Source organism: Sarcophilus harrisii, chromosome 3, assembly GCF_902635505.1.
Source record: "Sarcophilus harrisii chromosome 3, mSarHar1.11, whole genome shotgun sequence".
NCBI classification, from domain to species: Eukaryota; Metazoa; Chordata; class Mammalia; order Dasyuromorphia; family Dasyuridae; genus Sarcophilus; species Sarcophilus harrisii.
Genome location: NC_045428.1, coordinates 434,388,975 through 434,461,063, shown reverse-complemented (window position 1 = coordinate 434,461,063; position 72,089 = coordinate 434,388,975). Strand labels below are relative to the sequence as shown.

At 34.5% G+C, this 72,089-nt stretch overlaps 1 protein-coding gene across 1 annotated transcript; it reads left to right on the top strand.

Moving 5' to 3' along the window:
- The first annotated feature begins 34,611 nt into the window (after nt 1–34,611).
- USPL1 (ubiquitin specific peptidase like 1) lies at nt 34,612–71,588 on the top strand. The gene is made up of 9 exons (XM_031960742.1): nt 34,612–35,308; nt 37,254–37,427; nt 37,930–38,058; nt 39,318–39,972; nt 52,706–52,819; nt 55,528–55,657; nt 58,900–59,025; nt 66,302–66,462; nt 69,423–71,588. Exons 2-9 carry the CDS (start codon nt 37,329–37,331, stop codon nt 71,357–71,359), a joined length of 3,351 nt encoding a protein of 1,116 aa, XP_031816602.1. The 5' UTR covers nt 34,612–35,308; nt 37,254–37,328; the 3' UTR covers nt 71,360–71,588.
- Nucleotides 71,589–72,089: the final 501 nt, after the last annotated feature.

Sequence of the window (72,089 nt, the reverse complement as noted above, 5' to 3'; positions counted from 1 at the left end):
GTACAAAAATAGAAATTATCCCTAATGTGATATAATTGTTAGAAATTATGACAGAATATGAGAATATTATTTCTAGTTCTAAATTACAGTAGATATTTTATGGGACTGATTTTCAATGACTTCCCATTTTAGAAGCTAAACTAACAATGTGTAGAGCTAACAGTAGATAAACCTTTAGAGAGTAAATTCTATAATATTTTAGCACATGGGAAGACCCAGAAACAGTCAAAAGCATGATCACAGCATAAGGTGCTTGCTTTTACACCTAAAAAATACGTTTATATCTTTAAATATATTTAAGTGAATAGACATGCATGGCAATTTTATAAGGGAAGGAAATAAGCATTTATTAAGTTCCTAATATATGTCAGGCACCAGCCTAAGTGCATTACAAATATATATATAATTTCAGGAAAAACTTTGAAGATACATGAAATGATGTAAAAAGAAGTAAGCAAAACCAAGAGAACTATTTACACTATGAGAAAAAATAATGAAAAGATTTTTAAAAATCTGATCAATAGAATGACTCCAGTAATCTGATGATGATGTATATTATCCATTATTTAAGAGGAAGGAGACAGTTTTAAGGTGTACAATGAGACATACATATTTAGACATATCAAGTGACTGGATTTGTTCTACTCAATGGTATTTTTGCATCATTTTTTATTTATAATATTTTTAAATTTTCTGACTTTAAACACTAAATAAAATTAACATTCCACACACTAAATAGAACAGATTATGAGGATTGTGCTTGTAATTATGTACCTCTACTATATCCAGCTTGCTTTTTCTTTTAAATGTATAATAAAGTCAATGTTATTTTCAAAACTTCATCTGTTTTCTTCTGAATTGCTTTCTGTTCACATTTGTGTTTTTAAAATTTCATTAACTATCTTTTATTTTTTAATATATATATATATATATATATATATATATATATATACATTGGATAATACTATTATTAGCTTACTTCTTGGCTGAATCATCAAAGTGGGGTAGGAGGTAAAGGTCAAATAAAATAGATGTAAAATATTGTAAAAAAAAATCTGACTGGCTTAGTAGAATGAAAGCTCTGACAGACTACATTAAAGTAAATGCATTTTAGGTATACGAGACTGTATAAGAATTTTTCTTTATTTACCATATAACAGTGGAATACTATAGGTATAGAATAATGCAAATATTCTTAGACATGCTGTTTTGTTTTGCTGCTTTGAAATTTTTAAAAATTTTTGTCACAAGAGGATGGCTCACTAGCTTGGGCAAATATCTGTTAATGTTGTAAAAAACTAAAGAGATCGTAGCAAACTCTGGGTGGTCCCTTGGCCTTCCTCCTTCCTTTATGAGAAAAGTCATGGTGATGGTGGTGTGGAATGCTATGTTAATTAACAAGAAAAGGGAGATTGCTGCTCTTTCCCTAATCCTAGCAACATGGTGGCTGTGGGGATATGACAACTTTAGTTGGGGTTTGGCTAGATGAGCTATGCTAAGGCCTTGAGCTCCTGGCTACATATTCTGCTTTATATTTCTACCTGAGCATAGGATCCTGAACAGTGTGATCCTGTGATGGACATTTCCAGCTTTAAAGGCAGTTTCATGAAATCAAGAGGTTAGAGTTGGCTGGCAGCAAGAGGGGTTTTTCCTTATCAGAAAAGATGACCTACTGGCAGGAGAATAAGCCCAAATCCTGGCCTGACTTGCCAAAAGACATGGACCTATTGGAGACTTTCTAGACAACATATAGCTGAAGTGTACAGTGCATACTCAGCAGTATCTCAAATTTCATGTTTTGACATTTGAGTATCAATATCCTTGAAGAATATACCAGTAGTTGGTACTGCTGCTTAACTTTTTATTTCAGTGTGCATACTTGTGGATCATAGGTGTGTAAAGCATTTCTTTTCTTTCTTTTTTTAAATAATAGCTTTTTATTTGTAAAATATATGCAAAAATAGTTTTCAACACTCACCCTTGCAAAACCTTGTATTCCAAATTTTTCTCTTTTCCATCTCCCGCCCTTTCCCTTAGACAGCAAGTAATCCAATATAGGTTAAACATGTGCAATTCTTCTATACATATTTTCAAATTTATCAAAGCATTTTTTCTAGTGAGCAATTAAACATTGTCCTATATTTGTTCTATATTGTATACTGAGTACCTTTTTATTTCTTTTTGGGGGAGATAAATCCTAGTCGTGAGCCAAACTTAAAGAGTCTTTCCCAAGGTCCTGGGGTAGATGTATAGAGAAAGCTTGAAACAATGAAACAATGTCAATGAAACAACTGTTTTCCTTATAAGATTCCATTTATATGAACATAGGTCCAGAGATGAGAAGGGTCCATTTCTAGAAGAGAAGAGGATGAGCTCTCTAGACCTCAAGAGGTGGTTCTTCTTGTTACACTTTAATAATATATTCTAGAATTTACCCAGGAATAAAAGTCGAGTTGGCCCACAATGGGCGGCCTCTAACCACTTCCCTCTACAAACTGGGCTATTTGCCTTTCTCCATCTTGCAGCACTTGCCCTATTCTCTAAGACCTTTTAAAAATTGCCAATAATTTCTGAGTAATCACATATGCCAATTTTTTCATACCTTAGAATGTGATTCTCCTGGGCATAGTGACTTAGATGAAGAGATAACTCGGGTGCAGCTAGATGGCATAATGGATAAAGCAGAGGACATAAGGCACATGAGTGTGAGACCTGGAGTCAGGAAGATCTGTATTCATATCCAGCCTCAGATACTTACTAGCTGTGTGACCCTAGCCAAGTCATTTAACCTCGATCGTCTTCACACCTCTCTCTCCAAAAAAAAGAAGCCAAAACAAACAAACAAACAAAAATCCAAAGGGGTAACTTGATATAATGTCTAGGTTGCTGGACTGGGAGATGGAAGAGACTTGGATCAAATCTACTTCTTTTATTGTCTATCTTTGTGAGCATGAGCAGGTTCCTTTATCTAACTTAGCCATAGTTTCCTCATTTGTAAAATGAAGATAATAATGCCTTTAATACTTCACAAGGTTGTTATAAGGATAATGCACTTTCAAGACTGATATTTTGTGAAACCCATAAAAAATAGATAAATGTCAGTTGTGGTTATTATTAGATAGAACGCATCTAGATTCTTTCTTAATATTTCCTTATTTGTTCTTGTTAATCAAGGATAAATCTTACCACACAATATAACTCTATAAATCTTTTATCTTTTCTATTCTGAGGAATACCCTAATTTTAGAATTACATTCTAATAATGCAAGTTTTAGAATTACATTTCTAATAATCTAGAACTATAATACTAGTTATTCTCAGTAATATGTTCAGATTTGCAACCTGATAGAGCTTTAGTTCATCCTACTTATTATTCCTATTATATGCATTTGTACGTTTTCCTTTGTTTCAAAGAGTACCAATGACATCATGGGGTAAAGTCTTAATTTTCAATGAATTGCATTTAAATGAGGCAGAATTGCACAGAGGTGTCAGTCTTACTTACTCTTCCATCCAGAGTCCTCAGTCCTTTTGTCCATGGAGACAAAAGTCAAGGCAGCTGTCAATGGCCTGGGATCCAGAAGGGGATCTTGGAATCTGATCTCTGATCAAGCTTTAAGAGCTCCCCAGCACCTGCTTTAGCTACCTTGGTGGCTTATAACAAATTGTTCTCATCCATGTATTCACCAGAAGTTTTCACCTGCTTGGGATAGACTTCTCCCAACTCACCTGTGACTTTGAGGCAGGTCAGTTACTCTCAATTTTGGCTTCTTTGACAACACAGTTTTAGTGGGCTGTGGTCACTGTGCATTCTACAGCTTCTTGGGGCCACAAGTGAAGAGTTGGTGAGAGACAGAAAGCAGAGTTGGCTGAGCATTACTGAAATGAGCTTAGCAAGCCCTTCCTGAATACCCAAACATCCCATGGATGTCTGAAGCCGTGCTTTCTCCTTCTGTCTTTTGATCTGTGAATTACGAGTGTTTCTCTTGATATTCTCTGATTTAATGTGGGCACTTTTTTTCCTTCCTTTCCCTTTTCAACTTCTCTGGGCAAGATTCCTGGCTAAGATATATTTTTATTGTCCCTTATTAAGAATATTCTGCCCATCATCATCAGGCCTTTATGGTGATATTTTAAGGTTTAATATTGGCAGAAACACAAACATAACACACATTGTTCACTGAAGCCAGATCCTCATCTCTTTCTCTCTTCTTTTTGGGTAGATTTTTGGCTAATCCATGTGGTTGACTGCTCTAGCCAAATGCCTGTTTCTCATGCCTGTTGGCTATGCTGAAAGCTCCATGTAGGATGGCATATGTAATTAAGTTATTGATTTTTTTTTGCCATTACTGTTAACTTACAGATTTAATAGTATAGGGCATACCTAGTATGGAAAGTGTAGCATTGGCTACCTTCTAGCATTAGCTAGAGAGCTATCGTGATCCTGCTTGAACTAAAAGGTCTTCTTTTTCTAGGGAAGAGAAAGGAAGGTGCTACCTTAAAAAGTCATATGGGTATTAAAATAATTTTTACTCTGGGCAGAGGAGGGTGATAAAAGATCCATTTTTCTAGGGATGGAAAATAAAAATATTAGGGTATGCCATCTGGGGAAGGGGTTGGGGGAAGGAGGGGAAAAATTGGAACAAAAGGTTTTGCAATTGTCAAGGCTGAAAAATTACCCATGCATATATCTTGTAAATAAAAAGCTATAATAATAAAAAAGAAAGACTTACAAAAAATAAAAAATAAAAATATTAGGGTAAAAAAATGCAAGGAATGTGAAGTTATAATCGCAGTAACATTTTACTAAGAATAAGAAAAAGGATTTCTCAATCTGTTCATTTTAAATATGAGGTGCCGTGACTTAACTTGACAATTCTGAAAAATATAATTCATTCTTTACTTGTTTTCATTTTGAAACATTTTTGTTGTGAAAAAGTAAAAGAAAAATATTAAACACCATGTGTATGGGTAGAAAGTGGGCCCAAACCTGAACTTGCCAGTTTGCATTTACAGTACAGTAATTGCATCTGTGTTTGTTACAATGTTGTCACATATGTCTAAAAACATATATTGTACCATGTTGACCTGAATTTAAATGAACTTTAAATAGATTGTGTTTCCTTGTGGGTTTTTAACAACACTAACCAAAATCTAAAAGTGTATTAATAGAAGTATAGTGATCATTTGAACTGATTATTTAGTACAACTAACCTTAAAGGCAGAGTAGATAGTTACTTACACATTCTGATTTAAGGTATACACAGGATGATTTTAAAAAATCTAAAAAATCTCCTTCCTTAAGGTATTCTCCTCTTAATGTAAGCCACAGTACTTGAAACTCAGATTCATATTTTGGAAGTAAAACAGTTTTAAATTTAGGAAGTCCCTTTTAAAATGCAACTATTCTCAAGGAAAGAATCATCTTATTAATTATTATTCATTAACATTTGAGATATCAGGAATTAGGAGCAATTAATAGGCCGTGAAGGTTATGTAAAATTCACAACAATAAAGAGGTCAAAATAGTATAGAAATCATTTCATCTAGCACACACATTTTTAAACTGTGGGCCATGACTCCATATGGGGTCTCATAAGTGAATATGGGGATCATAAAATTATGATTTGTTAACAGTAAATGTTTAAGTTAAATAACTATTTTATGTACCTGTACATATATGATATCATGTAAAAATTTCTCAATCAAAAAGGGATTACAAGTGGAAAAAGTTTAAGAAACCCTGATCTAGTATACAGTCAAAAATAGTAAACTGAAATGTGTAACAGGTATTTACACAGGTCATACTAAGTCTGGAAGACTTTTCTATTTACCATGTTTGTATATGCAGATCAGAGTATATGTCACCCAAGATCCTAAACATTCCAAGAGGAGATGGCAAAAAATCAGAAATAGTGTTACCTGAGAGCGGGTTAGGCCAGGAGTCAGGATATCTTGAGTTCCAAATCTGGCCTCAGACACTAGCTAGCTGTGAAACTCTGGATAAATCACTTAATCTGTTAGCTTCAGTTTCCTTAAAGTAAAATGGGGATGATAATCGCACCTATTTCCCAGGGTTATGAGGATCAAATGAGGTAATTCTTGTAAAGCATTTCACATAGGGACTGGAACTTAGCACTATAGAAATTTTGGCTATTGTTGCTATTATAGTAGTGAAAAACAGCTAGTTTATTATTGGGCTACAGAATTACCTGTTTGTAGTATGGGCCACACATTCTATTGGAATACATCTTAACTCTTGTTGTCACTTCTAGAATCTCCTTCTACCACCTGAACTAAATAACTTCTCTTCTGAGGTTCACAGTATTCAGATTTATCACTCTATTCAGATCCTAGTGATTATATATTGATTTCCCAAGATATTTTCCTTCCTTTCTCAATAAGTCTCAATAAGTCAATATTCATAGTCTTTCTCCTCTGTCTAATTTTCATAGTAGGGGCCTTTGACATACTTATCAGTGATTCTAGAACACCCAAATTTCACAGTTTTTTAGTCTACTCAATTCCAGTGATATATTTCTCCCCTGCACAGAGGTGGTCATAACCTTGATTTAGCAGTCACCTACAAACATCCTACATCCTTGTTTGCAAAGTCCAAAATTCCCTTATCTGATAATGATCTTGCATCATTCTATCTTTCTCTAGACCTTATGATCTTTAACCCTGTTCTGCATCTTTGTTTTTCCTTCATCCCTTTAGTCCCCAGTTCTTTTGCAGTCATCACCTCTTAAACCAGCTATACTCTCGTTCCTTTCCTACCTTGGTCTCTGTGAATTAATTCAGCTCTAAACTGTCCTCCATTCTTGAATCCATTCTTCAAATCCAACCCTGGATTATTGTCACCCTCCCCAGCTCCCTTCTTTCATTATATTTGTGTTGCTGATCAAAGCTGCAGAAAAATCACAAAACTGCACACTGAGTCCACTGCACATTCATATTATTTAATCTTAATTGAGTACATCTAAATATTCTATTCCTCCTAAATCAAGTGGCTGTGCAGTTCCCCACAGGGAGTGGACTGAACTTAGTCTTGCTTTAAGACTTCTTTCATCTTTTGAGCTCAGAATCTTGTTTCCTACTTTATTGAAAAAAAATTGAAGCTATTTGTGGGAAGCTTCTTCCTCTTCTTTCTTTTTTTTCCATCTCATCTCAGTCAGTCACTTTCCTTTACTTTGTTTTCCTTCCTCTGGTTTCTAATAAAGAAAGGGTCTGCCTCTTTGTCAAAACCAACCTCTAAATATCCACACTTGATCCTATATTCTACTGACTTCTCCAGTAGTCTGTTCCCACTATTTTCCTCATATTCTGTCCTATCTTTAATCTCTCCTTATCTACCAGCTTCTTCCCTACTCATCTCTCCCCCTTCTTTAAACAACCCTCACTTAATCATTATCACTCCTCTGAGTTATCATCTGTCTGTCCTCCCCTATAGGGGAAATGAATGAGGTTTCTTCCTCTCCTCTCTTTCTTCTCATCTCATCTCATTCAGTCACTCTCCTCTACTTCCTCTCTTCTCTGGTTTCTGATCTTAAAGTTTCTGGTTTCTGGTGATCATCAAAGTTAGTGATGATCTTTTAGTTGTCAAATTTAATGGCATTTTCTCAATCTTCATTCTTCTTGACTTCAATGGCACTTGCCAACTTCTTCTTACAGATATATTCTTCTCACTAGTTTTATTTGTCCTCTCCTTGTTTTATTTGTCTGATTGCTCCTTCTCAGTCTCCTTTGCAGGTTCTTCATCCGTGTCACATCCACTAACCATGTTTCCTGTAAAGATCTTGTTTTTTCTGTGCTATCTTGTTTTATGATATCATCAGCTCTCATGGCTTAATGATCATTTCTGTGCAGATGATTTCCCAATATATATTTCTGGGCTTAACTTTTCCCCCTGACCTCATCACCAAATCACCTTAAGTTTTCCCTATATGAATAATCCATAGGAATTACAAAAATCATACATCCAAAATAGTGTTCATTAATTTTTCCCCAAACTCTCCCCTCTTTCCAATTTTTCTTTTACTATGAAGGACACCATCATTCTCGAGGCTACCCAGGGTTGCATCTTAAGCTTCATTTTTAAAATTAATTTTTAAAAAAATAATAGCTTTTTATTTTCAAAATATATGTAAAGCTAGTTTTTAACCATTTATTCTTGCAAAATCTTGTGTTCCAAATTTTTCTCCCTCCCTTCCTCCATTCCCTATCCTGGACAGCAAATAATCTAATACATGTTAAACGTGTAATTTTTTATACATATTTCCACATTTATCATGCTGCATAAGAAAAAAATCGGATCAAAAAGGGAAAAAATGAGAAAGAGAAAAAAAGCAAGCAAACAACAACAAAGGTGAAAAGAGGGCAGGAACTCTGGAGAAGTATGCTTGAAATAAAATGTTAACTCAGTGGAATTGAAGAGATAATGGTTCTCTACTTCACATATACACTTTGTACTTAATATGATGATGTAATGGTTCTCTAAGTTCACACATAATCAATATGCTGTGATGATGTAATTACAATAAGGTATATAAGGGCTAAGAAGGACTGGAAGATAGACATTCTATCTCTTTGACCAACCTCGTGATGGTTCTCATGTCTTCTGCACTGAGATCAAGACTAGGCCAGAAAAAAAGAAGCTAGACTCTATTCTTGACCATTCTCATGGTGTCTATAGTGCTGAGACCAAGGCCCATCTGAAGGACCTCCAGAAAGCTAGCCCAAACATTACATTAGAGTCCTTTCTCTGGATTCATTCTTCTCCATCACAAGCCTACTGGAATTGGCCCGAATCACTTCATTGTTGGAAAGAGCCATGTCTAACACATTTGATTATCATATAATCTTCTTCTTGTTTAGCTTCATTTTTAATTCCTTGCTTTCATTCCCATCATATGTCTTATAAATTGCCAAATAGTGTCATTTATACTTTCATAGCATCTTCTGTATGTCCCCTTCTCTCCATTAACAGGACCATAGTTCTAAGTGAAACCCTCACCACTTTTTATCCAGTCTATTGCAACTCGTCTCCTTGCCTCTTCCCATTCTCATCTATCTTTCTCTTAGCTGCCAAGGTGATTATTCTAAAAAGTTTAGGCCAAGTGCCTTTTATCTGCACAGGGAGACTAATTGCTGCCTCTAGCTAGTCTCTTCAGGTGTGAAGACCTCAGACTCTGGGTGTAGAAAGGCTGTGAGCCTTCTATCTTTTGGGTAGCTCAGGATGTTCCCCAAGAAAAGACTGCTTGGGACCAGGCCATGAATCTTCCATCTGCTCCAACGCAAACATTCCCATCTGTTCTAGCACAAGGCAACCTCTTGCCAGCCCAATCTCCAAATGGGGATGTAGAAAACTTATAGTGTAAAGAATAGCAATCCTTCCTTTGACTTGGGAACTTCCAACACTTCTTATACCTGTCTTTTAAAGGTAGAAGAGTGGCACCTTCCTCTCCATGATGAACTTCCTCACACCTGGTCATACCCTTTATATTCCATTGACTTTAAAATCTGGTACATTATCATCCAAACACACTCCACATTCCCTATCATCCGATTCCTCTTTCCCATCCCCTCCACCATCTTCCACCCCAAAGTTCCATCCTAACTCCACCCAGCTCTTCCACTATGTCCTCTGGAATGACTATTGCATAGGAAACAAACTTTCCTTCATCTAAAATCTTTTCTTCTCCCATGTCTTCTATCTATTTGCAATCACTAAATCCTGGCTTTCTTCTGATGACCCAACTTTCTTAAATCACCATTTCCAGTACTGGTTGCACATTCACTCATTTTCCTCAGCTCACTAGTTAAGGCCAGGGAATTGGAATACTTCTTGTTCCCCACAGTCACTTGCAGATTCTACTTCTTCCTCTATCACTCAGAAACCTCTCTTCCTTTAAGGTCCAATTTATTCGTATCTATCATCCAAACTCCTATTGTCTACAGACTCTCTAGATTACTTCCCTTCCTCAATGGGTGTGATACCTTTCTTAAAATTTTTCTTTCTTCCCCAACTCTTGCCCTCAGCCTAAGAGACCTCAACATACAATGTTGAATCTTTCTCAGATATTCTCATCATTCAGTTACCTCCTCAAACTAGTTACCTCCTATGAGCTACTCCTACTCCTCCATACCATTCTCTAGCTACACAAAAATATGTGTACATATTTACATACATACAAATGTGCCATCTCCATGTTTGAGAATTCTAAAATCTCCTTATCTGAACATAATCGATTAGCTAAACTCCTCAAAAAGGTCATCTACAATAGGTGCCTCTACTTTCTCTTCTCATTCTTTTCTTAATTTCTTATAGTCTGGCTTCCTAATTTATCATTCTACTAAAGTTGCTAATGATCTCTTAATTGCCAAATCAAATAATCTTTTCTCAATCCTCATTCTCTTTAATCTCTCTTCAGCCTTTAATGCCATTTATCATTCTTCCTTGAATTTCTTTTTTCTCTATATTTCAGGATACTACTTTCTCCTGGTTTTCTTTCTGTCTGTCTAGGGCAGCTAAGTGATATAGCTGATAGAGTCAAGAAGACTGAATTCAGATATGACTTCAGACACTTAATAGTTTCATGGCCCTGGACAAATCGTTTATCCCTCTTTGTCTTAGTTTCTTTATCTCTTAAAGAGCTGGAGAGAAAATGGCAAATCATTCTAATATCTTTGGCAGTAAAATCCCAAATGGGGTTGTGATGCTAAGTCAGATATGATTGAAACTATTGACCAGCATCTACCTATCTGCTCCTTTGTCTCCTTTGATGGATCCTCCTCCCAATCACACTCTCTAACCAAAGGTGTCCCTCAGTCCTGGGTTCCTTTCTCTTCTCATGTTCTATTTCACTTGGTGATTTTATCAGCTCCCATGAATTTAATTACTCTCTCTAAACTGGTGATTCTCATCTATCTTTCCTGCCCCAACCTCTCTGCTGATTTTCAATTTTGCCTTTTTTATACGTCTCAAATTGAATGTCCAGTAGACATATTAAACTCAATGTGTCGCAAACAGAACTTAATAGCTTTCCCCCTAAATGCTCCTCCATTACACTCGTTTCCTATTACTGCAGAAGGCAATACTATCCTTCCAGTCCTCAGGCTCACAACTTAGGAGTCATCCTAAACTTCTTACTATCTCTCACCTTCCAAACTGTTGCTAAGATCTGTGGATTTCATCTACTAAACTCTGATACTGCTGTCACTCTACTACAGGTTCTCATCACCTTGTATCATGATTACTCTAATCTGTTGATGGGTCTACTTGCCACAGAATCTTTTTCTACTCCAATCCAATTCTCCATTAGATACTAAAGTGATTTTCCCAAAGCACAAATCCAATCATGTCAAACCACTACTCAATAATCTCTAGATGCTTCAAATTGCCTTTAGGAGCAAACATAGAATCTTCTGTTTGGTATTCAGAGCCCTTCAAAACCTAACCCCTACTTTTCCAATTTTATACCTTATTCTCTGCTTTATATCCTTTGACTCAGTGACATTAGCCTCCTGGCCATTCCTAGTCTTTTGTCTCAGATATTTTTTCTGACTGTCATCCAGGTCTGGAACACTCCCTTCATTCTACTAATGTCCCTATCTTCCTTTAAATTCCAACTGAAATACTATCTTCTACACCCTCTTAATTCCAGTATATTTCCTCTTTTAATTATTCTCTACTTATTCGGTATGTAGTTTGCTTTATATATATTTGTATGTTGTCTCCCCTTAGACTGTAAGATCCTCGAGGTCAGAAACTATCTTTTGCCTCTTCTTGAACCCCCAGTACTTAGCACAGTGCTTGGCACATAGTAAGATCTTAATATTGATGGACTAATTGATTTTAAAGGTCAAATATAAACTCCTCTGTTTAGCATTTAAATTTCTTTGTAACTTGGCCCTCTCCTGCCTTTCCCCTTCTTCTTTTATCTTCTTACATACTCTTCCTATGTTCCAACTTTATTTTTTTTATACTTTCTCAAACATAATAATCTATATGTCATCTACATGTCTTTGGGTACCAACTGTCTCCTGATTCTAGAATATTCTTCCTCCTCATTTCCTTTATTTTCTCTGACTTCTTTCAAGACTCAATTAAAATCCCATTTATATACTTAGAGGCTTTTCCTGGTGCCCTCAAGCTGCTAATGCCTGCCCCTTTTAGAATTCCTTCCATCCATTCTATTTATCTTGTATGTATCTAGTTATTTTCATGTTGTTTTCTCCATTACAACGTAAGGTCCTTGGAAACAGGGATTATTATTTTTTTATTTGTATTTCCAGAGCTTAATCCAATACTTTGAAAATATAAGAGTAATAAGTACTTCTTATTATTGAAGCCATATCAGTTAATGGGTCTAGGGCAGAACTCCAGACCTTCCCTATGCAAGAACCTAGAAAACACACTGTGCTGTTAATATAGGAAAGGATCTACTCACTTCTGGAGCTAGTCAATCGCTTTTTGCAAAGCTTTAAATGCTACCAAGAATGTAATCAGTTATTAAAGAGTCTAAATGTCACAGATTATTTTTTTTAGTTGTTTTTTTTTTACCAGATTTTAGTTTGAATTGAATTTTTTTGGTATCTGCTTTTTTAAAAATAATATTTTATTTTCCCAGATACATGCAAAGATAGTTTTCAACATTCACTTTCGCAAAACCTTGTGTTCCAAATTTTTCTCCCTTCCCATCTTCCCCAAGACAGAAAGCAATCTGGATATAGGTTAAACGTGCCATTTTTCTGAACATATTCCAAATTTGTCATGCTGTGCAAGAAAAATCAGATCAAAAGGGGAAAAAAGAAAAAGAAAAAAACCCAAACAACAGCGACAACAAAGATGAACATACTATGCTTTGGTCCATATTCAATCTCCATACCTCTCTCTCTGAATGTAGATGGCACTTTCCATCATAAGTCTATTGGAATTGCCTCAAATCACCTCCCTGTTGAAAAAAGCCAAGTCCATCATAGATGATTATCACATAACCTTATTGCTGTGTACCATGTTCTCTCGGTTCTACTCCCTTTACTTAGCATCAGTTCATGTAAGTCTTCCCAGCCTTTTCTGAAATCAATCTGCTCATCATTTCTTATAAAACAATAATATTGCATTATATTCATATACCAATACTTATTCAGTTATTCTCCAACGGATGGGCATCTCCTCAATTTCCAATTCTTTGCTGCTACAAAAAGACTGCTACCACCATTTTTGTACATGTGGATCCTTTCCCCTTTTTTTATGATCTCCTTGGGACACAGATTTAGTAAAAGATACTGCTGGATCAAAGGGTACATAGAATTTGATAGCCCTTTGGGCATAGTTCTAAATCACTTCCCAGAATGGGTTAGATAATTTCTGGAATTTGGCCATGATATTCCTGGGAGCTTTCATTTTGGGATCTCTTTCAGGAGGTAATTAGATTCTTTTGATTTCTGTTTTACCCTCTGGTTCTAGAATATCAGGACAATTTCTTGATAATTGATAATTGGACAAATTGATAATTTCTTGAAAGATGATATCCAGGCTCTTTTTTTGATCATGATTTTCATAAATAAATAATATGTAAATATTATATATATAAATAAATACTATATAAATATTATATATAAATAAATATTGAAAATAAATAAAAATAAAGTTAATTTAAAAATTAGCTCTCTTAAATTTATTTTCCAAGTCAGTTATTTTTCCAGTGAGATATTTCACTTTTTTTTCCTATTTTTTTGGTTTTGATTTATTGATCTTGATTTTTCATAAAGTTATTAGCTTCTATTTGCTCAAGTCTAATTTTTAAGGAATTATTTTCTTCAGCAAGCTTTTATGTCTCCTTTCCCATTTGCCCAATTTTGCTTTTTAAGGCATTCTCCTCCTCATTGGTTTTTTCTATTTCCTTTTGCATCACTCTCAATTCTTTTTCTAATTTTTTCTCTTATCTCTCTTACTTGATTTTCAAAATTCCTTTTGAGTTCTTCCATAGCCTGACACCAATTCTTATTTTTCTTGGAGGCTTTGGATGTAGGAACTTTGACTTTATTATCTTCTTCTGAATGTGTTTTGATCTTCCTTATCATATACTTTCTATGGTCAGAAACATTTTTTTGTTGTCTGCTCATTTTCCTAAACTGTTACTTGACTTTTAACTCTTTATTAAAGTAGGACTCTATTTCCACGGTGGAGGGTGCATTGTCCCAAGCTGTTTTCAGATGTCCTTCTAAGTAATTATCTGGCCACAACCACACTTTTCTGCTCCTGGAACTGTAATGAGTTATTCCCCATCCCAATGTAGCTGTAAGATCTAGTGTGCTAAAGCAACAGAATCCTGCTTAGCTGGTGCTAGGGCTGGGCTGGGACTGGGTCTGGGTCTGGGTCTGCACTGGCATGGCTTGCACTGGGATTGTGTGCTGGAGTCCCATCTTGGGAGTCCTTCTAAGGACCTTCTAAGTAGTTTTTGGCTGGAAAATGTTCTACTCCATCTTTTTGGGTATTCAGATGCTCTGAAATTTGTTCAGAGTCCTTATTTAAAGGAATTTGGAGCAGTATGGGGGGGGGCGATATTGGGAGAGTTTCTGCCTTTATTCTGCCATCTTGACTCCACAAATAGTTGGATCATTTTACAACAGTGCATTAGTGTCCCAGTTTTCCCACATTGCCTCCAACATTTATCATTATCTTTTCCTGTCATCTTAATCAATCTGAAAAGTGACAAAAGGTTTATCAGGCAAGAAGTGAGTGGGTCATTTTTTCCTTAGGCTGGAGAAAGCCACAGATCGTGGATTACAACTTGAGATACATATATAAAGTTGAAAAATCATCTCCTAATAAGCTACCACATCCATTAGCTTCCATTTATTTAATCAAATAAGAATCAACTAGTCCCAGAGAAACTGTGGCCAGTAGAATTGATAGCAGATGCTATAATAACATGCACATAAGATTCAACAATCTTGTGAAGTACATAGTGCAAGTATTATCATCCCTTTCCAACATTTAAGAAAGTTAAGACCTTGGGAGATTCAATTATTTGTTTATGTTAGAGCTCTAAGTCCTCCAGGGACAAGAACATTTTAGGGGCAGTCAGCAAGCCCTGAGGGAAGGAACATGCCTGGGGAAATAGGGGAATGATCTAAGACAAAAGTCTCAAATAGAATGTTGTACAAGTCCATAGTTATAATGGGAAGGGAACAAGTTTTTCCTAAGTTCAGATTGACTTAGAAAACTAAAAATTAACAGTATCTAAATTGTATTACATTTTTGTTTTATTAAACATTTTATAATTATGTTTTAATCTGACTTTAACAGAATACAAATGACCAGTACATTGTGAGTTTGATATGTCTGCTCTCAGACTAGTAAGATATGAAGCTGAACACTTTATAAGTATCTCATTTGATTCTCACAATGATCCTCAGAGACAGGCTTTATCATTATCTTCATTTTACAGTTGAGAAAACTGAGGCAGAGAGTTAAGTGACTTTCCCAATATATATTTGAAACCAGATTTGAACTCAAGTCTTCTAACTCCAGACTTGGCACTCTATCTACTGCACAAAAAAATTCAAAGAAAACAAGCCTGAGGCACTAATCATTGAATGAATTCTAAAGGAAATAGATGGTGATGATGGCTGGAAGCTAGAGGAAAGAAGTCAGAAAGGTCCCACTGGGAAGAAAGAAATACAATGCATCAACAAGTGACTGTTTCATGTCACTTCTCATTCAGAATCAGTGATCTTTGATCTATATTTTTCTGTTTCGTGCTTTTGTCGACCTGGACATATTAGGCCTTAGAAAATAGAGACTTCAAATGCTATAAAATTACCTATGCATATAACTTCTAAATAAAATGCTATAAAATTACCCATGCATATAACTTCTAAATAAAAAGCTATAATAAAAAAAAGAAAGAAAATAGAGACTTAGAACTATCTAATCCTGTGAGAACAGTAGTTTCTTTATCATGACCCCCCAAAAAAATGATAATCATAGTTTATCATAGTTTCTTGGTTTCTTATTAATTTTTAGACCATATAATTCAAAATTTGCTTTTATGTTCTGTGAATTCAAACAATTAATGTAAACCATTCTCCATTTCAGTTCTGGTCATCATAAATTTAGTTTAATTATTACTGTGCTCCTTAGTTGAAATAAATTTTAATCCTTATAAAATGCCAAGAATACAGAGAAGAAAAAAAATCAGGGAAAAAAGTTCATAAAAAGATGCATTTAAAAGACTTTTTTAGAAATATTAAAATAAAATTTAGCAAAAAATCCAAATACCTATATAAAATTGAAAAATCATCTCCTAATAAGTTACCACATCCATTAACTTCCATTTGTTTAATGAAATAAGGATCAACTAGTTCCAGAGATACTGTGGCCAGTAGAATTGACAGCAGATGCTATGATAACATGCACATAAGATTTACAAAGTACTTTCTTTTCAACAACCTTGTGAAGTACATAGTGCAAGTATTATCATCCCTCTCCCAACATTTAAGGAAGTTAAGACCTTGGGAAATTCAATTATTTGTTTAGTAAGTATTAGGATTTGAATTTAAGTTTCCAGGTTCCAAGTCAAAAACTGAAAACATCAAAGGACTGAAAAGCATTCATCTTAATAGTACTTGTTCTCTGTTTATTCAAAAATAATAAATTAGCTAGTAATATAACACTTTTGACACTTATTGGATACTATAATGTCCGGGCTAGCTTTCTTGAGGATCTCTGGATGGGCCTTGAGCAAAAGAGTCACCACGAGGATGGTCAGGGACAGAGTCCGGAGTCGAGCTCAAGCACACTCTCTCACACACTCGAGTCTGCTTATTTCAAGTCCTCTCAGCTCTTAAATACCTTCGTGCAATTACATCACTACAGCACACTAAGCATGTGCCAACTGTAGAACCATTATATCACCATATAACACTAAGTACTAAGTATATACGAACTAAAAAACCATCATTTCATCAATCACACTGAGTAAACACCCTGCTGTAAGTATCTTTGCTTCAAGTCTATATTTCTCAGAGTTCCCAGATATCTGTGGTCCTCTACGGGATACTAGCTTAAATAATTTAATTTGAGTCCCCCAACTTCTAAAACAATGATGTCAAATAGGAGGATTCCTGGACTACATATTGATTTGTAAACCACAAATGAACATTATCTATGTTGTATTGTATTTTCATTTATTTTGTTAAACATTTTCCAATTATGTACATTTTAATCTGGCTTCAGGGGGCAGTGGGCTGTGAATTTCACACCTGTATTCACATTTAAATCTCAGAACAGTTGCTTAACCACATTAAAGAAGGCGTTACTACACTTAGTTCCCTACACCCAGTGAAGTCACAGATCCAGTCCCAAGATAAAGGAAAAAAGAAAAGCCATCTACTTTATGCCCCATTTTTTAGGGTGCTAAGCAGTCTTTGGCATTTAACTAAAGCTAAATACAATTTATTGATTTCCTTTCAATTGTGATTTGTGTGTGTCTATCAATAAAAAATTATATGCCAAGGACTGTTTTAAATCTATATATAACTACACATACATATATACATATGGAATGTATACATATGTTTAAACATACTTTGTTACAATCATTAACTCAATCTAAGTATATAGAATAACAATGTTCTCTAAGGTCTACTTGATTCATTTTTTTCAGCTTTAGGGAACTTATTTTAGTTGAACAGTTCTGAGTTCAGTCACAATTACTCTAAATCTTTAGTTAAGAAAAATTCCTAAAACTTAGAAATTGAGCTCTCTGACTTACTATATATTTATAACTATCTCTTGTTAATTCCTGTGGCCTCTGTGGCTGAAACAAAATTCAGTTTATTGGTAACATTTGGGTAAGAAAATAACAAATTATATTTTTTGTTTCTGTGAATAGATGAGCATCAGGAGAAGAGGTTGGGGAAGAGTATCTTTTCTCTGCTGCTTCTCTCAACCTGGATCCTTGTCTGACAGATACAGTTAAACACTATTCTTGCTATCTCTCTTCTTTACTGTAGCTTGTTCTTCCCTTTGCTTCATATTTGCACTAACCTCTAGACCAGATTCAGACTCTCTTCTTTCCTATCTCTGAGAAAACTTATTCCTCTTATATAAAATGCTTAAGGCTGACAGTGTTTCTTACATTGGCTTAGATTGGTTCAGGGGGGTAACTCAGAACCTATTCACACTCTGTTGTGATTGCTTGAGTCAATTAAAAACAAAACAAAACAAAAAAAGCAATTTGTACCTAGTTAAGGTACCATACAGATGGGTGGTTTCTACCCCTTAGATTCACACATGTGCATGCTCTTGTGACTTTTGAAACTTTTTGGGACTAAGACGTTTGGGACATTCCATATACATATGAATCCCCTTTCATTAGGTATCCACTTCAATATTCTTTTTCTATATCCCTTTTTAAAAATAGCAACCAGTCCCTGTTCTTTCATCTTCTAAAAATCCTCTACATTTAAGCTTGATTTTTTTTTGACATGTAGTAATGTCTAGTTGCACATATGACCTGTGAAAAGGAACTTCAAAGATCCTGTGCCCCTCTATAGGAAACATTGTGCTTCTCTCTCTCATAATATGAATTCATAGAAGAACTCATCTTAAAAGCTAATCAGAACCCAGGTCAGAAATGATTTTTATTGATTAATCATAACAGATTGCATTTGGAAGCTAAAATAAATTCTCCAAATCACCCTCCTGATTAAGAAGAGATAGCAGAAAATGAGGGCTGCTGTCAGAAACACTGATGAGTCTCTGAAAAGGGCAGGCAAACTGACTTTATGACTGCTAAATGAGTTACCTGTATAGTAGTTGCAACAGCAATGATTCCATCCTCTATCCTGCCACATGTAGTAAATCAGCTTTTGCTGTGATGTATTAGATTTGATTATATTAATACTTCAGCTTATATGTTAAATATACATAGTTCTTAAAGCAAGTTAAATATGCACTTATTAAGTGATCTTCATATGCAAAATTCTACAAGTTACTTAAACACTATCAATTTATTTAAGATAAATCTGCTGTTAACTTGAAATTACTCCCTTTACAATATTGATAGTGGAGAAAAAGCACTAAAATATAGGTCAAACAAATTGTAATATTTTAAAATTCAATTAATATCTCAGTGAAGTTCTCTATAACTTTAAATATTTATAAAACCTAAAATTATTTAGCTTTTGCCATATCACATGTGTGAGGCCACTGTTTGGCTTTCTTAAATCTCTACTTTAATTTTAAATATTTAAGTAAATCCCTCTAATGTAAGTGAGAATGCTGGGTTTTTCTTTTTTCTTTCTTTTTTTTTTTTTTTTTTTTTGGCTGAGGCAATTGGGGTTAAGTGACTTGCCCAGGGCCACACAGCCAGGAAGTGTTAAGTGTCTGAAACCAGACTTGAACTCAGGTCCTCCTGAGTTCCGGACTGGTACTCTATCCACTGCACCAATTAGCTGCTTCGAGAATGCTGATTCTTAAGTCACATTCTTAAATTTTTATTTAGATGAAAGAATCAAAAAGTAACTGAAAACTAAATTATATAACCATAGGACTACTGGATTAAAGAACAAATTACAAAAAATGGTAGAAAATTTTATCAATGGCTAAGATGATAGGAAAAGATAATGATGAATGTTGGAGAGAATGTGGGCAAACTGGGACACTAATACATTGTTGGTGGAATTGTGAACTGATCCAACTATTCTGGAAAACAATTTTGAACTATGCTCAAAAGGTTATTAAACTGTGCATACCCTTTGATCCAGCAGTGTTTCTACTGGGCTTATATCTCAGAGATCTTAAAGGACCCACATGAGCAAAAATGTTTGTGGCAGCCTTTTTTGTAATAGCAAGAAACTGGAAACTAAATGAATGTCCATCAATTGGAGAGTGATTGAATAAGTTATAGTATATGAATGTTATAGAATATTATTGTTCTATAAGAAACAATTAGCAGGATGATTTCAGAGAGGCCTGGAGAGATATGCATCTTAAAAAAACTTTAATAACAATAACTCAAAATATTCCAACTTAAGCAACAAAGTAGGAAGTCTGAAAATTAAAGAGATTAATAGAATTTGAAGCAACCCTCTTCCCAAATCCCAAAATTAAAAGACAGCCTATAACACTAAACTGATAAAATCTAGAGGCTGTTTTTTTAAGAGGGCATGAGTGGAGAATCTAATAAAACAGAAAAAGTGTTTGAGAGACAGAGAAAGAGAAAAGGAGAGAGAGAAAAAGAGAGAGAGAGAAGAGAGAGAGGAAAAGCAAATTGTTTCAAAAATGAAAAAATAATTCACAATGATTGAAATGAAAATAAAATTCTCAGAAATGATTTATGATAATATACTAACAAAACTAATAGTAATTTAGAGAATGTGAATGAATACTTAACCCTCACAAAAAAAAAATAAAAAGAAAAGAAATAGATTGTTAGAACAATCCTCCATCATAAAAAGAAGTTTGACAAACCAAAAATAAACTCCTAAAGAGAAAAAAATCTCTAAGATCAATGGATTTACAAGTAAATTCTATCAAACATTCCAAGAAAAATTAATTCCAACATTACCCAAACTGATTTCAATAAATCATCCTACAATACAAACATGACTTTGATACCTAAAACAAATACAGAGAAGACCCTTGCTCTTCTATCAGACAACAAACATGCTCTATAACATGTCATAACAAAACCCTGACAAAAAACCCTGACTTACATAATTATCAAACAAAATCAATTAATTTTAAATAGAATCAATAAAAAAGATACAGAATCAATTTAAACTTCTTAATACCTAATCTGTTCTACTCACTGACTTTTTTTTTTAACCAATGTTAAATTGTTTTCAGAATTACTGCTTTATAGTATATTTTGAGATCTGCTGATAGACTTTCATTCCTTGCCATTTTTCATTATTACTATTTATGTTCTTGATTCTTTGTTCCTATGATTCTCATTATTATTTTCTGAGCTTTATAAAATAGTTATTTGTTATGGCACTGGATAATTAAGTTAATTCAGGCAGTTGCCATTTTTATTATATTGGGTTGACCTATCCATGAGCAATTTACATTTCTTCAATATAGCTTGGTAGATTTGCTCCTGGTTATATTTGGCTATTAAAAAAAAAAATCTGATCTGTTACCTCTATACCTTGCATCTGGACTCAAACAATGAATGCTTCTTAGAGATAAAACAGAGAAAGAAACCGATAGTCCAGTATTTCTAATTGACAGAAAAATTATAAATTAAATATTAGCAAATAAACTGCAAGAACATATTAGGAAGATTATATGCTAAGGTTGGATTCATTTTATATCAGGAATTCAGGGTTCTTTTTAACATATGGATTAATATAAAGCGAATCAACATAATCAATTAAAACATTATTAATAGGGTATTCTAATAAAATTCAATATCTGTTTCTGTTTAAAAAAAAACATAAAGCTTAGGGGAAAACGGTCTTTCCTTTATATAATAAGTATTTTCTATTTAAAACCAAGAACAAACACATATAAAAGAAAAAAACTGAAGATCTTTTCAGTAAGGACTCGGAGGAAAAAAAATCCCATTATTACCATTGTTACTCAACATAGTTATAAAACTGTTAGCTACTGCTATAAAATAAGAAAGTAAAATAAAGGGAATAAGGATAAGCAAAAAGGAAACAATTATGGCTTCTTGCATGATGATTTACTTAGATAATCCAAAGACTCAATAAAATTAATTAATATAATTAATAAATTTAGCAAGGTTTCATAAGTCATTAGCATTGCTGTCTATTATCAACAAAATTCAGAAAGACGTCTAGAAGAGATATTCCATTCAAGACAACTACAAAAGATATAAAAGATAGGAGCAAATCTACCAACTATATTGAACAAATACTAATAGCTCATGGGTAGGTCAGCCCAATATAATAAAAATGACAATGCCATGAATTAACTTAATTACCCAATGCCATAACAATTAAATTGCCAAATAACTATTTTTAAAGCTCAAAAAATAATAAGCAAAATCACGTGTCAAGTCAAGAACATAAACAGCAACAATGAAAAAATGGCAAGGAATGGAGAGCTTACCAGAAATATATCAAAGTATACTATGAAGCCTTAATTCTTAAAACAATTTAGTATTGATTTTAAAAAATAGAGAGGTCAGTGAATAGAATAGGTTAGATATTGAGAAGTTTAAATTGATTCTGTATCTTTTTTAATTGATCCTATTTATAATTGATTTTATTCTGTAATTGTCTATATCAGGGTTCTTTGTCTTTGAAGCCAGTTTAGAATTGAACTAGCCTGTAATGGATTAAATTGAGAAATCCAATTCTCTGGCTAATTACTGTTTTAGTCTTGCCTCAAGACTCAAGCAATTGCCTTAAGGAATTTAGATAACCCTGGGAAAATACTCCTTGCTATAAAGGAGTTGGCTTTAATATATTCATGCCACCAAGCTATTCTTCAACAATATCTGGTTTGCTATGGCCTGTTACCTCTAGAATTCAAATGATGAACACTTCTTACTCACAGAAAGGCTGGAGATCATTGCTAACTCCTTAATATCAAACTTCCAACCAGTCATGTTGTTCCCATTGCCTCAGCTATGTAACAAATCATGTTGTCCTCAGCTTCAGGATGTCTCTTCTCCTATCCTGTTCTTTGTTCTGTGCTATGAGGTGCATTTTCAATTTGGGATCTTTGATATAAATTGAGGCAAGCCATTGACCCATCTTATTCTCATGAAACCAACTATAACAAAATATTATCTTGCTCAGAAAAATATGCCTTTTTACCTTTTTGTTAAATTTCACTCACACAGTATGCAACATATAGAAGGTAGGGACCTTAGAAGCATAGTTTTCAATAAACACAAAGCCCCAGTAACTGGGGAAATAACTCACTATTTGATAAAAACTTATGAAAAAATGATAAGCAGTATTGCAGAAATTGGATAGAGATTAACATCTCCCACTATATACTAAAATACATTCAAATGGATACCTAACCTATATATAAAAGGTCATATCATAAACAAATTAGAGGAGCAAGGAAGAAATTACCTTTTAGACATAAATATTGGGGAGAAGTCAAGATTTTTAAAAGCAATGGAATGTATTATATAAGATGAACATATAAGATAAGATGAACAATTTTAATTGTATAGGATTTAAAAATTTTTGGACAGACAAAACTAATGCAGTTAAATTGGAAAGGAAATAGGTAACGGGGAAAATCCTTGCTCTAAGTTGATTTAATAGAGATCCAGTATCCAAAACTGATAAAAATGGATTTAAATGTATATGACTAAGAACCATTTCCCAAAAGCTAAATAGATTATGAATAGGTAATTTTCAAAGGAAGAAATTTAAGATATCAGTAATCATGAAAGATTTTCCATTCAGTAACAGAGAAAGTCAAATTTAAGTAACTCTGAGGTTACAACTCTTGTCCATCATATTAATAAAGATGAAAAGAGTGGAAAATGCTAAATGTTGGAAGTACTATGGGCACATTAATGCATTGCTTGTGGAGCTCTCAAAAAGTCTAAATTGTGCATTCTTTGGCCTTTAAATCCTATATGTTCAATCAATTGCCAAATCTTTCCATTTCAGTCTTCACATTTCTTATATTTACCTCCATATTTTTCCCTCCTTCAAAGCTACCATCTTAATTTTAGGTCTTATTATCTATACTCTGTAATAGGCTTCTAGTTGGGTTTCATTGCCTCATCTCTCCTTTTTTCCAATCCATACATCTACCCAGCTGCCAAAATGATTCCTAGGGTACAAGTCTGACAATGTTGCGCTCTTTCTTAACAAACTTGATTTCTAGTTCCTTTAGGATAAAATTAACTATCATTCCATTCCCAATTCCTTTTTGTCATTTAAAATTCTTCATAATGTGTGTCCACCATACTCTCTTAAGCCTTAATTTACATTATGGTATGCATGGTTTATCCACACTAACCTTTTGACTAATCTTAACATGTCACTATACCTTCCATTTCTATGCCTTTTCAGTGGCCTTTCTTCGTTCCTGGAATGCACTCCCTTCTCATCTTTGCCTCCTAAAATCCATATTTAGTTGGGTGGGATGCTGCTGAGGGAAACACAGTGTGGAAAACTGCATGAGGACTGCCAAATGGTTGTAAGCACAAATCTGTAACTTTTCTCAATAAACTCTACTCATTCCTTACATACCTGAAAAGCAATATTCTTTCATTCTTATTTTATCCTCTTCAATGCCTAGTTTTTAGATATGTTTTACAATATACAAAATTACTAACACATGTATATAAGTTAGAAATAAGTTATGTCTACATTGAGTGTGCATTTGGAAAATATTTTACTGATGGGGAAGGTGTGCCATCAAATGATCTGGAGAGAACTGTAAGAGATAGAATCAAGGGCATGGGGAAGCTGTTGGTTTTGGCAAGCATGGTCACATCCACTTTCAGAAATAGTAGAGGCGAGGTTAAATGATGGACAAGGATTTTGAAGTTTGGAATAAGACTGGAAAAGAGGAAACAGGGTAGATGGCTTTTGTTTCCTAAGTCAAATAAAAGACAGAGTTAGAGGAGGGACTGGAGGAAGCATATAGGACCTCAGGAAAAAAGAAGTTTGAAAGAGTGACTAGAGGGGAGTGGGGAAGTAAGTCAATCTATTTCTGAACACTTTAATACCCAAATGTGTAAAGGATTACCCATCTCACTCTTCTACCAAGACTCAATTTCCCCTTACTTCTATTCTTTTTTTGGTAACTCCTTAGTGTATTATACTTCTCACAGAAGATATTTACTTACTTAGAGGGAATCAGGGGATTTAGTCCACTAAATATTAATTCAACCCTTCTCCCCTTCATTCTTTATGCCAATTTGCTTTTGTTCTTTGAGGTTTTCTTGTTCTTTTATTCTTTACTTCAATTTTTAAAAATCATCCATGAATATAAAAAAAATTATTTCCTTATGTAATCTTTTCTTGATATTTGTTTTAATTTACTTGAATTTCTTTAGAATGCTTGCAAAGTGAATATTCTGCTCATCTCTGGATTTTTTTTCCAGGACTACCTAAAAAAACCTTCTATTTTGTTGAAAGTCAGTTTTTTTCATTGTTGATTAATTTTGCAGCATATGTTATTTTGGATTGGAGCTCGAGGTCGTTCTTTTGAAAAATCTTACTCCATTTTTTTTCATTGCTTTTTCATGACTGTGGATTAATCCTGAGTTATTTGAATTAATTTTCTTTTCTAACTAAAGGTCTTTGTTCTGGCTGACAAAATATGTTGTTTCTGATATTTTGAAATTTAACCAGTACATATCTTAGAGTTTCCAGCATGATTTTTTTTTTTCTGACAGTGACCAATGGATTCAGTTTATCATTGTTTTGTTTATATTTAAAAATTCTGGATAACTTTCTTGTATCATTACCCAAACTACAGTACTTATGTTTTTTGATTCCACATAAACTCTTAGGAAAATTAATTAGTCAATTAATCAATCAACAAACATTTAACACACATATAACATATAAATACAGTATATAGTAACTTTATATAGAAGTATAAAGTAACTTTAAGTGGAAGGGAATAATTATATAGCTGAAGGGATCAGAAATAAAATAGCACTTTGGCTTAGTTTTGAGTATTCTAGAACAATTTATTTTTTGTTAAAGTTTTCAGGTTATAAAACAAAAACTACTCCACTAATTTGATGCTTATGTGATCTTTTCTTGAGATTTTTCTTTGAGATGACTCTTGCCATATATAAAAGGAATAGGCTAAAGATGGCCATTCTTTTTTGTTGTTTGTTTTTATTGAAGCTTTTGATCTTCAAAACATATGCAAGGATAATTTTTTACCACTGACCCTTGCAAAACTTTGTGTTCTAGTTTCCCTTCCCTTTTCCCCCATCCCTCCCCTAGATGGCAAGTAATCCATTATATTTTAATATGGTAAAAATATATGTAAATCCATTATATGCACATGTATTTACACAATTATTTTGCTAAACAAGAAAAATCAGGTCAAAAGGGAAAAAAATGAGAAAGAAAATAAAATTCAAGGAAACAACAACAAAAGAAGTGAAAATGCTATGTTGTGATCCATACTCAGTTCTCACAATCCTCTCTCTGGGTGTAGATGGTTCTCTTCATCACTGAACAATTGGAACTGGTTTGAATCATCTCATTATTGCAAAGAACCACGTCCATTAGAATTTATCATCACATAATGTTGCTGTGTACAATGTTCTGGTTCTACTCACTTCAGTCAGCATCATTTCCTGTAAGTCTCTCCAGACTTCTCTGAAATTATCCTGCTGATTGTTTCTTATAGAACAATAATATTCCATAACAATCATATAGATGGTCATTCTTTTAAGCTGTCCTTTAGATGTTTTTGACAACAGCATTCCATTACCAGCTTCAGTCTTATTAAAATAACCTTGGAAGTACAGCTCTGGGAGCATATGAACTTATAGGTTAGGCTTATGTTATTAGCATTTGGGTCCCATAGGCAGATCTTGGCCTATCTAAGTAACTTCTGGCCATAGTTGTATTTATTAATAATAACATTAATATTATTGTTAATGTGAGTTCTATTAATTTATTTTCAATATGGGAACAGAAATTGTCCCCATGCAGTGCTAGGATATAGCATGACTGGTCCCTAGGCAAAGTTCTGCTACAAAGATACTATGATGTGGGAAGAGAAAAATACTACAAAAACATTGCTACTAATTCTTTATACATTCTGAGATCCTTGTGAATAGAAATTGTTTTTTTCTGTAGTTGAATTTCTAGTGGCTAGTACAGTGCTTGGCGCATAACAGGTACTTAACAAATGTTTATTGACTGGGTAAATAAATGAATGCATGACGGCTACTTGTGATTTTGCAAGAGACACCCTATACTTAACCTACTTAAGTAGACTAGGCTACAAATCTCAAATTATTGACTGCTTTAGTATTCTCTTTTTTAGGTAGAACAGTCCTTCTTAATATAATGATCAGGGGATTGAGGATTATAACTGAGAAGTCAGAAAGTGGGGAGCAATTCAAGACCTCATATTCACCACAGTATAGTTAGTGTGCTTCTAGACAGGGAAAGAATAGATTTGTATATGAATCAGTGATTCTTAAAAATAAGAGGGAATCCAGGCTAATACCCTCTATGATATCCTAAACAAGAAGTCCTTGAACCTCTAAATGCCTGCAGTGGCCAAAAACTCATTTTCCACCTTATCAGTGTCTCTTCTAAAAAACAACATACAGAACTGAATACCAGAGGTGGTTTTACCTAAGCATAGGTCAGTTGGAAACCAGCTTTCTCACTTATGTACTCTCTGAGCCAATAAGGAATACATAGAAAATATAAAATATGTAGAACTGGGCTGCTAAGAATGCCACTAATCTTAGAAGTAGATTTGCAAAGACATATAGTCAGAGTCCTAGAAAAAGCTACCATAATTACATAATTTATTGCTCACCTCAGATCATAGCAGCTACTACAGCAAGTAAACTAGCTCTGTATTCCTATCACTGTCCCAACAAGATCTGAACATTTCTGATGAGAGGAGACAAGTTGACTGAAGACCTAGTGTTTTAAATTTTCATGGCTAGCATAAATGATAGACTCTAAACTCTGTGGAATAGGAAATTACTTCCTTTCAAATAATCTTAAATTCCCTCTAGACCCTGTGACTAATAATCAAACTCATCTTGAAAAGGCAGCCATACCACAATTATAAAAGTGTTTCTCTATGTCAGTTCCATTTTCTGATTTGGAGGTATCTTGATTGCTAATCAGCATGTTACATGATTATCTGCTCAAAATTGCCAAAGATGTTTCTACTTTTGCCATTCTCTGTGTATCCTGTTTTCTCAACTGAAGTAGTGGTTCCAGCAATGGAAAATACAGTTAAGTATATTTAGCCCCACCATTAAATTGACATGTGAATTGAGGGACAGTGTGATATAATGATATAATCACTGGATTAGGAAGAAATGAAATTTAATCTTAGTTCTGCTCTTTATTGGCTCTGTGACCCTGAATAATCTAGTTAATCTTTGTAGATATCATTCTTTATCTGTAAAATAGAGATAATACCTCTTCTTTTGAGCTTACAGGGTTTTTATGAGGAACAACTGAGTTTGTTACTTCTCTGAAAATACAATATAAATATAAAGAATGCTCTATGTTATTTAATGTTTGAATTTCTTTTCATATTGTTAAAAGGAAAAAGAAAAAATGAAAAGACAAAAATGAATTTAATCAGTGAATTACATTTGTTATCAGGCCAGGATATTGCAGAGAATGAAGGCTTACCAAAAGTAGATAGGCCCCATGCAACACTTATAGGTCATATTTAAGGTTATTATTTGTTGAAGTTTTATGAAGTTCACTTGTGCTGAGCTCTACCTACTGATCAGTACCCATCTCCCAAATTAAGATGTCAATTTCAAAATTTAGATGATCAAGAGTTAATCAAAACAAGGATAATGCAGAGTGAATATAAGCACACAAAATTACACATAGCCCTAAAGTGAAATGTAGCCACTGTACCTTTATACCTTTGGTGATAACAAAATTAAGATTTATGCTTTGGCTAAATTTAAAAGTTATATTTCCTCTAAATAAAAAGTATATATATATATATATTTATTAAAGCTTTTTATTTATAAAACATATGCATGGATAATTTTTCAATATTGACCCTTACAAAACTTTGTGTTCCAAATTTTTCCCCCTTCTTCCCCCCCCGCCCCCCCCCCCCACCTTATGGCAAGCAATCCAATATATGTTAAAAGATGTACATAATATACTTAAACAGTACCCTTAAGACCTCTGGTACCAACTTTTAATTTTGTTTCCTGGTTAGTATGTGTACAGAAAAGCAAAAAAAAACCAAATGTACAATCCAACTTTATATTAGGTGTGCTTAAAATTCATATCTGGTTAATTTATATGTTGATTCTTAATACATCCTAGTAATCAAAAGATATTTATTAAGCACCTATATACACCAGGTACTATGCCAATTATTTGGAACATATATATAATAAATAAAACAATTGTTGGAAAATTGAGGTACTTCATTGGTCACTGAATAATTTATGACTCAGAGATTTAATTGACCCCACCAAAATAATCTTTGAAAGATATCAAAACCAGATTGAAAGTGGGTCATTGTGACCTAGAAAGTGGCTCAGGAGATATTCAAGGTCCCAGATAACAAAACATTTAAAGGAAACAAATTGTTTCTAATATAGCAGCCTCTCCTGGTGAACTTTGGTACTATGACATGTCAGAAATATGAAAAGTGCTTGGCCAGTGAAGTTTAATCAGATGTGGTGTGGATATTACAATGATTTCATTGGCTTAAATGATGTTTCTCGAAAAGTAGTTGGTTGGAGAGGTACATATAATGTAGGGTGGCATGAGTATCTTAAGACAATTCAACCTAGCAGACATTAGAATAAGAATTAGGGCATAAATTATAGAGATTAGAGCCAAACAACTGAGCTTTAAATTTGGACTAAAGGCAGTCTGAGGGAATAGATTAAAGATGTAATCTCCAAGATCTTCCACTGGTCATTTACCATTCCTGGATTGTGTATCACCTTCCTATCACTGCCTCAAGTAATTCTTCTCAAGACTGAGCTGAAGCAAAATCTTTACCACCACCACTACATAAAAAATCTTCTCTGAGCTCTCTCTTTTTGATATCTTCCTCAAACTAAGTTGCATCTTAATAGCTTGTATTTATTTGCATTTATTCTTTTTATATTTAACATGCACTTATTTTATACCTGAAGAAATAAGTAAATTTGAAGGACAGATAGGAGATAGTATGCGCCAGTTGCGTCAAACCACTGCTACCACTACATCCTTTCATGCTCTGCATCCCAAAAACCCTACAAAAAGCAATGACCTGTCTCCTGCTTCTAACTGGTATCCAAAGTCATAGTCCAAGGGAAGTAACTCTTGAGGAGATACAAATTTACAAATGCCCCTGCCAGTACTGTAGCCACAGCTACTGAGGCAGAAAAGTTCTTTCCATTAAAGTCATTGGTACTTGACAAATGGTCCTGTATCAGAAACAGATATAGTGTTATCAATGAGATTGATATTACAGAGAATGCATTACAGTCTTACAATTAAAAATCCCCTAAACCTATTGAATTCCTCTTTAGAAATTAAGTTTCTTGAGAGTAAGGGCCTTTTTTTGTTGTTGTTGTTTACTATACTCTTGACACTGTACTTTGCACCTAGTAAGTACTTAAATATTTTAACATTCTTTTATTTACTTAAAGTAATCTTCCCATTAGAAGCTCCCTGAAAGTACTGTATCATTCTTATTCATATCCCAGATGCATATTCATACCTGGTACACAGTATGTGTTTAACAAACAAGGAAAAAAGTAGGCAGTAAGTGATTAAGGATTCTTGTACTTGCACTCTATTTAGTTCAAATAAATATTTATTATAAATTATGAATATAATAAATATATTTATTGAAAACATTATTTTGTTGTCCTTCCAACTGTAATCATACTAAAAAAGGATTCATAGATGATGCAGCAGAAGCAGGGCTAATGGTGGTGATATATTGCAATTCATGGTGTTCTTTTGCCCTGGATCCTGAGCTATCTCCACCAGTATCAGGAAGATATAAATAAATAAAAGGTGTTCTATGTCCTTCAAAATAGATCTAGTTCATTATCCATGCCATCAGTGATCCTAGAAGACATATCCTAAGAATGTGAAATGTCAAACTGCAGACAATAATGTCTACCTTTTCCTTTCTCTAGTACAGGCTTACCTATCCTAGCCTGATGTGTTAAATGGTTTCAAGTAAAATACAAGATAAAAACCATTATAGGCTTCAGTCAATTCCTTGGGAAGGGTGGGGAAGAAATCTGCAATATTATTGTTCTAGGGAAATCCAAAGAGAAGCCTGCCCTTACCAATGCAGGTCAACATCTGTTTTTCAATTTATACTCTTAAAGTTACCTTGGAGTACCAAATATTAACTTGTCAGAAGCAGGATATAAACCCAGATACTCCTGACTTCCATGACAGAACTCTAATAACTAATGCTTATGTAGCCTCTTATTTCTTTTCCTTGTTTTTCAGTCACTTTCCAGTTGTGTTTGACTCTGTGACCCATTTGGGGTTTTCTTGGCAAAGATACTGGAGTAATTTGCCATTTCTTTCTCCAGCTCATTTTACAGATGAGGAAAATGAGGTGAATGGGTTAAGTGACTTTTTCAGTGTCACACAGTTATAAGTGTCTGAAGTTAGATGTGAACTCAGGTCTTCCTGACTCTAGGCCTGATGTTCTTTCCATTGAGTCACCCAATCCCTTATTTCCATGCAAAATCATAATAAAAAGTGATTGCAAATAGGTTATTATAATCGCCTTATCAACCAATCAATAGACATCAAGCCTAATACTATGTGCTAGGCCTTGAATTAAACAATAGTGATTCAAAAATCCCCCAAAGCTTCCGCCTTCAAGGAGCTTGTATACCCATGGAAGAGACAGCACATAAACAGATACACATAGGGTAGAGTAAAAGAAAAGTAATCTCAGAATGGAAGGGCTTTTGGGGAAAGTAACCTTTAATCAGAAATTTTGAAAGTTCAAGTTGGTGATACAAAGAGGCAGAGGCAAGGACTCCTGCAATTTTACAATGCAAGTGTGGCCAAAATATACCAATGATATTATAAAATGTTATTGATGGGGAAGAAGTCTGTCAACCTAACAACTCCAACTTCTGATAAGAAAAATGGAATTTTGCATAATGGGGCTTGAAGCATTTGCATTTGTCCATAATCCCTTTCTCCTAACCTTGTGTAAAGCTTTATACTCCCAAGTTATTATATACAAATTAGAGATAACAGAACAAATTTGCTGTAGAATAACTGAAGGGAAAAAAAAAGCAAAAATTGTCTCCAAATATCAATGTTGGATGTGTAGTACTGGATAGGGTTGGCTTTTGGCCTCCCCTCAGTTCAAGTCTTACCTGCAACATATTGTTTGACTATGGGTTAGTCACTTAACTTCTCGTACTTCAGGCAATTCTCTAACCTAGTATCTTAATTCCCCTTGGTTCATCTTAATCTATATAAATGAAAGGAATTCTAACTATAGGAATTGGTTATACCAGTGAAATAGAGTCAAAGTAGAGAAGCTTTACAGTTGGAAGAGACCTCTTTTTAAGTTTATGAGAAGTAAAATAATTTGCCAAGGTTATACAGGTATCATATAGCAAAACTGGGATTAGGACCCAATTTTCTAACTCTAATCTGACATTTTAAGCATCACCAAAAAAAAAAAAAAAAAAAAAAGCCCTGCTACAATTCAGTTAGAAATGTTTCCTAGTCTTTAAAAATTATAGTGTAATTTAATTAGTAAACCAACTGAGTAGGAAAGAAAATATTTTGTCCGATTTATTAAGTTGGTACTCAATGAATATCATGATAAATATACTGTGTTCAAGTTTAAAGATAGTAACATCAATAACGAACAAGGATCCTCTAAACAAATATTTAGAGGCAGCTATTTAAACAGGAAAAAGAACTGATATAACCCAATGTGAATAGAGCACTAAGTAGGCTTTTAGCACTTTAGATAGACATTCCTTTCCCTTCATGGAATGACATGAATACATAGGAGTGTAACACCAGATGGGCTGCATGTATGGATTGTATGATTTGCATCTTTGGAAGGAAAATGTATACTATAATATCCCAGATTTAGAGTACTAATTCAATATGGCCTAAACGATTTTCTCCTAACTGGAGAATTTATATTGATTCTTAACTGAAAATGAGTCAGTAAGTTAGTGTATGAATCTACCATTAATGTAGGTAAACAAAAACAAACCACTTTTACTTTGGGGACTGGGGATAATAACTCTCTGATGGTATCTTGTTCATTAATAATGAGAAATTTTTTTAGTAAAAATAATAACATGTCTACATCCCAAAAGAAAAAAGACCTACATGTACAAAAATATTTATAATAGCTCTTTTCAAGGTAAATTATTAGAAAATGAAAGGGTATCCATTAGTAAGATGTATATTGCTTTAAGAAATGATGAAGGGGGATGGTTTCAGAGAAACTTGGGAAGACTTACTTGTATGAACTGACTCACAGTGAAGCAGGAGAACAAGTTATATAATTACATTATAAAGAAACAGTTTTGAAAAGTTTAGAAAATAACTAATACAATGACCAACTTCAGTATAGGACGAAACATAGTAAGCAACTCTAGATGGAAAAAAGATACTTATGGATACACATATAATAATGCTTATGTGGGGATTTATTTTGCTTAACTATACATATTTATGTTTTTCTTGCTTTTTCAATGGATGGGAGAAGAGAATTCATTGCTGAAAATAAAAATAAAAATTAAATGTGTAACAAAAACATGAAATCACAGATCTATTGGAATAATGCTAATACAATTTAACCAATTTCCCCTCAATTGAAGAAATTATACTTCCTCTTAATTGGAAATGAACCAGTAAATTAATGAAAAAATATTTTTAGAGTAAATGAACAAAAATTAACTTTTATTGGAGGGGGAGTAGAGGAGAATATGACTCCCTGATGGTTTCTTGTTCATCAATTAGGGATATTCTTAATAAAAGGATAATATAAAATTAGTTAAAAAACCATTTTAGTAATAGTTTAACAGAAACTGGAGTTTTTTCTCCTTCCCCCCCTTTTATTAAAAAAAAAAAAAGGCAAAATAGATGCCAACTTTCCCGCTCTAATTCATGAACTCTTCGTGAATTTAAAAAAAAAAAAATTTGATTAATCATAGGATATCAACAGACATTTCCTAAGAATTTACTACGTACCAAGGAACTGTAAATAAGTCTTGGGGACAAATACCTCTTGCTCTGAAGCTGAGTCTAACGAGGGAGAAAATATGCCCATGCCAACTATGTATAAACAAGCTATATATAAAAAGGATAAATTGAAAATAAATTAGAGGGAAGGCCCTTCATTTGAGGGGGATGGCTTATCAATACAACTGGTTTCTTTAATAAATCTATGTATGGATAGACGGTTAAAAACGTTTCTTAAGAGGGGCCTGTAGGGTGACAAAGGGTCCTTGACACACATATGGCTAAGAATCCCTATCAAAATAATAAATTTTATTCCAGAAGCTCTCTGACCTTTCAGTTCACGAAGAGCTTACAAAAACAACAAACCAGTTCCCCAATGACCATCGGGAAGTTTCTAGGTCTGTTAAACCAGCACCACAAGGTCACGAAAGGGCGGAAACCCCAACTAGTTCTCCCACGGAAGGCACGAGGGAGGTCCTGCAGTGAGGACTAAGAGATGCAGCTTCCGAACGGTCCAGACCCGCCTGGGAGCGGTGCTCTTCCGCAGGAGGGGGATCTGGTCACCAACAGAGCCCGGTTCTGGGGGCAAACGCGCTCTCGCAGTCCCACTCCTCCCCAAGCTCGGAGCCGGGACGCCGGGGTTCTGGGTTTGCCGGGAGCGGCCGCAAAGCTCGCCGGGAAGGGGGGGGGGTACGCGAGGACGGCCATATCAGAAGAGTGGGGGTGGGGAAGGGCAGGGTCTCGGAACCTCGAGGTCTCCGGCCGGGGCACGTCTCAGTGTATTAAGGATAGGCCTTATGCATCTGCAGAGTGCAAACCGTAGGCCCGATCTTCCCGGCAACCAGGCTCCCAAGCATCCCGATGGGCGGGGTCAAGGGTCGCCAGAAAACAAAAACAAAAACCCAACAACAAAACTGTAGGCCCTAGGGCGGAAGATTAGGCACCGCCTCTTTCCAAGGACTACATAATCCCTCCGCCGCGGGCAGCGCAGCGGCTCTAATCATCCTCCGCGACTCCCGCCTCCTCGGCCGCGTTAGCGTGATTTCCAGCAGATTCCGGCGACGTGACTCTCTCTCTGCCGGACGCCCACACAGGGCGTCGGACTCTTCCACCGGCGGCTCCGCCCCCAGGCGCAGTCCCGCCGGAAGTGCTCTAGTGATCTCCACGCTTCTGTCCCACCCCCCTGCGGCTAGCCTTACTGGGGCCGGAACAAAATTCCGTGAGCGTGGGGGGGCCGAGAGGGAACCATTTGCCGGGGACACGAGCAGGAAGAAGCTCTCCTCCTAGAGGAGGAGCGGCCCAGAGAGAGAAACGTGAGTTGAACGTTTCATGAGGCCGCGCGACGCTCGAGCTGGAGGCTGAGCCAGAGCCGGAGTCGGCGTGGGAATGGTCCCGGTGCGCGCGAGGCGGGCACGAGCATCAGGTGAGGGGGCTGCGGGGGGCTGTTTGTCCTTGTTTGGATGGGTGGGGAGGGGGAGGCGACCTCCTGACTGTACGGCGGAGCGCGCCACGGACTGAAGCCTGGACCGTGGAGGGGCTGAGGGAGGCTCAAGTGGGGCACAGGGACTGGTTTGGGATTCGAGAGGTAAATCCTGAAGAGAAACCAGAGTTGTGTCCTTCCCCGAGTCGGGTAATGCCGCCGCTCCCTCCCCCCCGCAGGCTCCCGGGTGGGCTGCATCTCGGCCGCGGGAGGTGGGGCGTGTTCGCGGGCTTGGGGCTCCGCTCTGGACTCTCCTCCGAGCTGAGGCGTCCTCGTCTACATCAAGTGCCGGGAGCTGAATCGCCCCCGCTTCCCCTAGGGCTGGCCCGTGGGACCGCATGGGGAGACACTGAGCCCCGAGGCGGTGGCGGGCTGGGACTGAAGCTGGGTCTTGTCAGCCAGTCCTGAGGTGGGGAGAGAACCGGACTCGGGGGCCAGCTTAGCCCACCTCTCCTTGTGACCATATGTATAAAGTCAGTAGTCCTTGGGCGGGTGGTTTCGATCATTAAGGAATGCAGCCAACCGTCCAGCCTAGGCTTTGGCTCGGAGAAAAACCTACTGACGCGATCGCTGTCTCTCAGGTGATAAACTACCTGCCAGCTCTACCGAGAATGTTCCTTTAAAATATCTAAACGATTAGCTTGAATGGTTCTGAGATATTCAGGGTTCTCCATTTCAGGATGTGCTCAAGGCTGTCTTTTAGTAATTCAGCCCGTTATTAGTTTATAGCTTTTGTTAGGAGGAGGAGGATCTTCAAGAAAAGTAAATTACTTTATAGAGTTAGCGGATAAATGGATTTTTTTTAAATTAAAGAAGGTATTTTCAAGGTAGACAGAGGACCATTTTCCTTAAACATTAATGTCTAAGGATAGGTCTTTGTGAATTGTAAGTCAGTAGAAATTTACTTTATTCCCATAAGTTTAGAGTTTGAATTACCTGAATTGAAACATAGCAAGGAAATATATTGAACTGATCTGGCTTGAGATGAGTGAGTGAGTGGAGGAAAGAATGTTATTTAGAATCAGATTAAGGCCAAAGTAATTTACTTAAGTATAAGATGATATTAAAGATTTGGGTTAAAATTCACTTTGACAATGAATTATTTTAGTACTGTATACTACTGAAATTTTTTCTACCTAAGAGATTTTTAGGGTACCCCTGGAACAGTGCTTTTCAGCATTTGAGAACTGCTAAAGGTTCCCTTAGCAGGTAATCTTGGGATTTCCTAACTTATCTGCATAAAATTTGTATTATTTGTATTTCTGTTTTTCATATAATTTATATAGGTTATTCAACACACAGACACAATCCCCCCAAAAAACCCCTAAATATTTCATTCTTGGCAGAAAAAAATATTATTAAACCTGAGGAAATCTTATGACAGTCCAAGGAAGGGGGAACAAGTGCTCTATGCATTTCCTCCCTCATTAGAAATTGAAAACAATTAAAGGATAGTTTTAAAACCTTATCCCAGAATAATTTCAGAATACTCATTTCAATTTGTTACTAGAATTAAAGTATCTTATCTCCAAACTCCGTTAAGTATAGCTTGCTTTTTTGCTAAAGTATAAAGCTCTTTGTAGATTAAGTACTGTTTAGGATGTATGCTGTTGGAAATGAATCCGAGGAGCAGGAAGATTTTGCTCCTGTTCCACAACAAAAAATTTGTGTGACTAATGTAACAGATGAATGTAAAAGATAAGTGCCAGTTCTAATACAATATATTTTTCAAATTGTGATTTGGATAATAATTTCACAGACATTTTTATCTCCGAATATTACTTAATTTTCAACATATACTTAACACCGACTTTTTCTAAAATTAAATGGCTTTTCTAAAAGTTAATTGGATTTTAACTTAACTGCCTGTTGACTTTTTTTTTTCCAGGGTTCATTGAAAAATCCTTAGTGATATTGACTAAGGACATATTGACAAGTTACATAAATTAGCCAATGACTCGGAATGATGGATTCCCAGAAGATTGGAAATGGTTTGCCAGTGATTGGACAAGACACTGGTATAGGGATATCTACACTCCACATGGTGGGGTATTTGGGAAAAGTCAGTGAGCTTGTTTTCCACTCTGTGCAAAGTTGTTTTTTTCTTCTGTTTTTGATCCATTAACTAATTTGGTTTTATTTTTACCAAATAACTTTTTTTTTTCTATAAATTATGCTTTCCACGGAAATCTTATGGCAATGGCGAAAGATTATTTTCATATATTTACCTCTGTTTTATTGACATAAGAAAGTGTTTAGTTTAGTTCACAAATTTATGGTTTACCTTAAAAATCATGGAATCTGTTCATTGTTGATATCACTTTTTCTTTGCAAATAAAAATGCTGTTTTAATATAGAAACCTTTTAAAACTAGTTATTCTTTTTTGACCAACAATTTAAATTTTAAATCCTTATGTGCATTTCTTTTATTTGTCATGTTAAAAAAACTATTGCTAGTATAGCAATTGTGTGAGAATTGAAAAGATTTTCTAATGTATTTTCACTTCTTTCTTTGATAGTATATGGGAATACGTACATTTTACCTTGTTTTATTTCTTTCTCAGAAGTGTGATTCAGCTAAACTTACATCAGATGGGTATTGTCCAGCCTGTAGAGAGAAAGGAAAGATCAAAATTTTAAAGTCTTATCGAATCAATTTTCAAGAATCTATCTCTTTGTGTGAAGATCCACAGGTAATGAATTAATTTTTAGGATTTTGCTAAAAGAACTCTTGTATTTAGTTAGAATCCATAGGTAACCTTCATTTTTTGAACTTTTCTCAACTACTCAATCAGTATTATTAACTGTGTCCCAGATGTTGTACTACTTACTGGAGATACAAAGATTAAAAAATAAGCAATTTTTATAAGTAATTTTGATACTAACTCTTAAATTTCTGAATGATCTTCAGGAACATCCATGAGAGTAATTAATAGGAATTTATTATTATAGTAAATTATTTAATTTATAGTAATTATTATATTATATTTTAGTAATTTGTAATAGTTTTGGGACATTTGTTTCTAGTTCTCCAGTGAAGAAAACAAAACAAAACAAAACCCATGTTTTCTGTGAAATGATAGTAATGTTTACATACTTACATTCCAGAAACTATTAATAAGCTGGATGAAAGAACTCCTAAGATAGTGAACCTATAGGAGAGAAAAATATTATTTTTACAAGCAAATATTTTATAGTTTATCATTCTATTTTAAATTTATTCTGAATCATATTAATTTTTTTTTTCAGTCATGTACCACATGTTTTAAGAGCAGGCTAGTCATGCTGAGGAATTTTAAAAATAATTTTATTCATGCTTTATTGAAATTGATAAGGGTTGTTAAAATTGGAGCAAAATTATTCACCCTATCAAGATAGAAAATAAGTTAAATGTCTTTGAAGGCAATGGAAAAGTAACTGATGTGGGTATGATTTACTTAGAGCATGTAACTAGATTTAACATATGCTGTAGAAAATATATGAAATACATTATCAAGGACATGTATCACTGGTTTTATAAAAAACGATAGACAAATAGATTAAGTATAGTTAATATATCTGAGATAATAGAAGAGCAAGATGAAGGCCTCTGGCATGATGGGAAAAGCATAGATAAGTATGAGAGAGAGAAAATGAACTCTTGTCAGTTGAGTACTCTCACACTGAAGAAATCAGGGATTTTTGCATTTCCTTTTTATAGTGTTCTCTTTTGGCCTTCAGATTTATTTATTTATTTTTTTAACCCCATCCTCTAGCTCCCAAGAGTGTATCACTGTTATATAAGATTGAAAAAAAACACTTGATTACTTTTTGAATTATCTTTATATTAGTTATTTAAAATCAGAAAGTATGTGCTCTTCTCTATTCCTGAATAAGACTACAGCTAATAACATTAAATTTTGTAACTTCGTTTTGTAGTTTTCATCTTTTTTGATTCTCTTTTTCCTCTTAGTGCATTTATCCACTGGGCTATAAGTCACTGGATAACATTATAGTTCCTATTGATTTGGAAAATTATCAACCTCCCTCTAAACGGCCAAAGAGGAAGATCTTGGAAAGTAACAGTGTTGCTTCATCTTTGGAACCAAATTCAAAGGAAGAAGGCAGCAATACTTTGTTTGACAGTGAACATACTGTGAACAGTGAGGTTACTCACAGACATGATGAATATAATTTATATAGAACTTCATCAGATTTATCTGTTATGTTACAAGATTGGCAGCAGAACCCAAACAAGGCACCTGAATCTTTGCAGCAGAGTGTGATTTTGGAAGCTGAAATTGCAGACCAGATAACTGAAGAACCTCCTTTTATTGTTGGCTCCCAGACTGAGAGTGTTCCAAAACCTGAAGTGGATGCAAGTAAATTAGAAATCCTACTGGAGGATAAAAGTTTGCCATTTGCTGAATCTACATGTCTTCAGTGGAGAAATGCATATGCTCTCTGTTGGTTAGACTGTATTCTATCAGCATTAGTACATTTGGAAGGGTTAAAAAAAGCTGTGACAGAGCTATGTCCTAAAGAAGAATCTATTTTCCAGCAGTTGTATACCAAATATAATCAGGCAAGCCTGCTTTTGACTGCTCATCATTTGAATGGTGCTAAAGGTTGGTAACTGTATTCTTTTGTTTTTAAGTTATTGTAATATTGATGATGGTTGCATAGAGTATGAAGAAGAGTTAAGTATACTAATTACCACTCATTTAACAAGTATACTAATTACCACTCATTTAACAGATGTCTTTTTCTTGGACATCATTTTCCTTTTCACAATATTTGTTCCGTCCTGTGAAGTTATAAGTATGTTTTTCCTGGTGGTAAAGACGGAAGAAATAATAGAAGTTGAGTGACTCTTGACTTTTTTGTCTTCTGTTAGTGTTGTATGGTCTTTGCTAATCCCTATTTTTTCTTTTCCTTTTCCTTTTTTGAATATTTAAAGCCCTTTTTGTTTCAAACTTTTGCTTATCGTAATCCAATTTTGCTGACACTTTTTAACATTTTTTTTGTCCTTGGTTATATGTCCTTCCTCTGTTTTTGGTGATAATAATTGACATATTATTTCAATATTTCAATAATATTTCAAATAATGTTTTCTTCACAAGAACTTTGGGAAATAGGGCAAATATTCTTAGCGTTTTACCTATGTTTATGTGGTTAATGAGTGGCAAATTCAGTCTTCTTACACTAGCTGTCCAGGATTAAGTATCTCCCCCAGCCCCTCCCCCGACATCAAAATACTCTTTAAAATCTTGAGTTCATCATTGTGCTTCTCAAGCTAGATTCCTCCCTCATAGCCTGATTGGCCTTGTTTGAAATTGTTACAGTCAACATTACATTTTAAAGAGCCTTTATATTCTCTTTCCCCCAAAAGGATTCTTTTGGGATCTTTGTTCATGTGATCCTTAACTTTTCTTTGAACTTAAAGAATAATCTACTTTTTCTGAATCTACAAGTGTCATGCATCTCTTCCTGTTAGAAGCAACAGAAAGAAACTATTCCTTCCCTTTGCCCTAGCACTACTCTATCTTTATTTAGTCTTTTCTTTGAGAGTGGGTGGTAGCTGCTTCTTCAGGTTTGGCTGGCTGAGTGCTGTAACAGTCAGTATTCCTCATTTTTATTCTAGTATTGTTCTATTTTCTTTAGTGTTTCCTTGATTGTAAATGACAGCTTTCTTTAGAAGATATGGTTTCTTTACTCTTCATAGAAATATCACATCTGTTACATAGTTATATTGGAATGGAATTTCTTTTTTTTCTTATAATTTACATTCCTTCATTTGTCAGTCTCTTTATACTCATTTTGACTTCTCTTTGACCTTAGCAGTATTTCCTTGTCTTTGTGTCTTTTTTCTCTGTGTCTTTTTCAATTTGGCCTATAGATACTGATAATCTTTTGCAATAAGCAATAGTATAAAGAGACATTTCTCACACTATTTCACCTTGTACAATTAGGAAGAAAGCTATCTTACATTTTAAACCTGAATTAACTATTTCAGGCAGGAAACGTGCATAGTATATTCGCTGGAGATCTCTAGAACTAATTCCTCAATGTCCATATTTCTTATACCTCAAAATGAAAGTATTTCCTGGGGAATTCCATTTCTTAACTGTTACAGAGGCTGAAACAGCATAATCTTGTAATTTCTGTTCCTGAAAAGTACTGTTTACCTACTTTTTAATAAAATTTTAAGAATTGGGACATCAGTGATCTAATTAAGTCCCTATTCAAATCATAAATATAGTTAACAGTCCTAATAAAATTAAGTATCTTTAGAAACTCTTTCCAATGAGAAGGAATTTACTATTTCTTTAGGTAGCCCTAAACTTTAACTTTTCATTCATTGGCACGTTCTGTCTTCTCCAGCCAAGCAGATTAATCCCATTTCAAATATTTGAGACAGCTAGGATTTTTTTTTCTTTATATCTGACAGTCTTATGTTCAGGCTGAATGTGTCTGGTTACATTAAGTCATCATGATGCCATAACTTTGTTACTTTAACTCTTGCTATCCACCTAGAAATGGATGAAGTACTACAGATGTGTTTTGACTAGATCAGAACATGCTACTTTTGTAAGGGTGCTTGCAAGGGGTGGGTTTTGTTTTTTTTTTTAATCTGTATTTACTACCAATACAGTTTAGCATTGATTTTGCCCATTGTAGTCTTATACACCTCCGGCAATAAAAAATTTAATTTGTCCAGGGTCAGTAACTGTCAAGGATAGTATCTCAACCCAGGACTTTCTTACTCTGAGATTGATTATCTTCTATTCCATACTGCTTATCTTTACAAGTCTTATCCCCAAGAAGACCCAAGTGCTCCAAATAAGTTTGAAGTATGTATAACCAATATGTTTTACAGGTTTTTGTTCTTCATCAAAGAATGAGCCTTTGTGAGCTTAAACCATTAAACATCCCTGTAGGTCTAACATAAGAACAGAATTGGGATTGAGAGGAATAGTATCAGGTAGATACTGACTTCCTTGAAAAAAAGGGAGAATAACCTGGAAGTTTATAAATTATTACCACCATTATCTGGATGGGGTGTTATATGGATAGAATGATTTCATGAAGGACTTATACATAAGTTAACAGTGGCCCAGTAATTCATGTCATCAAACATTTATTGAAGACCTGTTGTGTCCAAAGGGGAGATGTTGTATGCTAGATATGCAAAGACAAAAACAAAACAATCCCATGTTCTATGTTGTAGAAGCTGTGTCAGGGGATATAGCATGGTCATAGCTAATTAAATACATAAATCATTTGAAGAGGGATAGAACACAAATACCTTAGGAAATCAGGGAAGTCTTCCAAATGGGATTATTATCTGTAGGCTTTAAAGATAAATATTCTGAAAAGGAGAGAGAAATGAATGAATGAATGAAAAACCACTTATTAAGCATTCTGTGCCAAGCATTGTGCTTGGTGTTGGGTGTACCAATAAAAAAGTGGAGAAAGTTCCTGTCCTCAAGGATCTTGCTTTTTTTTTTTTTTTTGGCAAAGTTATTGGAATTGTCAAGTGTCGAGGCCAAATTTGAACTTGGGTCTTCCTGACTCCAGAGCTAGTGCTTTATCCACTTTGACACCTAGTTGTCTCAGGACTCTACATTCTAATGGGGAGAAGAATAAATGGTTTGGTTTGGAAAGTCATAGGGATAGTGAGATTGACACATCCTTACAAGGAGTGTTGGCAATTGATTTGATTATGGTTCAAGAAATAGAAGGGAAATGGGGATGTCAAACAGGGGGATACCTGCATGATGGCATGGCAGTTAGTGAAGAGATGCAATTAGTGAGAAGGTAGCCAGTGGGTGAAAGAAAATATGATGGGAGCTGATTCTAGATGTAATAGATGACTGAGTGTCCCAGTCTGCAAAAAAGGCCTCAGGGTGGGAGTTTCAGGCATGAAAATTAAATTTCCAATGGTTGGTTTCTGGTCTAGTTCTGGTCAAGAGGGATGCTTTCTAAGTATGGAGAACAGCTTATTTCAAGTACATGAACAGGAGGTAAAATGCCAAATATGGGAAACAGCTAATAGCTCAATTTAGCTATAATTTAAGTGTACAAAAGAAAATAATGTGAAATATAGTTAGAAAGTAACTAAGAGACCTTGAGAGCAGAGCTAGTACTAAGGTGTTCATAATTAAAAATGTTTTGTATATGCCTTTTACTTTTTTTTTTTTAAATGTGCCAGTTGCTTTTTACTTTTATATCTTAGTTGCACCTGAACGGGTTTTCCTTTTGTAGCAAAGATAACAGTATGCAAAATCAACAGGATGACTGTGCGCGTGCACACACACATATGTATATGTATATATATCATTCTTTACTCATAGTCTCCTATGAGAAGAGAAGGGAGGTATTTATTTACCAAAGTCTCCAGGGCCGAGATTAGTTATAAGAATTATTTATCCTTTGGCCTTATTTTAATGTTTTTGGTTTATATTATTATAGTCATCTGTGTATGTTGTTTTATTCTGCTCATTACAGCATACAACAGTTCATATGTCTTCTCTTGTTTCTCTGAGTTCCTTATTTCTTATGATACAATACTGTTTCATGACATTCATATGCTAAAGTTTGTTTCCTAATTGATGGGAACTCACTTGTTACCACTTTCTGTTTTTATTACAAAAAAGTATCATTATGCATATTCAAATATATGGATGTGGTGGTGTTTTTTTCCCCTATCTTTGACCTTGGGACAAATTCCCAGTAGAGAGTTCTCTAGATCAAAGGGAATAACACTTTGTTAACTTTTCTTGCATAATTCCAAATGACTTTACAAGTTATTTATAGTTTGGGCTTGGATTCCATGAACAGAATATTATTGTATGTGACTTGGAGTTCATAATTTAGCATAGATAATTGTAATTGAAGATTTTTGAATATGGAAGTCTAAAATTGGTTTTTTTACTTGAAATGTCGAGCAGTGGCTCTCAAACTTTTTAGTCACAGAATCCCTTTACATTCTCTAATTATTGCAGTTCTCTCCCAAGGGTTTTTGCTTATATTTTTTGAAAAATATAAATATTCAAAATTTAAATGGCTTAATATTTTGAAAATAATTTGGGCTTCATGAAAAAGGATCTCAGGAACCCCCATTGGTCCGTAAACCTTACAGTGAGAACCTTTCGCATGGAAAAGAGATTGGAAAAAAGAGATTGGAAGAAGGCAGTTTTGATAATTCCAGAAAGATGATGACAGCTTGAGCTAGGATAGCATTGTAAATAGAGAGAGGGGAACAAATGTGAAAGATGTTGTGGGAGAAGAATGTGGTCAGGATTTAGCAATTGATTGGATATAATGGGATAAGAAAGAGGGTCAGGGATTATTCAAGATGATAATATATTCAGTAGGAATAGGAAAGTTTGGAAGAGGGACAGTTTGTTTTTTGTTTCCTCAATAGTATTTTATTATTTCAAATACATGTAAAGATCGTTTTCAACATTCACTTTTGTAAGATTTTATGTTCCAAATATTTTCTCTTATTTTCTTCCTCCCCAAGCTATTAAGCAATCTGATTAGTTATACATGTACATTCCTTTTAAACATATTTCCATATGGAGGGGAAAGTTTCAGGGAAAGGTGAATTCCATTTTATCTGTGGACATCCAAGAAGTAATGTCTAGTAAGCAATTGGTAGTACAGTACTGAGACATTAGAGGGCAGTACAAATCCAGCCACAGACAACTTAACTACCTGTGTGACCTTGGGCAAGTCACTTCAACGCTGTTTGTTTCAGTTTCCTCATCTGCAAAATAAACTAGAGAAGGAAATAGCAAACTACTCCACTATCTTTGCCAACAAAACTCCACATGTAGTCATGAGAAGTGACTGAACAACAATAACTAAGACATTTTGCTCTTGTTTGTGTTAGTGTTAAAGAGCATATATATTGAAAGGGTAGGAAATGGATGATAGTCTACCAACAGAAAATAATAAGTAGCCATAGAATAGCTCGAGAACCAGGAGAAACTTAGGGTAAAGAGAATCTAGAGAGAAGTCATCAGCAATATCAAAACCTGTCAAAAAGACTACTGAGGAAAGATCATTGGGTTTACATTGGGTTTATTAGTGATCTGAGTGGTGAAATAATTTGCAGAGGGTTGTTAGGTGAGGGGGGTTGATCAGGAAGTAGATGGAGGTAGCTTACTAGCATCTTTCTAGGAATTGGCCCCAAAAGGGAACAGAAATATAGGATGATCATATGTAGGAGAAGATTACAGAGTCAAGGGAAGTGTTTTTTTGTTTGTTTTTAAAGCATGATGGTAGCCTTCATATTTCATAGGCAGCATAAAAAGGAGTCAGATAGGAAAATAGGTAAAGTGTGTGTGAAAGAGAGAGACATGGGAAGAGGAGAGGAACAGGAGCTGTGGCAAGCTTCTGGAGGAGATAATAAAGGTCATGAGTAGAAAAGAGGATTGATTGGTTCTGGAGTCAGAGAATGTGCCAGGTCATTTAATGTTGTGCATAGAACCTCATTTTCTCATCTGTAAAATGAGGGGGGTAGAATGAGCTGGCTTCTGATGTCCCCTTCCAGCTCTAGATCTGTGCCCTTAAGAATTGGAAAAGTAGTTATTTTTCTTAGACTGGACAAGAGGGAGAGAGCTGAGGTGAAGAGACACAGAGAAGATGGGAGAGAGAGTCTCCATAGATGGCTTCCATTTTCTTTGTGAAATAGGTAGTGAGGTGGTTAGAGAGTGAGGGGTGGTATGAGAGTATAGAAGGGTTTGAGGTGAAAGGAAAAGGTTTGAAACCAACTATTTCAATCAATAAGCATTTTTAAAAATAATATTGTCCCCCAACTACATGTAAAAAACATTTTTAGCAGTTTTAAAAATTCTAAATTGCCTCCCTTTTTCCCTCCTCTTTTTGAGACAGTAAGCAAATTGATACAGGTTATATTTGTGCAGTCATGCAAATCACTTCCATATTAGTCATGTTGTGAAAGAGCACAGATAAAAAAACATGAAGAAATAGTATGCTTCAAATTGCCTTCAGACTCCATCAATTCTTTCTGTGGAAGTAGATAGCATTTTTCATCATGAGTTTTGGAATTGTCTAGGATCATTTTATCATTGAAAATTCATTCTTAAGTGATTATTATTCAGTGTTACTGGGACTATGTACAGTGTTCTTCTGGTCTTGCTTACTTCACTTTTCATCACTTCACATAAATGTTTCCAGCTTTTTCTAAAAGCATTCTTCTCATCGTTTCTTAGAGTATACTAGTATTCCAGTGCTATCATATACCACATCTTGTTCAACCATTCCCCAATAAATGGATATACCCTCAATTTCCAGTTCTTTGCCACCACAAAGAGAAGCTCTGAAGCGTATTTATTAATAGCTTTTTATTTTTCCAAATACATGCAGAGATAGTTCTCAGCATTCACTTTCACAAAACCTTGTGCTCCAAATTTTTCTTCTTCCTCTCCTTCCATAGACAGCAAGCAATTCAATATAGGATAAACATGTACAATTCTTTTAAACATTTCTGTATTTGTCATGCTGCACAAGAAAATTCCGATCAAATGGTGAAAAAAAAATTTTGCAACAACAGCAACAAAACTGAAAATACACTTTGATCCATATTCGGTTTCCATAGTTCTGAATGTGAATGGCTCTTTTCATCACAAGTCTATTACAATTGCCTTGAATCACTTCATTGTTGAAAAGAGCCATGTCCATCACAGTTGATCATCACATAATCTTGTTTTTGCTAGGTACAATGATCTCCTGGTTCTATGTGTGTCACTTAGCTTCAGTTTATATAAGGGAGACATGTATTTATGTGGATAAATCCAAAACAGGACCGAGGGAGGGCAATAGCATTTGGGGGATTTGGAAAGGCTTTCTTTAGAAGATGTTTTTTGAGCTGCATTTTGAAGGATTGGGAAAGTCTTTCTTTAGGAGGTCAATTATAGGCATGAAAAAGAGTGGTAAATAAAAGCCTAGAGAGTGGGGTGGTGTGTGAGGAACAACTAGAAGTTCACTGGACCATGAAGTTCAAAAGAGGGAGTAATTTATGTTGAGGCTGGAAAGATAGGTTGGGATCATGTTGGTAAAGGACTTTAAAAGCCAGACAAAGTTGTGGAGGGGTTTGTATCCTAGATAGAATAGAGAACCATTGGAATTTGAGTAGGGGAGTCACTTGGTCAGAGAAAATTGCTTCTAACAGTTTTATAGAGGATAGACTAAAGTAGGGAGTTTGAGGTAAGGAGATCAATTACTTGGTAAGTCATTGCAACATCTAGGGGAAAGATAATGAGATTTAGAGCTAGGTTTCCAAGGTGGTAGCCATGTGAGTAGTGAGGAAATCATGGATGCCAGAGATTTTATGAATCTGGCAAATTAGATGTGTGGGTGAGGGAAAGTAAGGAGTTATAACTACTCTGTATTAAAGAACTACAGAGGTATTGAACCTGGGCTGTTGGATCTATGGTGTCCTTATCAGATATGGGAAAGAAAGCATTTACTAAAGCATTTACTAAGTGACTATTAGGTGCCCTGTACTATATTAGGAAGGACTGTGTCCCATAGATGGCAAAGTACAGTGCCATGGGAGATGGGAGTGTGGATTTGGGAGAGAGAGTGTAGTGTATGAGGAAGGAATCAGGTCAATCTGACTGGACTATGAGAGCTCCTCTCCCATTTTACACTCCCCCCCCCAAAAAAAAAAAAAAAAAAAAAAACAATTTACTCCACTCTGGATCTCTGTTCTTTTGGTTTCTTTTTGTTTGTTTTTTTGCTGAGGCAATTGGGATTAAGTGGCTTGCTCAAGGTCACACAGCTAGGAAGTGTTAAGTGTCTGAGGCCAGATTTAAACTTAGGTCCTCCTGACTTCATGACTGGTGCTCTAACCACTATGCCACCTAATTGCCTCTCTCTGTTTTTCTTAAATAAATTTTGTCTTGATACAATCCACATTGTGTAGTTCCTTAATACTTGAACTTCTTTCTGGTTGCTTGTGGGGAGTTTTTTTTTTTGTTTTGTTTTGTTTTGTTTTGTTTTTTTGAAGTAGACGCTATGCATTTTAACTATAATACTTCTGAGATTTTTCTTTTGGGGTTTTTTTCTTTTTCAGAAAGTGATTAATGTATTCTATCTTTATTTTACTCTCCAGTTCTAATAGACCTGGGCAGTTTTCATTCTTGATTTCTTGAAATATAGTATTCAAGTTTTGTTTTTATTTTTAAATATAATTTTCAGTGAGTCCATTGATTCTTAAATAATTTTTCCTTAAATTTCTTTTCCAGATCAGCTTTTTATCATCAGATATCTTAGATATTCTTTTATTTTTATTTTTTTGTTCTAAGCTATTCTCTGTTGTCTCATTTCATTTCTTCTAGGTATTCATGTGATTTTTGTGGGAAAATCTTTTTTAAAAAATTTAGTTTCTGCTTACCATAAATAGATTTGCAATTATTTTTAAATTTTGTTAACAATGAATTCTGTCTCCAAATTGAGTTCCTAAATGGAGCTTTGTGCCAAGACTGTTGCTTACTGTTGGGCTTTTGGATGAGGTGGTTAGTTCTTCTTGGACTTGCCCTAGTTTTTGTGAACTTAAACTCCCTTAGTTTCGTATCTCCACATTTTTGGGGTTCATAATGCTGGATCATTAAGGCCTAATGTGATGTTGCTGGACAAAGCTCTTAGAGCTTCATGAGCCTAGACTCTTCTGTTCCTGAGTGTAGTTTCTGGTGGATCTCCATAGGATTTATAAGGGCCATGCCTTGGGACTCTGATCTCTCTGAGGCTTTCTGTGCTATCTACTTTCATTGCCTTTGGACACAGGATCATTGCAGCTGCATGTATCCTGTCTTTACATGTCTTATCTCTGGCTGTGCTTGAGAATTTCCCCTTTCTTATTAATAGCAGGCTTCTGACTGACTTTTTATGTAGTGGAAGAGATCACTTACTGTAGTTTGTTGTTGGATTTTTTTTTAGTCATTACTTGGCCTGGTGTGAATTTCAGGATTTTGCTGGCCTGCTTTCAGCCACTGATTGGGAGACCCTCGACATTTAACCTAATTGCCTCATTTTCCACATCTGTAAAGTGGGATAATAATAGCATCTATTTCTCATGGTTGTTGTGAGGATCAAATGAGATACTTGTAAAACACTTTGCCAATCTTAATGATGTACATAAATGCCAGCAATTGCTGTCATCGTCATGGTCATCATCATTATTAATTAGTGATCTGGGTGAATTGCTTTACTGTTTCAGGTAGCCATCTTGGCAGGAAACTCAAAACTCAATATACATTTATTGAACACTTTAATGCTGGTTACTGTGCCTTAACACTGGAATTACAAAAAAAAAAGACAGAGTAATGATCCCTGCTCTTAAGAAGCTCACTTTTTAATGAAGGAGACATATTAGATATATATACAAGAAATATTCACAATAGGTGGAAGATAAATTCAAAAGGGAACATATTAGCAGCTGAGGGGATTGGGAAAGGTCTTTCAAAAAGGTAGGATATGCCTAAATTTTCATAGAACTGAAAGGAAAGTATTCCAAGAGTTGTGGACATATCTTGTGTGGAACAGCAAATAGGCCAATGCAGTTAGGTTTGTAGAGTGTGAGGAAGAGGAAGGGAATAAGATGTAAGAAGACTAGAGTCTAAAGTCAGGTTGGGAAGAGCTTTAGATAGCAAATGGGGCAGTTCGTATTTGATCCTAGAGGTTAATAGGAAACTCCTTGAATTTATTAAAGGGTGTGGGTTGGGAGCAGTGGATGACTTGGTCATACTTGCTGTTTAGGAAGAAGATGGATTGGAACAAAGAGACTTGAGACAGTGAGTCCATTTAGAATGCTGTTGAAATAGTCCAGGTGAAACATGAGATCCTGAATTAAAGTGGTGGCTGTGTGAGTAGAAACAAGATTTGTTAACCAATCAAAATAAGGGGTGAGAGTAACTTGAGTCAAGGATGACACAAAAAAGATTGCCAGTCTGGGTGACTGGGAGGTTCCTGATGTCCTTGCAAGTATTAGGGAAATTCAGAAGGGGAAAAGGGTTTGAGGGGAAGAAAAATAAGTTCTGGAATATCAATCAATCAACAAATGTTTTAAGTGCATACTTAAATATTGTAAAATTACTTAAATATGTACTAGCAGTGGTTAAGACATGAAGATACAAGTACAAAAAATGAAGCAATCCTTACTTAAAGTGGGGGTTACATTCTAGTGGAAGGAAATAAGTACATACAAATATGTATATTATTCATTGTATAAATGGAAAGTTAATGAAGTTAATTGAAATCAATAAAGATAATTATCAAGTATTCAAATATAGGTTTTTTTTTTTTAAAGAAAGGCACTCACACTTGGTATAGGTATCAGGCATCAGGTAGGCTTCATACAGAAGGTAGAGGTAAAGACAAAGTGCTATCCTATACAAGGGAATGGGTTCATACCAGGAGAAAGGCGATCATAGGCAGTTTTTTGAGCACAGATATTTATGAAGAAGAGAAAAAAGCTAGCTCGGTCATATTATAGAGTGTAAGAGGGAGAGTAATGGCCAGTGAGGCTTGAAAAAGAGGTAGGGGCCAGGTTGTATAGAGTTTTAAAAGCTAAACTGGAATTTATTTTTTATTATAGAGGCAATAAAAATTTGGCAACAATGTATAGGATGGACAGGAGACTAGGTAGGAGGCTATTGTGATAGTCCAGGCAAAAGGTGATGAGGGCCTGAACTATTTGGGGTAGTATAACTGTCAGTGGAGAGAGAGGATTAGGATGTGAGAAAGGTTGATAAGATAGAAATGACAGGATTTGGCAGCTGATTGAATATGTTAGATAAGGAAGAATGAAAATTCCAGTATATTGCTGAGATGACAAACCTTTGGAATTAAATACACATATAGTTGTGGGATTTATCTGGATAGTCATGGCAACAAGTATTTATTAAATAAATGCTTTCTATGCGCCAACAAGCCCTTTGAATATGGGCAAAAAGAAAGACACCTTCTACCCTCAAAGAGTTTTCTTTTATTTGGTCTAGAAAACACATAAAAGGAAGATAAAAATAGGGGTTTTAGGACCAAGGTAAGGTACTGGGGTATCTGCCTAGAGATAGTTGAACCCTGATGATAAATGGGAGCTGATGAGAGGATCAAATGAGAAAATAGAGAATGAAAAGACAAGAAAACCCTAGATAGAGCTTTGTTCCTATTTCTTTTCTTTTTCTCTTTTCTTTCCTGACTTACTTGAAGATTCAGCAAAAGAATGTGAAGAAGTATTGGTCAAACAAGTAAGGAAAAGTGAGAGAGAAGAGAGCATTTACAAAAACCCAGAAAGGAATGAGTATCCAATAAATTGATGAATCATTTTTTAAGCATCCGATACGTGCCAAATACTATATGCTAAGCATTGGGGATAACAGAAAAAAAGTATAAAATTATCTCTACTCAATGATTTTTAAGTATATTGTAAGGTGTTCTTTGGAGAGTTGAGGGCACAGTGTTCTGTGGGAGGCTTGAAGAGAGGTAAGGGTTAAAATCTTGATGTTAAAAGTAGAGATAGCCTACTGGTCATCCTGCCATTTAGGGGAGGGGGTGGGGGGGGGGTAAGAGGTGAAAAATTGGAACAAGAGGTTTGGCAATTGTTAATGCAGTAAAGTTACCCATGTATATATCCTGTAAATAAAAGGCTATTAAATAAAAAAAAAGATGATGAAATGTAAATCAAAAAAATAAATAAATAAATAAAAGTAGAGATAGCAAATTGATACGGTTTTAGATATTGCCTCACTACTATGAGGGTCCAATTGAGAGAAGAAATTTGTTATAGATTCAATAAGCATATGTGCTGATTTCCCTCAATTTCATTCAGCAGAATAGGAATAGAATGAAGGAAGTGGGTGACGAGTAATCCAAAATTGGGATTGTGATAATGGGATAAGGAGGCAAAAGAGAAATGTTGATTACTAAATGGTAAATAAGGATCCCTGCAGGTTATGTGTTGATTTGGAAAAGTATATATTAACAATATCTATGTTTTATTGTACTTTTGTTTATTATTTTGTTAAATATGTCCCATTTAATCAGATTTAAGTTTGGTTTGGGCTGCATTCAAGAGTGTTCTGAATCACATGTGGCTGTAACTAGTGCTAATAGTATCTGCTCTTCAGTTTATACTCTTGGATGATTGTTTCAGGGTACTGAGAAAATTAAATGTACCCAATGTCAGACTGCCAGTTTGTTTCTGAGATATTTCTGACTTGAGTTTCTCTGTCCACTATTAAATGACTCTCTAAAATGCTGATAGAAAAGACAGATTAATAAGAATTTTACAAAATGCTAATGTATGCTATGTATTTTTATTTCTAGATGAAAGTTGTATAAAGAATGTTTCAGATAGACTTCGAAAGGCTGAGACTCATCTCAATGAAGTCAGAAACAAAATTTTTGCTAAGCTTCAACCAAAACTTCATTGTAAGTTAGGTAAGTAATTTGCAGTGATGGAAGTGTTCTGTCTTGTAGTTGGTTTCATTTTCTTTTCTTTTTCTTTCTGTACTTTAGTATTTTTATTCTTTTCCAATTAGTATTTTTATTCTTTTCCAATTACATGTAAAGATTTTCATCATTCATTTTTATATGATTTTGAGTTTTTTTCCTCCCTCTTTTTTCTCCCCTTTTTCCAAGACACCAAGCAGTCTGAAATAGGTTATATATGTATAATAATACTAAATATATTTTTACATTAGCTATGTTGTAAAGGAAGAAATAGAGAAAAGGATAAAACCATGAAAAAGAAGAGAAAGTAAAAGTAGTATGCTTTGATCTGTATTCAGATTCCATAGTTCTTTCTCTCAATATGGATGCCAACGTGGATGCCATTTTTCATCATGAGTCTTTTGGAATTCTGTTGGAACATTGTACTGATGAGAAGAGCAAACTCTGTCATAGTTTTTTGTCTGGTTTTTGAGGGTCGAATTTCTTTAGGAGAATGGTCTTCAAACTTAAAATCATAAACCTATAGTAGCTAAAAATTTTAAGTACACACTTTAATATTTATGTTGTATTCACGTATTTCTTCCATAAAATGTAAAATGTGCACAAAAATTGAAATTTAATATGAATGAGATATAATTTGATAAATGTTTTTTCTTTTAATATTCACTAAAAATATTAATATGTAAAAGTATTAATGGAGTATAACAAATATTAATATTTTGTGATATTTAATATATTAATACATTAATTTAATCTGTTAAATTTATTAAACAGTCTGAGTCTCTACAACTAGGGACTTGGCTATATTTGTGTTCTACTCAGTGTGGGACAGCAGTCAGTTATTCAGTTAGTTTGGTCAGTATAGTTTGCCAAGCAGATCATTTCTTTTTAAAATATAATTTATACTGAAAGATAAAACAGTCAAGTAATTTTAGATCACATAGTCAAATGATGTGTAACTCAAGGGGTTGAGGGGCAGAATGGGAATAATAGGTTTTCAGATCTCTAGACTCCTATCTTCAAGTAGATTTCTCATGGGCATCTTAAACTCATCTGTCTTCCTAAATTCTCTATTATTGAGAAGCCATACGCCTAGTTACCCAAGTTCAAAATGTAGTTGTTGTCCTTGATCTCTCATTTCCTAAATTCTTTGTCCAGCATGCTTTTATTCATGTTGATTTTACCTTTATAGCATCTTTCATTTATGCCTCTTTCTCTTCTTTGACACTATCATTACTTCATTTCTAGGCTATTGCAGTAGCAATCTCTCCCTGCTTCAAGTCTCTTCTCACTGAGTCTATCTTCTACTCAGGTGTCAAACTGATCTTAAAGTTCAGGTCTGACTATGCCATCTCTACTCAGTAAGCTAAAACGACTCCTTATTACCTCCAGGATCAAATATAAAGTCTTTGTTGTTTAAACCCCTCTACAATCTTCCTTGTCATTTCTCTTGTCCAGTCTTTCCAAGCCTCTCTCTCTCTGCCTCCCTCATATTTCATTTCCAAACTGTAAGCAGTTTCACTGTATATTCCCCTGGTCTGGAATTCTTTTCTTTCCTCTCTACCTCATGATTTCTTTCACAACTAAGGTAAAAATCCCATTTTCCACACAAAACCTTTCCTGATCTCCTTCGATGTTTGTGCCTTATTTCTTTGGATTATCCAATGTGTCTTTTATATATTTCATTGTGTAGTTGTTTGCATGTTTTATCCCCCATTAGAGCTTGAGAGTTGAGTATAAAAGGGAGATTTATTGGTTGTAGAACTGGAAGCCAGCATTTACAGATATGCACAAACACATGCATGCATACATATATACATATATGTATGTATATATGAATATATGCAGCAAAATTCTTCTCCATACAGTGGAATCTGATAATCTATGCAGTTTCACATCTATAAAGAGACCTTCCCAGTTTAGGACAGAATAGGTGGTAGAGGGATTTTTTTTCTCTTTTCTTCAAGGCCAAGCTTAATAATTATAGTTAGTTTTCTTTTAAAGACAGCCATATTTGGTGATCTTTAACAACACTTATTCTTGAAATTAATTCTTCTGAGAAAGAAGTAGACTTTAGCTAGGGTAATTAGGAGTCATGAGTGAGGTTTTACTCCTATTTCTGCCATTAACCAGTTGTGTAGTCTTGGGCTTTTTATTTAACAACTCTGAACTTCAGTATGTGAAATAAGGAGTAAAAGTACTAGAACTAAGATTTCTAGTTCTCAAATTCCAGGATTCTTTTTCACAAATTATTTCAAGATCTTTAGCTAAAATCATTTATGACTAAACAAAAAAAAAAAAAATTGTAATAGTCTTGGATCAAACTTGTAACCTAATTTCTTAGGTTATCCTTAATTCATCAGAGAAAAACCGTTCTTTTCCTTTTCCTTCCATTCTTTTTCCTACTTTTCTTTTTCTTGTCTCCCTACTTGATTTATGCTTTTAAAATAAGTTGTCACAATAGTCTTGGGGATTGAGGGGAAGACAGTCTGGGGAAAAGATGGAACCTTTAGCGAAGAAATTGTGAGAGTGGTGGGGGAGTGAGGTTATAATTTTTTTCCAATTTAAAATTAGGTGTGCAACCATTATTTAGCAGATGACAGTTGTAGTAGTAAGTAAAATAACTGATATTCTTGATTGTTTCTTGATTATGTTTAAAAATCTGTATCACAAAAGCACTTTTTCCTTTTTTAAAGGTAATATGGAAAGTCCTGTGTTTGCATTTCCCTTGCTTCTACAAATGGAACCTCTCATTGAAACACTCTTCATGTCATCTTTTTCGTGGAACTTTGAGTGTTCTGAGTGTGGAAACAAATATCAACAGAGGTTAGATATTTTCATTGAAATTATTTTTTAAAATACTAAAACTTTGTAAATATGCAGGCACACAGAATTTGAAAAGTCTTTGCTTGAATAAATAATCTTACAGTTCCAGTTGTTCCAATTGTGTGCTTGTGTCTAAATTTGCTTCCTGCAAGTTGAACAATCAAGGGATACCCTGGGTTTGTTTTTTTTTGGGGGGTGGGGGTGGGAATAGGGGAATAGGATAATTTAGTATTATTTGTACCCTATATATAACAGTTTAGATTGGCAAATGTTTAAAAAGGGAAAGAAACTATCTAGTGCTTATAGTTTCCTTGGATTTTCTCCTTAGTAAAAATAAATAAGAATCTTTCAACACATACATATGGTTGTTTCACTCTTGCTTAGGACGAGACTGTTCAATAATAATAATTGATACTTACTAAGTCTGCAAAGGAGATTTTTGCGTATATTATCTCATTTGAGTGTTATGACAGTTAAGCCCCTCTAGTTTTTACTACTGATAATCAGATCCCTGTAATCAGCTGAGGGAATGAAGGCCCAGAACAGTTGACATTAGGTTAGCATTAGGTGTGGAGTTTTTCTCACTTCCCCCACCATAATTTCAGGTCTCTGATTGCCCATTACTGCCTCTGAGAGGAGGGAGATCAATTTCAGGGTCATAGGATTTCACAGATATTCTTAAAGAATAGTTACTTCTGTTTTCTCATTCCTTCCTTCAGTCCCATGGAAGACTTACCATCCACCATGGCCATCCTATTTTCTTTCTCCTGACAGAAGTGGTAAACTGAGCTATGAGCTGCCCCAGCTTTGAAACCCCTCGGTGAGATGGTCATGTTGTAACCCTTGAGTCTGGCACCTGGGGGTGAGCATGGGAATAGGCAATTCAATCATTTTTTATCTCTGGAAAATCACCATGAACATCTTTTTATCTATTTAACTGAAATTGGGGAAGGAAGAGATTCAGCTATATATCTGTGCTTTCTTCCTTTCTTAGAGGATGAGAGGAGGTGATGAGTTGTTTGGAAGCCTAAAGTTAGGTACAAATTTCTTTTTGTCATCCATGCAGATTTGTATAATTCAAGGAGGACTAGATTTGGATTCACGAGATCTGAATTAATGAGGCAAATTACTTAAACCATATCTGTCAAATGAAAAGTTTGGTTACAGTAGCCTCTTAAGGGTCTAGTTTAATACATTCAGATTACACATGAAAATAGATCTTTTATTTGATTCTTGTATTCACTAATAAACTAGAAAATACTGATTTCAGATATATTTATTAGTAGAAAGATTTTTGAGGGGAGTAGTGAGATTTTAACTTTATTAGCTAATTTTTCTGGCAGCTGTTTCAGACATAAACAAAGTAATATCTTCACAGTTAGAAAATAGTTTATCTTTTATTAATGAAAAAAAACAAGAAAAGGCCGTGGCTAGAACTTGGAAAAATGAAATTGTGGGCAAAGCTGGGCAACATTAAGTCCTTATATCATGTAACTTCCAAAGTGGCTAAACAGTTCAAGGAAAAATACAAATATCACTAATTTGTAAGACTGAGAATACTTTTTTAAACAAACAAATGAGATTTTTTTTTTTTTAAGTGCCTTGAGACTATTTTCTGTTCTAAGGTAGTTTGATTTAAAATCACAATGATGGTTATCTTGTATTTTGGCATTTTATATGATCATTTAAACTGACTCCATTATTATTGCAAACTTGAGACTTTTTACAATGGAAGGAATCACTGAGAGTTGTTTTCTATTAAAATCTTTGGTAGTATTCACATAGATTTGATGTCAAATTACTTTGCTTCTTTTTCTCTCCTTTTTTTTTTAAGGAGCAAAACTAACTAAAAGCAAAGTTGAAAGTGAAATTAGCAGGTTATCAAACTTTTCTTAGCATATTTGTTATAGCTGGAAGCTGAAATAGCCAATACCCACTACAAGGGAAGAATATCGACCAAATTCATTTATTTGTTCTGTTAAATATTCTATTTTCAACATTGATTCTCCAAATTAAGCTTTACTTAGGCACTACCAGTATATCAAAGTGATTTTCCGTTGACAGTGATATGAAATGCAAAAAAGAGAAAACTATTTTATCAATTTGCCTTCAGAATTTAGAGACTAAGAACTATAGTTGATAAACTTGCTAATTTCTCTTGCTCAAAACATCTATTGTGATCTTTATAATCATTTTTAAAACAGTAAAATCTTTTCAGCCTTCTTTAGAGTTTTCGATTTTCAATATGGTAGAGCTTAGCATATTTATGATGCTTGATCACTATTAAACATTGTTATAAATTAAACCTAGCTTTCTCAGATGGATTTTCTTTCTTTCTTTTCTTTCTTTCTTTCTTGTTTTGGAGAGGGATTTCTGTCTTAAGTGAGTTATGGTGGATAGAGAAACTTGGCTTGGAATCAGGAAGATTTGAATTCACTAACTGTGTGTCCTGGGCACATCAGTTGATCTGTTAGCCTCAGTTTCCTCACATGTAAAATGAGGTCCTAATAATAGCACCTACTTTTCAGGCTTGTCTGAAGATCAAGTAAGATAATAATTGTAAAATGCTTGGCATAATGCCTGGGACATAATAGGTGCTTAATATATTCTTTTGATTAGCTTCAGTGAAAAACATTTTTTCATGCAGCCTTGCTTAAGAAGTTCTTAGATAATACATGTTGTACTCTCATAAAAATGTGCAAGAAACTGGAACAACATATATTTTTACTAATACATAATTTCAACCAACTTTTTCTTCTCTTAAATGCTAGCCATATTTTTCTTTAAAAATTTTGACCTTTTCCATTTCTGACATGTGTTCATAAACCCCTAAGGAGGGTTGCTCCCTGCTCTTTGGAGCTCAGTTTCAATGGAAAATTTAGTTTGGATGCTTTGATTGGCTTAAACCCCCTATAGCACAAAGCTCCAGAGCCCAAGATATATTCTAGCCTCAGCTTCCCTCAATAGCAGGAATTATAGCCATGTGTTACCACACCTCACTCATTTAAAATTTTAAATGATTAAAGCCATTATATTTAAAGTCATTGTGAATGCTGACATGCGTGCCACATTAATCATTTTGGAAAAAGCTAAAGTTCCTTGTCTTTTTTTTTTTAAATGCTAAAGTTCCTTGTCTTATTTTTTAAAGCAGTTTTGAACTTTCTAAAGTGAATTAAGCTGGAGAAATAAATGCTAGAAATATTCTAATGAACATAACAAGGTATGTACTTCATTTTACCTAGGTGTTCAAAGAGTCTGATAACCTTCACAAACGTAATACCTGAATGGCATCCACTTGATGCTGTCCATTTTGGTCCATGTAATAGTTGTAAAAGCAAATTACAAAGAAGAAGAATGGTCTTGGAAAAGTAAGTTCAATTTTCTTCCAGTAACTAGTATAGTTGTATATAGGTGTAGGTGTGTTTTAAAATGTGAAGTATTACGTAACCCATAAACCTAAAGATACTATTTTTCATTATAAAATATTTTTAATTAATCAAATTGTAATATTACAGGGTGAAGTATGGTTGATAATAGTAATTGAAGGAGTCTGGACATGAATGACCTCCCATGTATTTTCCACATAAACAGATCTCTTCAGGCCTGGTGGCCCTTCTCAAGATCATTTGTGGGAGGGAGCAGTTAAGATGGGATAGAGTAGATCTTCTCAAGTCTAGTTGATTTTTCCCTAGTTTGTGCCAGCTGGCAGCAAGAAGGAGGAATTAGAATCAATGAGACCCAGTTTGGCCTCCTCTTTGATAGACCTTCCTCTTGAAGGAAAACTAGAGCCAAGGTGATGTTTTATATAGCTAACAAAAATCCTGATGCAATGTTTAATTTTGAAATTGGAACCTTTACATTTGTGTTTTGCTATCAACATAGATCTTCAATAAAGTGGATTTTCATATAGTCCTTAGGCTATTTTACAACTTTTAGTAACCAGATTTGTAAATATGATAGATAAAAGTCTAATTGTTAATTGAAAACTAAATTATATATTATCTATATCTGTATAACATATCTAGATATAGGAGTATATTTATATATATATATAAGAGATACTTTAATGCAGTTTCAAAGTAATGTTCCCCTATGGAGTGATCCCCTCAAGCCTCTTAGCTCTTCTAACTGATTTACTATTTTCTGCCTGTGCTCCTTAATCTAGGTGTATCACAAGTTTCTTCTCTCATCTCTTTATGTGCTTTTCCTTATTCATATTTCCATTCCTATAGCTAGAGCTATAAGTAAATGCTAATTTCTAGTCTTTAACTCTCGTCTTTCAAATGGCAATTTCTAATTGCTTACTCTTATCCTAAGTTCAATCTCTGCCAAGATATCCTGCTAGCCTCTTCAGTGTAGTATGTTTAAACTTAGTTTCATTATTCTTTCCTCTGAAATCTGTGTCTCCTCCTAATTTCCCATATTCATAACAGCATTGCTATCTTCAGTTCCTATCCCTACTTTACTCTCTTAGTGACCAAATACTGTTGAATTTACCTTTACAACACCTCCCATCTATTCACTCTTCTTCATGCCTACTGCCAACATTTCAGTCATTTCAGGGTCTCGCATTACCTCTCATTGAATTATTATAATAGTTTTCTGACTAGTCTTTCTGCTGTCAATTGTCAATGCCAATGCCAAATTAATCTTAGATCTAAAACATAGATCTAATAATATTCTCCAGCTCAGAAGTCTTTAGTGACTTCCAGTTACCTGGCATCTAAAGCCTTCCATCATCTGACTTTAATTTTTTTTTTCAGCATTATTTCATACCACTTATTTTCATATATTTTAACAAACAAAATAATCTCTTAGACATACATAGGTCCATGGTTTTGTGTAAATCATGCTTGTCATTTTTTTGTCTCGTATCCACTTATGGAAATCCTGTCTAGATTTCAAGATCCAACTCAGAGGCCATCTTTTTTTTTCCCCCTGAGGCAATTGGGGTTAAGTGACTTGCCCAGGATCACACAGCTAGGAAGTTTTAAGTGAGACCAGATTTGAACTCAGGTCTTCCTGATTTCAGAGCTGGTGCTTTATCCACTGTACCACCTACATGCCTCTAGATGACATCTTCTTTATGAATACTTTCTCTCTTCCTCCTGCCTAGCCAAAATTGAGCTCAAATGGTACCTGTTTGTACCTCTCATGCTCTAACGTGATAGTTTTCATTATAGTTGTCTGGGAACATGTCACCTCCTCTTTTAAGTTTTACATATATTAAAGGCATGGATTATATATGCCTCATTTATCTTTCCATCTCTTTTAGTACCTACAGAGTTCTTGTGCTTATAATAAATAAGTATGAATTTAAATCAGTGAATGATTTGACACATTTACTATTTCATTTTTTAAAAGACCATATTATTAAATCATATTGGCAAGAATATGATCCTGTCATTGGCCTATACTCTGTTAATTTGCTTTCTGAGGAAAATCTCAGTTATGACTTAGCCTATCTTGGTTATTTTTTTGGCAGTATTTTTTTTTTTTAATTTTAATGGGTTCTGTAGAAGTGTTTTCCACTCTTTTAACTAGTATGAGTTAACTTTAACTAGTATTAGTTATCCTGCTCTATCTCATCAGTTACCCCGATGAGTGGTTTATCACTTACAAAGTATGTTTCTTTTAAATATACTCAATTACAAGGTGAATTTCCATTCAAAATGGTTAATTTTTTTTCTTTTTTACAGATGTTCAATCTCTTTTCTGGAAATGTGGAAAGTAAACTCACAGCTAATAAGGATTTCAATTATGCTAAGTAGAAGAGACAAATTACTCTGTCATCTATAGTGGCCTTTTTTTATGAAAAGATCTGAGATAGAAAAACATTGTATTTATTTTTATAGTGTATTACATTTTAAAAAATTATCATTTATACATTATTTTTATTAAATCTCATATTCTTAGGTGTTAGTTTAAAATTTTACAAGGAGCTTATGAAAACCTTGCATAATCTATAACAGTTAAGTTGTGAGTTTTTTTACAAGTTATTTGATTAGAACATTGAACAATTTTACCTTTAACATTCTTCAGATCATTAGCATAGCATACATTGACTACTCTTCTGTGAGAAGGAATCTGTGACATATCTTAGGAAGCAATTAAAATTCACATAAATTTATGGAGCAAGTTAGGATTGCTGTTTAAAAAACTGGGCTGACATCTTAAGATAGTAGATTTGATTGGATATAGGCCTTGAAATCTCATCCTTTCTCACAGGACAGACAATGTCCATTCTATTAATATCTTCCTACAAGTGTTTCATTCTAGGGTTGAGGTAATGTGTTTCTTTCCCAGCGTTGATGTAGTGTGTTTCCTTCCCACCCTTAGGCTCTTACCCAGGCATTGAGTAGTTTTGGATGACATACTTGGGGAAGGATGTTGATAAAATGGAGCATTTTTGGGGTGGTGAGGGAAGCTCAAACCCAATCACTCCAAGGGTTGAAGAATTAGGAGTAGAATTGGAAAGAGACATCAGACCCCATCTGACATTTGACCCCAGAGAGGCAAATTTTAGTTCCCTATGGAAAAAAGTAAAAGCAAGTTCTTATGCATGTAGGGTCTTCAGACAAAGGTGGTATTGTAGTAGGTGATGGCAAATCTGTTTGGATTAGAGGACTTTCGTTTCTAGAATTGTGTGATCATTGAGCCTAGGAAACCTCAGCTGTGCATGTTCTGAGTTGATAAGAACTGAATTGAAGGAAATAGTTCCCAAGGGATCAAAGAAAAGAAAAAGTAAAAAAGAGTCATTGTGAGAAGGTTTCCAGAGAATTCAGAATTTTGAATTAGAATTCAGAACAAATAACTAATTCAGTTTTGCTTTATTTCATTTCACCTTAGGCACTGATACTTAAGTTATTGCTTAGCACCAAGAGGCTAATAATCTACAAAATGGGTATCATTCAAATCTGCCTCCTACTTGGCTGAAGAATAAAATCATTTTTTTAGGATAGTCACCTTTTGCCTGGATTATTACATTTTCTTCCTATCTTATTATTTGGTATCAAGTTTCAGCTTTCTTCAGACTATGCTCAACAAAAGATCTGTCTGATTTTCATAATGTGAATGTCTGATCACTAAACCCTTGTTTAACGTTTATTCCACCAATTTTCTCAGTTTTTTATACATTAGCCTCACATGCTATGATCCAGCCAAACCGACCTTGTTCTTCCTTAAAATATGATACTCTTTATTTTCCATCTCTGTGTCTTTGCAAAGGCTAGAATAGACTTCCTGATTTCTGCCTTTTAGAATCTTTGTTTCTTTCAAAGCTTAACTCAAGTACCCCTTCTTATATATGAGGCCTTACCTGATTGATCTATTTTTAATTGTTTTTCTTTTTTATTATTCAATGGTATTTTATTTTTACAAATATATGCAAAAATACTTTTCAATATTCACCTTTGCAAAACCCTGTGTTACGAATTTTTCTCTCTCCCCCTTCCTCTCCAACCCCAAGGCAGCAGACAATCCAATAGAGGTTAAACATGTACAGTTCTTGTAAACATATTTCCATATCTGTCATATTGCACAAGGAAAAAAAAAGAAGAAAAAACCAAGTAAACAAACAACATTAACAACAAAAAAGATGAAAATACTATGCTTTGATCCATATTCAGTGTCCATAGTTCTCTTTCTAGGTGCAGATGGCACTTTTCATCACAAGTCTATTGGAATTTCCTTGAATGACCTCATGTTGAAAGACAACTTTTTGCATTCATTTTTACAAGATTTTGAGTTCAAGATTATTCTATCTCCCTTCTTTCCCCTCCCTTCTTTCTAAAATGGTAGGCAATTTAATATAGATTATACATATGTTAACATGTAAAATATATTTTCTGTATTAGTCACAGTTAAAGAAAAATGACTCAAAAAGAAAAAAACTAAAAAAAAAAAAGTGAAAAAAGGATGTTTCAATTTGCATTCAGTTCTTTATCTATTTTCCATCATGAGTCCTTTGTACTTGTCTTATTATGTTGCTGAGAAGAGCTGAGTCATTCATAGTTGGTCATCATAATGTTGCTGACACTGTACGATGTTTTCCAGTTCTGCTCATTTCACTTTGATCCATCTATTTTATATTTATTTTCGTGTACATGTTGCTTTCTCTATTAAAATAAAAGCTTCTTTAAGGCAGGATCTATTTAAGTTTTGTCTTTGGGTTTCTAGCATTCAACACAGCTCCTGGTATATAGAAGACATTTAATAAATGCTTGCTATATCCTAAGTTTTTTTCTATTTAATCCTTCAACCTAAGTTGGTAAAGGTTAAAAATTAGAAAGAATTAGAATGACTTCTGATTTTTCTTGCAAACTATTTCTTTATATTTAATGGTATTTAGTTAAATCATTGGCCAAAACATTGAGAAAAGAATGATTTTCGATGTTAAGATGATACAGATTTGGGTCATACTATTTTTATGAATGAAGTACAGAGTGTTTGAAAGAGGTTTTAAGCATCCAGGCTGCAGATATGATACATACTTTCATAAATCAGAAGTAGAGTGTGGTGTGACTCTTTTGATATATAATAAGAAATGGAGAATTAGGCGTTAAAGGCTTAGAAAGAAACACATCTTTAGTTTTATGATAGGGAAAAAATGGGGAAATAGATCAAATACTTAGAATTTTGCCGTATAGGCAATTTGGGGAGGGGGGGTAAATATATTCTACATAGTAAGAGGTATTTGCAGTTTGAAGATTTGATTGCATTCCAGCTGAATGCATAATTAGAAATAATTTGTAATAATTATGTGATTAATTTAAAATAATAAGAAACACTGAAGTTCATTTCAGCTGGACATTTTGAGAAACTGAGTTTTGACAGTTTTTGAAAAATCAGTAGAAGGTACACTTTCATTCATACTTAATTTAGGGCCCAACATCACGGTGATTTAAAGGTAATCCATAGATTTGGCAATTCTTTTTTTTTTCTTCAGCAGTATTGGAGATAGAATTTTGAAACTTTAGTTCCCAAGAAATTATTTTAGGGCTTTTTTTCTTCCATTCTTTTGTTTTTACAAGTTAAAACTCTTCTTCCAAATACAATTTTAGGTTTGGAAGGGATCATAATCCATTTAGTCGGATTAGTATCTAAACAAAAATCCCCTCCACTCTGTACTCAACAGGTGGTTATCAAGCCTTTACTTAAGACCTCCAGTGAAGGGGAACTCCCTAGCCTCCCCAGTCCATTCCCCTTTGCATTATCTCTGTTAGAGCTATTCATAGTCCTTCACAATCTGCTTCCATGTGGCCTCACTTTCTTCCTTTTAACAATGACTTTAGTTAGCAAGGTTATCTTCACTTTTATCTTCCTTCCTGGAATCCCATGGCCTCTTGTTCTGTTACCATACATTTTTTCCCAAAATCCATTCCTGGATTACTGTATCTGTCTTCTTCACACCAAATCAGTGATTCATGGCTCTTGTCTTGCTATCATACAGTGAAAAACCATCACAACTAGACCATCAGTAGCCATACTAAAATGTTGTTTCTAGAATTGAGTACAATATCCTGAATAAGACCAAAAAGTTCTTTATTGTTTAATTGTTTTCATTCATGTCTGACTCTTTGTGATCCTATTTGGGATTTTTTTGGCAGAGATACTGGAGTGGTTTGTCATTTCTTTTTCCAGCTCATTTTACAGTTGAGGAAACGGAACCAACAGGGTAAAGTGACTTGTCTAGGATCACATAGCTATTGAACTATGGAAGATGAGTCTTCCTGATTCCGGGCCTGGCATCTTGTGCCACTTAGCTGTCTTTGAGCTGGAATACTATACTTTCCTTAAAGCAGCCTAAGATTACATGAAATTGGTATATTTTTAAATGATTTTATTGATTCTTTCTTATATTAAATTTTTTAACTCTGCAGATGGCCTTTCTCACCTTGGCCTTAACCAGTAAACCTTTCCACATAACAAAACTGTTAAACAGAACCAGGTAGCACAGTGATCAGTTGCATGACACTCTACCTGTATTATCCCCACTTCTTTACCAGGAGAAGTATGTTTCATAATCTGTTCAACAAGAGAAAGATTAATTATTATAAAAGCTCAGGTTTGACTTCCTTTTAGTGTTCTTTCTTTGTCAGTTTATATTGTTGTCCTGATTCTATTTACTTCACTCTGCATCAGTTAAATAACATTCTTCCCATTTTTTCCTGATTTCCTTACATTTTAAAATGTTTTCTTTCTTTCTTTCTTTTTTTTTTAATTGCTAGTTAGAGAACAACTAATTTGGGGAAATCTCAAAGAATTATTTTTCAGGGTCTGAGTTTGATTGTGCAAGATGGCTATGGCTACTTAAAGATTTCCTTATAAAACATAATGGGTATATTTTGCAAATCAATTTTTGCTTAATGGACTGTGATAGAACCTGATTGTATGATAGCTTCCAACTGTGAGTGATAACTCTTCTGAGGAGAGTTTTGTGTTACATACTTATAAAAGAGTTCTAAAGGTTCTAATTAAGAAACACATCTGGAGGGTCTCAAAAAAAAAAAATATTGCTTCAATGTGTTCAAACAAGTCAGCCCTGAAAATGAATTGTATGTGACTTGTTAGCTTCAGAATGTCTTTTGTATAACAAGACATATGGTCTTATTTGTTTGACTTCTCTTTTCTGTTTCTCTCTAGAGTATCTTCAGTATTTATGCTACACTTTGTAGAAGGCTTGCTGAGTAATGACTTGCAGTTCTATTCATTTCATTTTGAAGGTTTTTTCTACCAAATAACTTGTGTGATTCAATATCAAATGAATGAGAAACATTTTATAACTTGGATTTTGAATTCTGATGGTAAGTATAACTGGCTTTTTGCAACTCATACTATTAAGAATGAAGTTTTAAAGTAATTTTCAAAATAGACAATAATTACTTTCTTTTGATAATTCTGGTTGATTCATGTATGTAGTTAAGAATTCAAATTAAGTTTGCAATCTTTTTTATCCTTCCCTTTAAATAGAGAAAAGCCTTATTGACTTAGGGATGTGGTGTGTGTATGGACATGTGCACATATTCATGCATAAATAACATGTATGTGTCCACATGTAAAGAACAATCAGAGGGGAATTTGCTCATTCTACTAAAGGTCTTAAATAGAGAAAGCTAAAGAAAAATTCCTTAAAATTCTTTTAACATTTTTTGTTGTGGTTTATCTATTCTCAGATATAATTATTAAATAAAAATTTTCTGCTTTATTTAGACTAAGCTCATGAAAGTGATAAGCTTGACTCCCAGAAATGAAATTCATATAGTTACATTTGCCCAGTGCCTGTATTCCAAACTTAAGCATTTATTGATTCAAAATTGTGTCTCTTTTCTCTCCTCAAAGGTGATATATATGTAATAATGAATCTATATTTTAGTTTTAAAAGTTCATTTGGGCTAACAGTAACTACAGCAAAGCTTTTATTTCTCCCTGATTGATTCTTTTTAGTCTGTATAGCTGGTATTAGCAACTTTGTCTTTTCTCATGTCTCATGCCACTCTCTGCCCTGACCCTTTAATTTGAAAATTTGACTCATATTTTACTGAAAAAATAGAAATTGGTTTTCAATAAATTCCTTCTCTCCCTCTTCCCACTCTGTCTCTCTATGTATCTCTCTGTGTCTCTGTCTCTTTCTTTTTCTTTCTTTCCCCCTCCCTCCACTTAAAATTGCCTTCATGTTATTCCCCCATTTTTGTCTCCTTTGCTCATCTTTGATGAAGAAGTAACTCTTCTTTCCAAAGCCAACTCCTCTACATGTATCCTTGATTTCTCATTCTCTTTAAACCTCTTTAAACCCCATCCTTTTTGTTTTGCATGGCATAATGGGAGTTGCCTTGTTTATATATGTCAGGAACATAACGTACATCTTCTCTATAAAAGTTGGTGTCTATGAAGTGTTGTTCCTTCCCCTCCTTTCTTCCTCACAGTTGCTGGAATTCAGTATATTTGTGGTGGTTGTATTATATGCAATGGAAATATTGGGTTATTTTGAAAAGTAAAGGTTTTCTCAAAGTGAGGACAAGTTAGCTATTGGCATGTAATCCTTGGGATGTGCCTTGCCTTGCTGCTTCTTTGGGAAGCTTCTCCACTTTTATCATACTGAGTTTAACTCTTTTCCTTATTAACATAGTATGTGGCATATAGTAAGGATGATATAAGTGACTGTTAACTTTCTTGATTTATTATAAACTTTTGTTTTTACTAGAAAATGAAGTCTTCAATAAGCATATATTTTCTTGGAAATGTTATTGATCTCTTCTTATTTTTACATTGCTTAAATTTCTCTCAGAATCTCTCCCTTTCCCCCTCTCAGAGTTTTGTTCCATTTAAGAAGGGATACTTTTTGAAGAGGGAAAAAAAAATACAAAGAAGAAGAAAATTAATTTTTTGATCAATATCTCATTTTGGAAAATGTGTTTGGAAAATAAATGCAGTGTTCTACACTTGGTGGCATCCCACCTCTTCAAAGAAGTGGGGAAGTTGTCTTCTCCTTTACCTTTTTTGGAGCCGTGCTTTCAATAAATATTCATTGATTCATATATACAAATATATACATTATTGGGGTCTAAAGACAAAAATTTAAAAAAATAGGCTCTACCAGCACCTGGTATTTTTGTTACCTTTATGGGTTCCACCAGTGCCATTCACTCAGTTTACTGTTTAATCATTGTCTCAACTTCCACTCTTTTCAGCAAGTTATAGATGTGAAAAATTGAAAAAGAAAATAATGGAAAAAGAAAGACAAAGATTTCTTTATATTGTTCCAATATTTTGATAATAGATTGCACTTTTGTTATTGAAATAGCTCATAACATAGAGGATTATATTTATTATATATTTGCCTGTCCTTGAGATCAGCTAATCAGTTAAATCATTGACTCTCATCTTATTTCTACCTATGCAAAAAAAAAAAAAAAAAATTGTTGTTTGTTAGAAAAAATGATATTGTCTTTTTATCTGCTGAGTTGTAGAAGATTTGAAAAAGAGTTCAGTAATCAAAGAGGTTAAAAGAATAAATATGACTTGAAGCACTTTCTGCTTGTAGGTATCAGAGACTATAGGAATAGATTGTAGTAGCTTACAGTTGTCAGAAAGAAAGAAAGTGTTGAAATTCTACTATAATTTTATTATATTGAAAATATATTAAATAAACAGATCTTTTTGTTATCTTCTGACAGGATTTAAAAACTTATGCCCTGGGGCAGCTAGGTAATGCAGTGGATAGAGCACCAGCCCTGAAATCAGGAGGACCTGTTCTCAGATAACTTAACACTTCCCAGCTGTGTGATCCTGGGGAAGTCACTTAACCCCAATTGCCTCAGCAGAAAACAAAACAAAACAAAAAAACTTATGCCATAGCCTTTTATATCTATACATTCATTCTTTTAACTCAGTTAACCAAAAATTATCTTTCTAACAAAATTGTTTTTGAGACTTAATTTTTGGGCATGGTGATTTTTTTAAATATTGAGGGGCTAGAAGGTAGGGAGAGACACAGGGCAAACTGAACTATCCATATTACTGCTTTAATTCTTCAGAATTGACATAGAAGAACAATACCTTTATTATTAAAGGGAAGGACCTTTAAGCATTTGTCTGAGACAGGTGCTGTCATAAAGATAGACTCTGTTGTGAAGGATTATGCAGTAGTCAAATATAGAAGCAGAAGAGGGAAAAAATAGTCATTTTTGATTTTAAGGGAGGGAGGTTGCACATATACAAACTGAGTAACCTTTGAGTGTTTAAGTTGTTCTCTTTATTTTTTCAGGAACTTGGCTAGAATGTGATGATTTAAAAGGACCGTACTGTAAAAGACATCAGAGATTTGAAGTTCCTGCTTCAGAGATTCACATTGTTATCTGGGAAAGAAACATTTCTAAAACAGTAGAACAATCCAGTATAGAGTTTCCAGTTCAAAATATAGAAAGTTTCAGCTTGAGTGATTCTAAACCAGAATCTCTGGCATTGTGTTCTGATGGTGATGCTGCCACTGAGATGTTTTCAACATTTGATCAAGACAATATTTTGAGTACTCCAACTACTGATCCACAATATGGAATAGGCACAGATCATGAATACAATTTACTTTCTGGTCTAGAAGATTTGGTAGACAATGATGTTATAACTTTGACACTTACAGAAATTCATGTTGATTCTGAGGGCAATCCAATTGAAAATCAGCCTGTGATAGATCAGCCTCTGATAAGGGAGAAGGCAGTTGTTGACATGGACACTTTGCAAAAGCAAGAATCAGTATTAGCTTCTTCACAGTCAGCTCCATATGAGGAAATCCTTGTCCAACCTCAAACTCTACCTGCAAGCATCCTAACTCAAAATGCTAGTATTGATTTGAAATCGGATCAGCTGAATCCAGAAAATACTTCGGGTACTGTCTGCATTAATAACACAGTACATGTGACTGCTCTTCCACAAGGAGAGAAGCCATTACAAATTCAAGAGACAAAAGTTAAATTTTCTCCACCTGCCTTGGAGAAGGGTGCTGTATCAAGTCCAATCCTTTCACCAACAGTTGAAAAACTTATATCAAAACAAAGTGTCTTATCTCAAATGTCTAATTTGAAAACAGCAAATAATATTGCAAGAGATTCCCAAGGTGCAGTCCTGGATTCAACACATAATTCTTCACAGTCACAGAAAAAAAAGTTTGTAGGAAGTTGGGTAAAAGGATTACTAAACAAGGGAGTTTCTTTTATGCCGTCTTGTGCCTCAGCTAATGAAAGAAAGGTCCATTTGCAAAAGACAACTGACTTAAACTCTTTGGTTAAAAGGGCAAATAATTTTCGAGGCTTTAAACCTAAAGGTATAACAAATCAAACAAGTCCTCAAGCGCCCAAGAAAATGTCCAGGTCTGTATGCAACTCACTTCCAGTTCTTAATTCTTCACCATCAAATGTAAGTACAACTTTACTACCTGATGAAGTTCAGGAAGGTACAAAGGTTTTGACTAAATCCTTGCATAAAAATGTTCAGTCCCTCTCTAATGGACTATCTTCTAAGCACAGTTTTAATGGAAATGAAAATCACATCTCTTCAGGGACACGTGAGAGTCAAACTCACAAACTTCGTCTAAAACTTCTTAAAAAACTTAAGGCAAAAAAGCAAAAGCTGGCCACTCTTCAAGCTCTCCAAATAAATGGAAAATCTCCAAAGAAAAATACAAAACTTTTGCCCCAAGATGCATCTCAAAATGAATGTGAGTCATTACAAGGCCTCTTAATGGAACTTGAGGATCATATCAGTGCCACAGATAATAAACCTAAAGATACCACACATTCTAATATTGCCCTACATAATAGTCCAACTCATGAAGAATTTTTAGCAGAATTACTATCTTCTACTACAACTGTTGCCTCATCAGAACTTCCAAGGGAAAGAGAAAATGATTGTGAGTATTTGGAGATGGTACATAATCATAACATGACACCAATACCTAGTGACTTTGTCAGTGGATTCTCTTCCTCATATCCTAGCAAAGACCATAATTATTATAGTCCTGTAAAACAAAGTCAGTATGAAGTTCAGATAGACTCATTAACAAATAATTCTTGTGCTAAAACATTAAACTTGGAAAATCCCCTAAAAACAGATATTCTTGATGAATTTTTTTCCACTTCAGTATTAAGTTCTTCAGCAGATGACATAGAGTACTTACCTCATTTTGATGAATATATGTTTGACAATTGAATGTTTGTCAGTGTTTTTAGAATTTAATATTTGTAATATTGCTTTAGAAAAAATATTAAATTATGTTTTCAAATAAACTGCACGCTGGCTGTGCTCAAAATGTAAATCAGAAACACTGGTTTGTGTAATGTATTGTTTATTTGAACAAAATGTAACATACTGAAGTCTTTATTTCCCAAAAAGCACTTCTGATTTCTGAATTAAAATGATCAAAGTTCTGTTTCTAACATTTGGGGGTTAGTTTTTTATTTTGTGGAACTAATGCTTAATTTTCTACAACTTAGAAAGGACAACCTTTTGATCTCTACCATTTAAAAATTATAGTTAAGGATAAAACTAGTTTATAAATACCAGGACTTTAAGTAAAATGTAAGACAGAGCTTATTAATGGACTCCAAATAGGGATTCTGTGTTGAAAATGTAATGATTTTATTAAAGGAGTCTTTGAATGGCATAGATGACAGTAAATTCTCAATAAATAATTGTAAACAAAATATTGCTTCTTTATACTCGTAGGAGAGAACTTCTCCCCCTATATATCACGTTGGGCAGCTAGGTAGCACAAGGGATAAAGTTCTAAGGTACTGAAGTCAGTAAGAGTCATCTTCCCAAGTTCAAATCTGGCCTCAGACACTACCTGTGTGACCTGGGCAAATCAATTGACCCTTGTTTGCTTTGGTTTCTTCCATCTGTAAAATGAGCTGAAGAAGGAAAAGGCAAACCAATCCAA

Bases quoted from the DNA above. Each gene is read 5' to 3' on its own strand.
- USPL1 (XM_031960742.1), top strand. From the start codon at position 37,329: ATGATGGATTCCCAGAAGATTGGAAATGGTTTGCCAGTGATTGGACAA. The intron at 39,973-52,705 runs GTTGGTAACTGT...TTTTATTTCTAG, and splicing joins TCATTTGAATGGTGCTAAAG to ATGAAAGTTGTATAAAGAAT. The intron at 66,463-69,422 runs GTAAGTATAACT...TTATTTTTTCAG, and splicing joins TTGGATTTTGAATTCTGATG to GAACTTGGCTAGAATGTGAT.